The sequence below is a fragment of the Bubalus bubalis genome, chromosome 12 (assembly GCF_019923935.1).
Source record: "Bubalus bubalis isolate 160015118507 breed Murrah chromosome 12, NDDB_SH_1, whole genome shotgun sequence".
Classification (NCBI taxonomy): Eukaryota; Metazoa; Chordata; class Mammalia; order Artiodactyla; family Bovidae; genus Bubalus; species Bubalus bubalis.
Genome location: NC_059168.1, coordinates 886,639 through 958,550, shown reverse-complemented (window position 1 = coordinate 958,550; position 71,912 = coordinate 886,639). Strand labels below are relative to the sequence as shown.

At 47.4% G+C, this 71,912-nt stretch overlaps 1 long non-coding RNA gene across 5 annotated transcripts; it reads right to left on the bottom strand.

Moving 5' to 3' along the window:
• Window positions 1-28,124: 28,124 nt before the first annotated feature.
• LOC112577988 lies at window positions 28,125-70,832 on the bottom strand. Of its 5 annotated transcripts, none has more exons than XR_003102122.3 (3): window positions 57,459-58,803; window positions 55,845-55,952; window positions 28,125-31,189 (listed from the first exon to the last, which is right to left on the bottom strand). It is a non-coding gene; the product is annotated as an uncharacterized LOC112577988 (long non-coding RNA). The 5 variants fall into 5 exon arrangements; XR_006543164.2 differs by lacking the exon at window positions 28,125-31,189 and adding an exon at window positions 58,833-58,993 and having other exon boundaries at window positions 53,719-55,952; window positions 57,459-57,706; XR_006543166.2 differs by lacking the exons at window positions 28,125-31,189; window positions 57,459-58,803 and adding an exon at window positions 69,949-70,832 and having other exon boundaries at window positions 53,719-55,952.
• Window positions 70,833-71,912: the final 1,080 nt, after the last annotated feature.

Here is a 71,912-nt window from a genome sequence, read left to right as displayed (position 1 = left end):
TAGAAAGAAGGTTCTCCCAGCAAGAAGACACGAGAGATGTCACTACAGAATGAAAGGCAGAGATGGGATTAAAGGGAGGGCCTGCGCAGGACCAGGAGCAGGAGACTGTAGGTATCAGAGACTCACGCTGAGGCCCTGGCCTGTGGAAGGACAAGGTGGAGAAACGCAGAATCTGAAAGGAGGACAGAAGAAAAAGAATTCAAATCGGGGAGCTTTGAATTCAACTTTGAAAGCTCAGGGCAAAAGCTACCTACTGATGGGCCTGGGCTGAAGCCCAGCCTGGGTGACGACCCTTAGCCCCAGAGCCTCCTTCAGGGTCTCTTGACAGCCCAGCCTCTCCCCTCCTGGGCTCCCCGTGTCCATCCCCACCCCAGAGCAGCTTTGGGCCCAGAGGGGCCGGATGGGTCTGACACATAACAGATGCTCTGAGTGGCTGGACCTGGCTTCCTAGCTAGGACCAAGGACTCTCTGATCCTCAGAAGGTGACCCTCTGATTCTCAGAAGGTGACCCTCCAGAGGACTGGCTGTCCGTCACATGGACTATTGCCCTGTTGCCTTCCCCTGTGCACGTATTCGAAAGCTAAGCTGTGCCAAATGTCCTCCCCTAACTTTACCATGATGACAAAATCGACAGACCTCTCTGGAGCTGGGATCACCCTTGACCTTCCAAACACTAAAGCTCAAACTCTCACCTCTCTCAGCTCTGAGTTGCAATGGGCCTGAGAGGGTGGGGCCCTACTCCCTGACCCTGTGAGCCATTTCCAAAAGCAAGTGACGGGACTGTCTGCAGAGCAGGGTCATAGGGTCAGGGTCATTGTGCCCCTGAAAGGGGGCACAAAACACTCAGTTGGTTTCCTGCCTGAGACTTCCCTTTTTTGCAGTCACAAGGGGCCCTGTGAATGCGAGAGGAGGAACTGCAGGGGTGGGAGCCGACCCAAGCCCATGGAGGGCAGAAGAGTCCCCCAGACGGCGCCTGGGCCCAGCCCAGGGCTCAAGGGCACACAGCCTTGACCTCTGCGTGCCCAAAGAAACAGCTGTTCCCGTTTTGAACTGCTTGGTTGAAGAACATGACAATTCACTCCTGATCAGCAGCATGTCCCGCAAATCATAGAACAAATTTGCCATTGTATTTTTCTCGGGGACCAGTCACTCTCTTTTGTTTTTCTTCTTGGTCCTCCGTGGAGGCCTCTGTAGGCTGCTGACTCACCCTGCAGGTGACATGCCCCCCACCCCACGTGCATGAGCTCCTGAAGCGCTTGCGGCCTGTGTTTCCCCCATGAGTCAGGGAGACTTGCGACATTCCCGAGCAGATGTGACTGAGGTGACGCAGTGATCACAGGGCGGCTGCCAGGGGTGACTCCCAAATCTTCAGAGAGGAGAATTCATACTCAAGTTTATTTCGAACCAGCTGAGTCACAGCCGCTTCAAGGACACGGTTCAGCGGTTGACACCAACGGCAAACCTCGAAGCTGAGGCCATCTGTCTGGGAAAAATCTGGAAGTTTCTAGAAAATCTGATTTCTAGTAGAAATTGATCTTTTTTTTTTTTTTTTTTTTTTTTGGTGAAAATTTGTAATTTTCTGTAAGAATTTCAAAATGTTTAATGCAGAAAAAATTATTTTTCACTTGTGGTAAAGTAACAAATGGTGGTTCATATATTTAAACATTTGAAGTGTGTGTGTGCTCAGCTGCTGAGTTGTATCTGACTCTTTACGATCCCATGTACTGTAGTCTGCCAGGCTCCTCTGTCCATGAGATTTTTCCAGGCAAGAATCCTGGAGTGGGTTTACATTTTCTCCTCCAGGGATCTTCCCGAGCCCGGGATCAAACCCACATCTCCTGTGCTGCCTGCACGGGCAGGTGGGATCTTTACCACTAAATCTACTTCCAAAGTACAGTTTGCTCTAAATTCGGTAGGAAGGAAGGAATGGATACAAGAGAACAGGGAATATGCAGGGTGAGAGATTTCACAGCTCACACAAAATGTGATTAAGGTATTTTTCTGTGCAGTTTGGTAGATGGGTTGTTTAGTTTGGGAATAGACCCTCTTCCTGAAATCTCAAAGGAGTCAAACTGAGCATCTCTTGAGACACTTTCCTGTTTCCTGAAGCATCTCTGCTTTTTCTAGGGTGGAGAGGGCTGACAGTACTCTCAGCCATGCTGAGTCCTCTGGAGCCCTGGGTGGCTGGATTACGCTGTCAGGGGGACGTGAAGGATCTGTGGGGGCAGCTGGAGTGTATTTCTTTACCTCTCTGCCCTGTTGCAGGGGGCTCCGGCGGTGTGAACTGGGGTGGATGCTGGGCCTACTTCATTCAGTCTGTGCAAGCCAAATCCCTGCACACCCCTCCAATGTCCAGGCAGGGGAGGACAAAGACCCCAGAGCCAGCTCCTCTTGGGGGCGCCCTGGGGGAGCCTGAGCCGCACCAGTGGGTGGAGAAGCCAGGGGGCAGAGAAGCAGGCAGACCCTTTCTGTTTCTCTCTGCCCACAGCCCTGCCAGCCAGGCAGGAGCCTCAAGTGGGACCTCAGCCACGGCTGCTCCTCTCTGACTCCGCAGACACTTATTAACCCTTTTGTTGGCAGATATTCCTCTTCCCTCCTTTCTCCAAACTGGTGTGACTTTCATCACCTGTGTGTGTGTGTCGCGATGTTTAGGGGATGAGGGGAATGTGAGCCGGAATCACCCATGGCTTCTGAAGAGCCCCCTTCCACCCAGGTCGACATCTGCAGGAAACCCTGCCCAGATCCCTTTATGCACAATAATTCCCCTGAAGGCCCTGACTGCCCCTCCCTCGGCCAACAGGAACCCTCCCTAGAAGCCCGCTCCCAAGGCCCCCGACGGGGACAGCTTCTCACACCCCTACTCTCCCATGGCGCTGACCTTTTATTCCCCAAGGCCCCTGGGCCTTCACTGAAAGCCAGACAGCCGGAGCGGCGAGACCTCGTCACAGCCTCCTGCCCTGACCTGCATCTCTGCTCTGCGCTGCGTTCTCCCAGTTTCCTGTTTCTGCCTGTCTCTCCTGCTCCCTTCCCTGCCCTTCCCCTTCCAACTCTCCTCCAAGCATCACTTGCTCAGCCTTGACCTGCGCTAGGACCCTGAGCCTGAAGAGCCCGGGGAGCTTACACCTCATAGGCTCCGCAGGCTTCTTTCTTTCTCCCAGATGCCCAGAGCTGCTTTCCTGGCTTTGGGGAATTATTGACCACTTACCTGAGCGGTGTGGTTCACCTGCTCCAGCCAGCCTAGGCCAGGGAGCGAGGTCCTGCCTTCCTGGCTCCATCTTTAGCGTTATCCCTGAGAACAGGCACAGACTCTCTCCCCGAGCGTTGATATCACAGAGGCCCTGGGACTTGGTCCTGTCCTGTGTTCTCCGCCTTTAGTCCCTGGGGCCGTCAGGCCAGCCCCTTCCCTCATCCCAAGGGAACATCCTCTGAGCACCCCCAGCACCTCCGTTCCTGGAGCCCGCTGGGCCGCCACGGTGGCCTGTCCTGGCCCACCTCTCTTGTAGGCAACTGGAATTTCCACAGCCTCTCAGACTAGGTGGCCTCCTTAACAACACAAGGATATTCCCCTGGGGTGTTCTGTAACATAAATTCTTCCAAGAATTTGTTGCCAGGGAGAAAAAAAGAGTTCCCCAAAGAACTGGTGTGTTTTCTTTTACTAGACAATGAGGGCTGCAGACCATTCTGTTTGTCTTTTGCTTTCCCCTTTCCTTACCAGGAAGCTCAGAGCTGCACCCGAGCTGAATCCTGACGCAGTCGTCGCCCCTTGGCAGTTTCCTTCCTGCTGCTGCCTCTGAGTCTATTCTTGGGCCTGTGTCCCGTGTGCTTACTGGGAGTCAAAGGGAAGCCGGGGACTGCGGGAAGGTTGTGCAGGCTGCCCTCGTGGTCTTGACACCTGTCCTGCCCTCGCCCCTGACTGGTCCTGGAGGCTTTCCAGGCATTCACAGCCACTACCGAGTTCCCTCTTCCTATTGGACTTGGGGTCCTACATCCCCAGACTCTGGCCTTGGGGTCACAGTGCCATCCAGAACCACCCTTGGCCCTCCATACCCACAGAATGGGAACTTGTCAAAGAAAGAGAAGTCATGGGACTTCCCTGGGGGTCTAGTGGCTAAGACGGGGTGCTCCCAGTGTCGCAGGCCCGGGTTTCCATCCCTGGCCAGGGAACTAGATCCCACAGACCACAACTAAGGATGCAGCGTCTTGCATTCCACAACAAAGACCTGCCACAGCCAAATAAATTCTTTAAAGAAAGAAAGAGAAAACACGGTGACTGGATGATGATGCTCCAAAGCCTGCAGAGACTTCTAGCCAGAGGACCGAGCTTCTCTCTGTCTTCTCAGTCAGCTCCCACTTTGCCCCCCACCATCCCTATCTGGGGCAACACGAGGGATAAGGTGGGAAAGAGGGAATTTTGGTCTCATAGGTGGAGGGAGAGGATCCTGGCAGGAAAGAGATTGGTGACTGTCTGATCAACACCAGTGAGCACAGCTGCCCCTGGGGGCATCTCGCAATCCATCCTTGGGAAAGTTTGCATCCCAGTGGGTCCAAGTGGGGTTTGGAGTGAAAGCTGACAGATTCCTCTCCTTAGACCCCAGAAGCAATGGTTTGCAGGTATTTCTGCAACTCCCTCCTGTCTTCCCAGACCTCTAAACAGAAGAATAAACAGGACAGAAACTTGCAGTCAGCAAGGAGAGATGTCTTTGGACAGGAGGAGGTGGGAGGATGGCAGTTGGGAAGCAGGGGATGGAGGAGGAGCCTGTCTTTCCCTGAGCCCCACGGCAAACCAAGGGTTCTTTTTCCCTTGGGGAGGAAGGCTGCTTTCGTGTCAACTATGATTATTTTCTTCAGCAGGACTTCACGCAGTTACACAGTGGAAGCTTCACCCCAAATGAAAACTGGTGTATGGACATGAAAACCGGTGTCTGGACATGAAAACCACCCTTTGTTGTTGATGCTCAGTTGCACAATTGTGTCCGACTCTTTGCAACCCCATGGACTACCGTACACCAGGATTCCCTGTCTTTCATTATCTCCCAGAGTTTGCCAAACTCCTGTATATTGAGTCGAAGATACCATCCAACCATCTCATGCCATCACCCTCTTCTCCTTTTGCCTTCAATCTTTCCCAGCATTAGGGTCTTTTCTAATGAGTCAGCTCTTCCCACGAGGTGGCCAAAGTATCAGAGCTTCAGCTTCAGCATCAGTCCTTCCAATGAATATTCAGAGTTGATGTCCTTCAGGATTTACTGGTTTGATCTTCTTTCTGGCCAAGTGACTCTCAAGAGTCTTCTCCAGCACCACAATTCGAAAGCATCAATTCTTCAGTGCTCAGCCTTCTTTAGGGTCTAACTCTTACATCCATACATGACTACTGGAAAAATCATAGCTTTGACTAGATGGACTTTGTCGACAAAGTGATGCCTCTGCTTTTTAATATGATGTCCAGATTTGTCATAGCTTTTCTTCTAAGGAGCAAGTATCTTTTCATTTCATGGCTGCAGGCACCATCTGCAGTGATCTTGGAGCCCAACAAAATAAAATCTATCACTGTTTCCATTGTTTACACATCTATTTGCCATGAAGTGATGGGACCGGATGCCATGATCTTAGTTTTGTTTTTTTTTTTTTTTTAGCAAACTACCCTATCTTGGCTTATTCATCTGCATACCCCAAGAAAAACAGAGATGTAAACATCATTTTAAAGTAGGTGGAAGTATGGCATTGGAGCAGCTACCTGAACCAAAAGAGGGCTTCAAATAAAGTGAAAAGTTTACATCCTGAGCCTGTGGCCTCCAGCTGCTCCATCAAATCTGAGATGAACAGACATCTGTGAGGTTTCCTGACATCACAATGTCTCACTGGCTGGTTGGGTAAGAGGGTGAGTTGAGTAAAGAGGCGTCTTTTAATTCCAGACTTGGCTTCAAACCTCCTCATGGGATTAAAGCTGCCACTGTCTTCAGCCCTGAATCTCAAGCACAGCATCTGCCCATCGGCCTGCTCTCAGCTACACGGGAGGACGGGCCCAGCGTCTGGCCACCAAATGGACCAGGATCTGACACAGCCTGATAAATAAACACAGAGCATGAGGCTCGTGCGCACACGTTTGCTGAGCATGGGGTCTCTCCGCCAGGAGGTGACTGTGCATCCTCAACCTCCCCAGCTCCCCCACCCCGAGCAGTGGCTGGAAACACTGGGAAGCTGCAAAAGGCAAGCAAGCAGGAGGGCCCTGTGTGCCATCGCCCCACCCAAGAGACAGCTCCAGGCCCTGGGATGGGTTGAGAACTGATTCACACTCTGCCTTTGCTTCTCTGTCTTTCCAGGGACAGTTCAGTTCAGTCACTCAGTTGAGTTCAACTCTACCACCCCATGGATTGCAGCACACTAGGCTTCCCTGTTCATCACCAACTCCCGGAGCTTGCTCAAACTCATGTCCATCGAGTCGGTGATGCCATCCAACCATCTCATCCTCTGTTGCCCCTTCTCCTCCTGCCCTGCCACCCTTATGACTTTGACCCCTGCCCTGAATTCCTTTCAGATCTTGCAGAGGCCAGGCTCTGGCCCTTGCTCAAGCTGGGACTCATTTCCTCCCTCCCGGCCTGGGAATTAGTCAGGGGTCTCCAGAGAAACAGAACCATTAAGACATACAGAGATATATACAACAGGAGATTTATTGCAGGGATTGGCTCATGTAGTTACAGAGGTTGAAATGAACTGTTGTTCACCAGCTCAAGGACCACACAAGGCATGGTGTGATTCACCCGAGTCCAGAGGCCTGAGAATTGAGGGGATGGATGGACTAAGTTCTGATCTGAGCTTGAAAGGCCCAGAACCAGGAATGATGTCCGAGGGCAGGAGAAGGCAGATGTCTCAGCTCAAGCAGAGAGAAAGTGAACCCACACTTCCTCTGCTCTTTTGTTCCATTTGGGTGCCCTGGGGTTGGGGGTGATGCTCACCCATGCTGGGGAGGACCTCTGCTTCTCTCAGTCTACTGATGGAAATGCTGGTCTTTTAAAAAAAACCCTGACAGACACCCCCAAACATGTTTCCCCTGCTATCTGGGCATCCATTGGTGGCTTAGTCAATAAGTTGTGTCCAACTCTTACAACCCCATGGACTGTAGCCCGCCAGGCTCCTCTGTCCATGAGATTTTCCAGGCAAGAATACTGGATTGGGTTGCCATTTTCTTCAGGGATATTCCAGACCCAGGGATCGAACCTAAGTCTCCTGCATTGGAAGGCAGTCTCCTGCATTGTAGGTGTATTTTTTACTGACTGAGCCACCAGGAAGGCCTCTCTGTGTATCTGTTACCCCAATTAAACTGATACAAAAATTTAACACTGCAGCCTGTCTCCTCCTTCCTTCCTCCCATCCCAGCCTGCGGGGCTTCTCTTGTACCCCCAAGGTTAGGTTAGGAGCCCCCTGGGCTCCCACGGCTCCTGTCCTCTCCCACCTCCATTACTGCCATAGGGTTCTCCTCTTGTGGGTCTTCCCTGGGGAGGTCCAAGTCAGTCTGAGTTACTAATTCATCCTTGGTGCTCCCTACAGGGCTGGAAATAGCAGACTCTCAAAAGTAAAGCATGAGGGCTTCCCTGGTGGCTCAGTGGTAAAGAATCCGCCTGTCAATGCCGGAGACACGGGTTCGATCCCTGATCCAGGAAGATCCCACTTACTATGGAGCATCTGAGCCCGTGTGCCACAACTACCAAGCTGGAGCTCTAGAGCCTGGGAGCTGCAACTACGGAAGCCCAAGTGTGCCCTTGAGCTCGTGCTCCACGACACGTGAAGCCACCGAAACGAGAAGCCCACTCATTACAACTAGAGAGTAGCTCATGCTCACTGCAACTAGGAAAGCCCGCACAGCAACGAAGACCCAGCACAGCCAAAAATAAATAAGCAAAGGGTGAAAAGCCCTCCATTTACTGAATACGGACCTCCGGCTAGACGGAGTCAGTCGTTCACTTGGAGTAGCTGGCAGGCAGAGTCTAGCGCCCCCGGCAGGGTGGGTCCTCCACGCCTGGAGAGCAGGTGGGTCCTAACAGTTTTGACACTTGGGGTAAAGGGGGGGTCTGTTTCCATGGAACAGCTTGGATTTTAGGAAAACTAGAAACAGTACTCTGGTACTCTTGCCTGGAAAATCCCATAGATGGAGAAGCCTGGTAGGCTGCAGTCCATGGGGTCGCTAAGAGTCGGACACGACTGAGCGACGTCACTTTCACTTTTCACTTTCATGCATTGGAGAAGGAAATGGCAACCCACGCGTGTTTTTGCCTGGAGAATCCCAGGGACGGGGGAGCCCGGTGGGCTGCCGTCTCTGGGGTCACACAGAGTCAGACACAACTGAAGCGACTTAGCAGCAGCAGCAGCAGCAGAAACAGGGGGACAGGATGTGATGGGCTCACTCATTTTCCAGGTTGGAGTTGCCTAGGCAACCAGATGGATATTCTGCCACCTACACAAAGGCATCCTGACTTTGCAGTCTCTATAGACCTCTAGGACTTGCCCCCCGCTGTTCCCCAGCACCCAGCACAGCCCCAGACCCAGGCAAGCTGCTCAACCACGATTGGCTGAATGAGTCACAGAAGAAAAGAATGTGGGCTTATGGACAAAGAAATTTTTTTCTTGGAAAACTGATAGTGTAGCCCCAGCTGTGTATCTGAAGGCCTTTCTGTTTAAACTGGGTGAAAAAAAAAACCTCTTCTTAAATATATTTAAAGATAATTGCCTACTTCCATTGTTTACTCTCCCACCTGAGCACATAGAAACACTGACCAGGATCCTCACTTAAATGCCCATCAGGATGAGAAGGGGCCACCTACCACTGGTGAGAATGAGCCATGTCCAGGGTAGCAATAAAAGTAGAATTCAGCAACATGGAAACAAGAAAGCAGATTGCAGAATTCCTCCATTTATATTAATGTGTAAAACCTAGTAAACAATGGGGATATTTGGGGGGGGGGTCCAACTGCATGCTCTTTAAAAAGATCTGGAGCCAATATCATAAAATATTATCATCTACCATATGCTAAATGTTGTCACTGTTCAAATACTGCTTGATTCCACTTACACAAGGTATCTAGAATAGTTAAATTCATAGAGTTAGAAAGTACATTGGTAGATGCCAGGGGCTGGAGGTGGAGGGGTGGGAGGAGGAATGGGGACTTCATGTTTACTAGGGACAGAATTTCAGCTTAGGAAGGTGAACATTTCAAGAGATAGATGTAAGAGGTACACAACAGTGTGAATGCTCTTCATTCCACTGAACTGTACAGTGAAATGTGGTAAAATTGCTTTTACATTATGTTTTATATTATGTCTTTTACCATGATAAAAAATTTTTTAAACGTTGTCTCTATTAAATCATTATTAAGTGATTTTATATTACTCTCTGAAGTTTTTCCTTTGTATGTTTGAAAGTTCCATAATTTCTGGAAGGACCCCTTTTCTCCATTTATCGGAAATAATTTAAGAACCAAGTGGTTACTTCACTTAGCTTTTGCTATGGAAGCAAGCAGAGTTATTTAGTTATTTTATTTAGATAGTGCAGAAATCATCTTTGGGAATAAGGACTTTTTTCTTTGAATTAAATTCTCCCGGTTTTCTAATTCCCCAGATCACCCACCCCGTAACCAGTCAGGCTGCCCCCTAACCAAACCAAGTCCTAATTGAACACGACCAGTCTCCCCTGCTATGAATACCCCACCTCTCCCTCCTCCTTCTTCCCCTGCCCCACCTCCTACTCAGCCTTCCTCAGACATATGCGGTCCACCAAGGCCATCTCTACATCAGCAAACAATCTTTCACTTAATGATACTAATCGAGATATCTAGGCATTTGAAGCAATGGTTTTTCAAATTTCAAGATGTATCAGAATAACCTCAGTTCAGTTCAGTTCAGTCAGTAAGTCATGTCCGACTCTTTGACACCCCATGGACTGCAGCACACCAGGTTTCCCTGTCCTTCACCAATTCCCAGAGCTTGCTTAAACTCATGTCATTGAGTTGCTGATGCCATCCAACCATCTCATCCTCTGTCTTCTCCTTCTCCTCCTGCCTTCAATCTTTCCCAGCATCAGGGTCTTTTCAAATGAGTCAGTTCCTCGAATCAGGTGGCCAAAGTATTGGAGTTTCAGCTTCAGCATCAGTCCTTCCAATGAATACTCAGGACTGATTTCCTTTAGGATGGACTGGTTGGATCTCCTTGCAATCCAAGGGACTCTGAAGAGTCTTCTCCAACACCACAGTTCAAAAGCCTCAATTCTTCAGCACTCAGCTTTCTTTGTGGTCCAACTCTCACATAACTACTGGAAGAACCATAGCTTTGACTATGCAGCAAAATGATATCTCTGCTTTTAAATATGGTGTCTAGGTTTGTCAAAGCTTTTCTTCCAAGGAGCAAGTGTCTTTTAATTTCTTGGCTGCAGTCACCATCTGCAGTGATTTTTGGAGCCCCAAGAAAATAAAGGCTGTCACTGTTTCCATTGTTTCCCCATCTATTTGCCATAAAGTGATGGGACCAGATGCCATGACCTTTGTTTTTTGAATGTTGAGTATTAAGCCAGCTTTTTTACTGTCCTCTTTCACTTTCATCAAGAGGCTCTTTAGTTCCTCTTTGCTTTCTGCCTTAAGGGTGGTGTTATCTGCATATCTGAGGTGATTGATATTTCTCTGGGAAATCTTGACTCCAGCTTGTGCTTTATCCAGCCTGGGATTTCACATGATGTACTCTGCATATATATCGCGTGAAGAGATATCCCATGTCCAAGGTAAGAGAAACCCCAGTAAGATGGTAGGCGCTGAGAGGACATCAGAGAGCAGACAGACTGAAACCACAATCACAGAAAACTAATCTAATCTAATCTAGATCTAAACCAATCTAATCACATGGACCACAGTCTTGTCTAACTCAATGAAACTAAGTCATGCCATGTAGGGTCACCCAAGACAGACGGGTCATGGTGGAGAGTTCTGACAGAATGTGGTCCACTGGAGAAGGGAATGGCAAACCACTTCAGTATTCTTGCCTTGAGAACCCTATGAACAGTATGAAAAGGCAAAATGATAGGATACTGAAAGATGAACTCCCCAGGTTGGTAGGTGCCCAATATGCTACTGGAGATCAATGGAGAAATAACTCCAGAAAGAATGAAAAGACAGAGCCAAAGCAAAAACAACACCCAGTTGTAGATGTGACTGGTGATGGAAGCAAGGTCCGATGCTGTAAAGAGCAATATTGCATATGTTAGGTCCATGAATCAAGGCAAATTGGAAATGGTCAAACAGGAGACGGCAAGAGTGAACATCGACATTTTAGGAATCAGCAAACTAAAATGGACCAGAATGGGTGAATTTAACTCAGATGACCATTATATCTACTACTGTGGGCAGGAATCCCTTAGAAGAAATGGAGTAGCCATCATGGTCAACAAAAGAGTCTGATGCAGTACTTGGATGCAATCTCAAAAATGACAAAATTATCTTTGTTCGTTTCCAAGGCAAACCATTCAATATCATGGTAATCCAAGTCTATGCCCCTACCAGTAATGCTGAAGAAGCTGAAGTTGAACGGTTCTATGAAGACCTACAAGACCTTTCAGAACTAACACCCAAAAAAGATATCCTTTTCATCAATGCAAAAGTAGGAAGTCAAGAAATACTGGAATGCAAAAGTAGGAAGTCAAGAAACACCTGGAGTAACAGGCAAATTTGGCCTTGGAGTAAGGAATAAAGCAGGGCAAAGGCTAATAGAGTTTTGCCAAGAGAACGCACTGGTCATAGCAAACACCCTCTTCCAACAATACAAGACTCTATACATGGACGTCACCAGATGGTCAACACCGAAATCAGATTGATTATATTCTTTACAGCTAAAGATAGAGAAGCTCTATACAGTCAGCAAAAACAGGACCAGGAGTGGACTGTGGCTCCGATTATGAACTCCTTATTGCCAAATTCAGACTTAAATTGAAGAAAGTGGGGAAAACCACTAGACCATTCAGGTATGACCTAAATCAAATCCCTTATGATTATACAGTGGAAGTGAGAAATAGATTTAAGGGACTAGATTTGATAGACAGAGTGCCTGATGAACTATTAATGGAGGTTTGTGACATTATACAGGAGACAGGGATCAAGACCATCCCCATGGAAAAGAAATGCAAAACAGCAAAATGGCTGTCTGAGGAGGCCTTACAAATAGCTGTGAAAAGAAGAGAAGAGAAAAGCAAAGGAGAAAAGGAAAGATATACCCATTTGAATGCAGAGTTCCAAAGAATAGCAAGGAAAAATAAGAAAGCCTTCCTCAGTGATCAGTGCAAAGAAATAGAGGAAAACAATAGAATGGGAAAGACTAGAGATACCAAGGGAACATCTCATGCAAAGATGGGCTCAATAAAGGACAGAAATGGTATGGACTTAACAGAAGCAGAAGATATTAAGAAGAGGTGGCAAGAATACACAGACGAACTATACAAAAAAGATCTTCATGACCCAGATAAGCACAGGTTTGACCACTCACCTAGAGCCAGACATCCTGGAATGTGAAGTCAAGTGGGCCTTAGGAAGCATCACTACAAACAAAGCAAGTAGAGGTGATGGAATTCCAGTTGAGCTATTTCAAATCCTAAAAGATGATGATGTGAAAGTGCTGCACTCAATATGCCAGCAAATTTGGAAAACTCAGCAGTGGCCACAGGACTGGAAAAGGTCAGTTTTCATTCCAATCCCAAAGAAAGGCAATGCCAAAGAATGCTCAAACTACCGCACAATTGCACTCATCTCACACACTAGTCAAGTCATGCTCAAAATTCTCCAAGCCAGACTTCAATAGTACATGAACCATGAATTTCCAGATGTTCAAGCTGGTTTTAGAAAAACCAGAGGAACCAGAGATCAAATTTCCAACATCCGCTGGATTATCGAAAAAGCAAAAGAGTTTCAGAAAAACATCCATTTCTGCTTCATTGACTATGCCAAAGCCTTTGCTTGTGTGGATCACCACAAACTGTGGAAAATTCTGAAAGGGATGGGAATGCCAGACCACCTGACCTGCCTCTTGAGAAACCTATATGCAGGTCAGGAAGCAACAGTTAGAACTGGCTATGGAACAACAGACTGGTTCCAAATAGGGAAAGGAGTACGTCAAGGCTGTATATTGTCACCCTGCTTATTTAACTTCTATGCAGAGTACATAAGCCCAGAAGCGCTGGGCTGGAGGAAGCACAAGCTGGAATCAAGATTGCCAGGAGAAATATCAATCACCTCAGATATGCAGATAAGACCACCCTTATGGTAGATGAAGATGAACTAAAAAGCCTCTTGATGAAAGTGAAAGAGGACAGGGAAAAAGCTGGCTTAAAGCTCAACATTCAAAAAACGAAGGTCATGGCATCTGGTCCCATCACTTTATGGCAAATAGATGGGGAAACAGTGGAAACAGTGACAGACTTTATTTTTTTGGGCTCCAAAATCACTGCAGATGGTGACTGCAGCCATGAAATTAAAAGACGCTTCCTCCTTGGAAGAAAAGTTTTGACCAACCTAGACAGCATATTCAAAAGCAGAGACGTTACTTTGCCAACAAAGATCCGTCTAGTGAAAGCTATGGTTTTTCTAGTGGTCATGTATGGATGTGAGAGTTGGACTATAAAAAGGGCTGAGTGCTGAAGAACTGTTGCTTTTGAACTGTGGTGTTGGAGAAGACTCTTGCGAGTCTCTTGGAATGCAAGGAGATCCAAGCAGTCCATCCTAAAGGAAATCAGTCCTGAATATTCATTGGAAGGACTGATGCTGAAGCTGAAACTCCAATGCTTTGGCCACCTGATTCGAGGAACTGACTCATTTGAAAAGACCCTGATGCTGGGAAAGATTGAAGGCGAAGGTGGGAGGAGAAGGGGACAACAGAGGATGAGATGGTTGGATGGCACCACCGACTCGATGGACATGGGTTTAAGTAAGCTCCAGGAGTTGGTGATGGACAGGGAGGCCTGGTGTGCTGCAGTCCATGGGGTAGCAAAGAGTCGGATATGACTGAGCGACTGAACTGCAGTGAGTCTGGACCAAGCCAAGACAGACAGAACACTCAAAATTAAGTAAAGATTAGAGTGTGAAGCCTGAAGAGAAGGATGGGAAAGGAGATGAAAAGGCCAAAGAAACGATAAGAAAAGGAAGGAGAAAACAACAAGGCTGGAGAGAGCATCAGGAAAGAGAAGAAATGTGATGTACTGGAAAAGTGCTGTTTTCCATTCTCACCGACAGTGACCTTGGAGCTGGCGTATGCCCTATTTCTTGGCCAGCAGAGAAAGGGCAGGGCGCCATTTCTCAGTCCTGTGTGGAAATAGTTACATCTAACAACAAGAAGAGATTGTCAGCATCAGAGGAAGGATCCTTTATGACAGGCAGGGATTCCTCCTTTTCAAAACTCTTAAGAACTGTTCTCACTGTCTTTGGGGAAGACTTCCAGAGTCCTGAGGACCCGCCCACACTGCCCTGGAGGCCCACAGCTTCCGAGTCATCCCCATAGCAATCTGGACACCTGTCCTGCAGGAGCCTATGTCTACACACCCACGGAAGCAGGCGGAGAAAGTGAGTTGACATGTTCCTGAGGTGGTGGAGGTGCTTCAGTTGCTCAGTCGTGTCCGACTCTTGTGACCCCATGGACTGTAGCCCACCAGGCTTCTCTGTCCATGGGATTTCCCAGGCAAGAACACTAGAGTGGGTATTCTTGGGTATGAGCCATTTCCTTCTCCAGGGGATCTTCCCGACCCTCGGATGGAACCTAGGTCTCCTGAATTGGCAGGTGGATTCTTTACCGCTGAGCCACCAGAGAAGCCCTCCACTCTCAGGGACATGGGGCTTAAACACATCCATCCCTGAGTCTGGAAAAGAATCCCCAGCAAGCAGGACAAGGTGGGCACAGAGGAAGTGGGAGGGGGGTGCTTGGGCCTCTTCTGAGGTCAGTGAGGGGAGAGGAGGGAGGAGCCATCTATTCCAGAATTCCTTTCCCTCCCCAGCACATAGGAGCCCCTGGTCCTGCTCCACCAGATTCTCAGGGGCACCTGGCTCACCCTCGTATTCGTGGATGTGGGACCCTCGAAGCCGGAGGGCAGGCTCTACTGCGCCATTTAACATAAGGGATTTGAGCATCCGTGGATTCTTATATCCATGGGGGCAGGCATGGTCCTGAAAACAACCCCCCAAGGATACTGAAGGACAACTGTGATTGGTCTGGAGAGGAGTCTGATTGACAGTAATGTCCCCAGGTGACCCTTTTAAAAGGCAGACCGATGTCTTGTGGTTCTAGAATCAAGTCCAGCCCATCACCCCGCTCCTGCAGGAGAGGTTGGGTCTCAGAGGGGCTAAGTGACTTATATAACCAGTTAGGAGCAGAAGGGTGAGAATGCCTTTGTCCTGATGACTGTCTACAAGTCAGGAGAAAATAAAGCTTCAACATGCTAGAGGTTAGAGCTAGTCGGCCACTCTCCCTCGAGTCAGAGTCCATGGGGAGGATTGACCCCAACAGTCACCTAGGAAGGAAACCTCAGGGCTAGAGAGGAAATCTCAGAGAAACCCACTCTAGTATTCTTGCCTGGAAAATCCCATGGACAGAGGAGCCTGGACAGCACATGGGTTCCAAAAAGTCGGATATGACTGAATAACTTTCACTTTCAGAGAGAACAGAATCCAGCTGCCCTGTGTGCTTTTCCCTGTGGGGCCATGTCCACACACTGCTGAAAGGAGCCCGAAATGTTTCTCTTCTGCCAGGTAGACTTCTAGGGAGCCTGATGCATTCTGGCCCTTGAGTCCTCTGCTGCTGCTGCTGCTGCTGCTGCATCGCTTCAGTCGTGTCGGACTCTGTGTGACCCCATAGACAGCAGCCCACCAGGCTCCCCCGTCCCTGGGATTCTCCAGGCAAGAACACTGGAGTGGGGTGTCACTGCCTTCTCCAATGCATGAAAATGAAAAGTGAAAGTGAAGTCGCTCAGTTGTGTCTGACTCTTCACGACCCCATGGACTGCAGCCTACCTACTAGGCTCCTCCGCCCATGGGCTTTTCCAGGCAAGAGTACTGGAGTGGGGTGCCATTGCCTTCTCCATGAGTCCTCTGCAGGGAGGCACAACTGTGTTTGGCTTTGCCTGGGACACAGGATTCCTTCCTCTTTTATCTTTTTTTTTGTTTTTGGCTGCACCACGCAGCTTGTGGGATCTTAGTTCCTTGACTGGGGATTGAACCCACACCCTCGGCAGTGAAAGCCCAGAGTCCTAACCACTGGACCATCAGGGAATTCCCATCTCATTGTATTTTCACTCCTCAGAGGGAGCATGTCACTTTAGATGGTGGCACAGCAAGTCTTGCCACCTAAGCAAGACTAGGAAGTAAATCAGGAACAGAAAAATAGTTCAGGGCAACTATGATTTACCAAGTGCCCTTCCTGTCAGGCACTGTGCCTTTAGCCGAGGACCCAGGACAGCTTGTGAAAACCCTCTGGCAGGCAGCTTACTGGACAGATGTGTCAATGAGCTGCTGGGGAGGGACCATTCCAAGGTAGGGAGATGGGAGCTAGAAAGCCAGGCCTTATTTGCATTTGATTTGCTGAGCACACCAAACCAGAGCTGGGCCAAAGCATGCTGGGAAACTCCCAAGATGCCAGAGAATACAACAGATTTTCCAAGAGTGGGAGGCACCATTGCCCCCATTTTGCAGGCCCTGGTGGCTCAGACTGTAAAGAACTTGCCTGCAGTGCGAGAGACCCGGGTTCAATCCCTGGGTCAGAAAGATCCCCTGGAGAAGGGAATGACTACCCACTCCAATATTCTTGCCTGGAGAATCCCATGGACAGAGGAGCCTGGTGGGCTACAGTCCATGGGGTTATAAGAGTCAGACATGACTTAGCGACTGCATCCAGCACAGCTAAAACTGGGGCAGCACAGAAAATCGGCTGGTCTCTATAAATTGCTTTGTCATTGCTTTCTTTTCTTTCAGATAGGAGGCATCCCTAAAGCTTTCTCCCCTACTTTCTTTAAAACCTACGGCATCAAGGCGAACTTGTCTTCTCCTCTGCCAGTGAGGGTTCTGCTTTTAAAAGAAAATCAAATATTAAGCCAAAGAAATAGCTCTCTAACAGTGGACATTGCAACCATCAGCTGACAGTTCGCAGGAGGGAATTATTTTCCCGGGGGAAAGATGTCCCCAACTTTTTGAGCACCTTAGGCTGCACCTGGTCACTCCGCAGAGAGACTCCCCACTGGCCCCCTGTCCACCCCCAGCTGCCAACATCCTCCAGGCTGGGTGCTGATTAGAAATATCCCTTAGAGCTGACCAGTCGAGGAGGTGACCTCAGTTTTTCCTTTGGCGCCATTGCCAGCCCCGGCCAGTGATCCACTCATCAGACTCTTTCTTTTTCAACTCTGGAGCCACATCACATGGTCACTGGATACCTAGGTAGTCCTACTGAGAGGCCAGGGTTCCACTAAGGCCAGGTGGTACAGTGGTTAGCTTGGGCAATAGACAGGCTCTATCTTCATGTGTGTGTGTGTGTGTGTGTGTGTGTGTTCGGTCATGTCTGACTCTTTGTGACCCCATGGACTGTAGCCTGGCAGGCTCCTCTGTGCATGGGACTTCCCAGGCGGGAGTACTAGAGTGGACTGCCATTTCCTTCCCCAGGGGATCTTCCCAGCCCAGGGATCTCCTGCACTGGCAGGCAGATTCTTCACCACTGTGCCACCTGGGAAGCAAGTACCAAACGCTGTGTCTGCCTCTTTGTCTCACCGTATCAGTTAGAAGAACGTACCCTTGCCTCTGCTGGTGGTTGTCTACCCTCATTTTAGCATCACTCGTGGTGTTCTAAGTGCTTCACATGCTATTCATCACTCCCAGCAACCCAACACAGTGCATTCTACCACCATCCCTACCTCACAGGTAGGGAGACGGGGGCCCAGAGGACAGGAGGTGGGGGTGGGGTTCCAACCCACAGGCGCACCTGCAGAAGCCAAGACCCTCACTCCTCACACAGCCCCCTGCAAGGCAGCTTGGGAGTGCGTGTTTCTTGCCTGTTTGTCCACATGGCTTCCTCTCTCCTCCAGCCCATCTCAGCTGAGGCTGCCTGAGCCCATTTGCTCCTAGTAGGAGGCACAGCCAGCTCCCTGGTCCCTCCTAGAGAGGCTTCTGGAACCTGACTTTGATGGTAGGAAGAAAACAAATCAAGGAGAGGAGGTGACAGCTACTTCTGGAACAAGAGTTGCTCTGTCCTGGGATCCCTGATCAGGTGTCCCCAGAAACCTGTCTTCTTACTGCTCCACTTTCCCTCCTGGGTCCTTCTCTGCAAGCCAGGAGGCAATGCTGGGGGTTCTCCAAGGCCCGCTTGCTTTACTGTAACTTCAGCAGCCTACTGGGAAGGGATGATGATGGGCCACACAAAGATGGCTTGTAAAAAAGGTCCAGTTGGTTATACCAACACCTGTCACCCTGTGGGTTGATAAGAGCATGGGATTAATTGGAAGGCCCTAAGATCTCATGATGAAATAAAGCAGCCCTTTTGTGTAGGGCCCATTCCTTCAGCAGATGTAGCTTCCAAATTAGAGCCCCCCTTCTCATTAAAAAAAAAAAAAAAAAAGCCTGGGACTTCCCCGGTGGTCCAGTGGTTAAGAATCCACTGGCCAATGTGAGGGACACAGGTTTGATCCTTGGTCTGAGGAGATTCCGCATGCTGCAACTAACCCCATACACCACGGCTACTGAGCTCATGCTCAGGAGCCCGCTCACTAGAGAAAGCCCGTGCACAGCAATGAAGAGCCAGTGTTCGCCAACAAAGAGCGCAGCCAAAAAAAAAATGCCTGGCTGATTTTCACCAAGTATCTCAGGAAAGACACCTTAGTATCCTGAGTATCTCAGCAAAAGCTCTCTAGAGGTTTCCAGAGAGAGGAAATCCCAAAAAATTCTATTCCCAATTCTACAAGTCAGGGGGCACCAGCATGGAATGAAAAAAATGGGTCACCAGCGAGCTGTACAGTGACAAAGAGGGCTGACTGTGGCCCAGTCTCCCTTGTCACTGGTCATGGTGTCTGGTGAGCGGGTGGATGGACCAGCACAGGGATGAGAGGGCTGGAGTTGGGGGTAACCAACTTCCATGGACTCAGTGATGCAGATGGGCTGAGGGGAACAGGCTACTTTGCTGAAAGGAAGGCTGGCTTGTCCGTGGATGGGAGATATTAGGACACTCGGTGTAGACTGTCTGCAAGTAAGTCACTTGTGAACCCGCTCGCATGTGTGCTAAGTCGCTTCAGCTGTGTCCAGTTCTTTTCGACCCTGTGGACTGTCATCCACCAGGCTCCTCTGTCCTTGGGATTCTCCAGGCAAGGATACTGGAGTGGGATCCCATCCCCTCTTCCAGGGGATCATCCCAATCCAGGGATCTAACCTGAGTCCCTTGCATCTCCAGCATTGGCAAGCGAGTTCTTCAGCACTAGCGCCACCTGGGAAGCCCATGAACCCACTTACTTTACTATTAATTTGTTTGCTTATCTGTTCAGAGTGGGAGACCAGCATCTTGGTTTCTTGCGTTTTTGAACAGCAAAAAAAAAAAACCCACCTTTTTTCAAGGCAATGAAGATGTTGTAGCTGTTTTCAACTTGGCAAACCGAAGTACATTCTTTTAAGTAAACTGTTTATTGAAGTGAAACATACATAGAGAAAAGTGGATGAATGATAAGCATGAGAACTTGACAAATGTTCAGGGTCCAAACCTATGAAGTCACGGCCCAGATCTAGAAACAGGAGATTTGCTGCACCTCAAAAGTACCCCACCTTTTGCCTCCTTCCTGTCACACCCTCCAGATAACTACCATCTAGACGCCAGTCCTCATTGACTAACTCTGTCTTTCTTGAACTGGAATATGTCGAATCACTCGTGGTGCCCTCTTGTTGGTCTTCTTTCACCGAGCATGATTTCAGCTCTGTGTCATTGTGTGTTTGCATTCAATCATTCAATTTCATCGCCAAGGACACCACAATATAATTATCCATTCCACTGTTGCTGGACATTTGGGGTGTTTTCAGTCTTTTGTTATAGTAACTGGACGGTTATGAGCAGTTTTCTATACGTCTTGAGTGCACACGAGTATGTGCTTCAGTTGGGTGTATACAGAGGGGTAGAATTGCTGAGCCATAGAATATACAATGCTTAGCACTCAGTGCTGTCAAACAATTTTCCGAAGTGATGGTAAATGCCAGTTTACACCCCGACTAGCCAGTGGATGCCAGGTGTATTTGCCTTACATCCTCTCTAGCACTTTGTATCATTTAGTTTGTTTATTCTCAGACACTTTGGTGGATATGTAGACGTGTATCCTTGGGATTTCATGTTGCACTCTGCTGCTCATATTTCTTGGCAAACTGTGTAACTTCTTTGGTGATGTGCCTGTCCAAATCTTTGACTCATTTGCATGTATGGAAATTTTTAATTATTCTGGATACAAGCCTCTTCTCAGTTTTCGGATTTGCAAATATCTTCTCCCACTGCAGCTTGCCTTTTCATTCTTAATGGTGGCTTGACTTTTTTCCAGAGTTTATCATTATCCCAAGGTGGGAGAAGAGAAGAAAGGAACGATTTTATGCTATTCTATCTGGAACAGAAGTCCTTTCAATAACTTCTGAATGAAAGAATTCATTGAACGAATCACTGATGAGTCCATCTTCAATACAATTCATTGGCCTAAATATAGCCAGACTATAAAAAGGAAACAAATCCCAGACTCTTAGAATTGTTAGGATCTTAGGCTCTAGCCTACCCTCCTTCGCAAAGGAGACTTTTCCAGAGAGCACCCCCCACACCTAGGGACCTCACCACATCATGGGATGGTGGGATTTATTCAGCTAGTAGCTTCTTTGTTTCGCTCTGGGCAAAGATATTCAAGAAAAACTTCATGTACCCATTGCATAGAGCTAAGGAGAAAGAAGCAAACTAGCCTGTTTTAACCTGTTTTAATTTCCGTACCTAGTATATTTCAGGACAATGCATGAACGACCACTAAAGGTGAATGTGGATTACGGATGAAAAGGGCACATGTGGAGAAGGAGAAAGAAAAGCAAGTTAACTTTTAAATGTACATTTCCACCCCTTCTCAACTCAAAAACAAAGGCAGAAACCTGCTGTCCAAAGCAGGAAATATCAGGAAATACCAGCTGAGAAACTGCCCACTTGGCACCCCTGAGCCCCAGCTGGCCCTCTGACCCCACTCCTATTTTAAGTCCATGACGTACAATCAAGCTTTCCTTTTCTGCACCTGGAAGGATGACTTCAGTCCCAACTGAGCACTTATTTGAAGTCAGGGAGTTATTTTTAAACCTGGGCACGTAGTCGGCCTCCATCTAATCACTGGATCCTTCAAGGAAATGGAGGTGTTACTCTCTGAGTAACATCCTATGCTACAGTGGCCTAGAGAGAACCTTATTTCTCAGACAGGTGGTTAGTTTGGAACCTGTTGCCCCTGCCAAGGGGGACTCTTGGCCCTGCCACGGCCTGTCACACCCTGCACCTGAGGCCCCCTCACTGGATTAAACTCGCCTTGCTAGTGGAAGTGAGCCCCCACGCCACGCTGTTCTTTCCCTCACTGGCTTACTTTCTCTGTGGAGCATGAGCACAGCCAGGTCCTGGGGTGGTTGCTGCTATTGTTTAGTCAGTAAGCTGCGTCTGACTCTAGTGTAGCCCTGTGGACTGTAGCCCACAAGGCTCAGTCCCTTGGGTTTCCTGGGTAGGAATACTGGAGTAGGTTTCCATTCCCTTCTCCAGGGGATCTTCCCAACCCAGGGACTGAACCTGCGTCTTCCGTGTTGGCTGGCAGATTCTTTACCGCTGAGGCACCTGGGAAGCCCAGATCTGGGGTGAGGGGTCCAAGTCTGGGTTCTGTTGCTTACAAGCTGTGTCTTTGAGCAGATTACTTCTCGGGGACCTTAGTTTCCCAATCTACATAAATGAGACTAATGACTCATGGTTATAAGGATTAAGTAAAAAGTTGTAAGTGAAAAGCAATCCATGGCGCTGGTGCTAGAGTATTCAATAAATTCTATCTGCCATTATTAATATTATTATAAAGTGCTCAAAGGACTTTAAAAATGTGCTGTTTCTTCTGGTTTTAACAAGAATCTTAGGAGAAAGGGGTTATCCTCCCCACGTTATAAATCAAAGCACTGAGGCTCAGAATGGTTGAGTGAGCTGATAAGTCACAGGACCACTGAGCAAGAGAATGAGGTTTCTTGCTGCAGCGACAGGCCTGGGGGCAGCACAGCAGATAATATAGGATCACACACAACAGCAGCGATAGCGGCAGTACCTGCAGCAGGCACACCCCTCGGTCTCGTGTACTCGGCTCTCACTTAATACTCACAATGATAGGCCCCTGTGTCTATCATAACCTCCACTTCAGATGAGGGGACCAAAGTCCAGGGAGGTCAGGGGAAGTGCCCGGAGGTGCACAGCTGGGAATGGCAGTGTTGGGGTCCACCTGGTCTGCCACGCCCAAGCTGTGCTCTCAGGCCCTGTGCCAGCCTGCTGCAGCGACCCCCTCAGAACAAGTGGGGACGCTGTCCTGGCCAACGCAGCCAGTGAAAGCAAGACAGCTTATCTCTATATGTGGGAAATCACGTTGCCTGTAACAAAAGATGGTTCTATTTCCTCTTTTCCAATTTGTATGACTTTTTTTTCTTTTTCCTGCCTCATCACAGTAGCTAGAACCTCCAACACTGTGTTGAATAAGAATGGTGACAGCAAACATCCTTGCTTTGTTCCAGAAATTAGAGCGAACGCACTCAGTCTTTCACTATTAAATACAAAGTTTGATATAGGGTGCATGAGGTTGAAGAAGTTCCTCTCTATTTCTAGTGTACTGAGAGGATTTCTTTTTGTCATTAATGGGTATTTAACTTTCTCAAATGATTTCTCTGAATCAATGAATATGATCGTATGCTTTTTCTTCTTTGATCTATTTATATAGAGGACTATATTGATTGATTCTCAAATATTGACTCTGTCTTGCATACCTGTCATTAACGCTTCTTGGTCATGGGGCCTTATTCTTTTGTAAATTGCTGTATTTGGATAGTTAAATTTGGTTGATAATTTTTGCATCTAAGTGCTTGAGAATATTGGTCTTTAGCTTTTTTTTTTTAAACGGCCTCTGCTGGTTTTGATGTCAGAAATAATAATCATATTTTAAAAAATCTCCTATTTTCTGGAAGAGATTGTGTACAAATGTCATTAATTGTTCTTTTTAAAAAATATTTTTTTATTTACCTGGCTGTTCTGGGTCTTAGTTGTGGCAAGTGGGGTCTTTAGTTGTGGCAAGTGGGGTCTTTAGTTGTGGCATATGGGACCTAGTTCCCTGACCAGAGGTCGAACCCAGGATACCCCGCATTGGGACCATCAGCGAAGTTCTAGTTGTTATTTAAATGTTTGGTAAAATTTTCCAGGGAAAATATCTGAGACTGAAGATATTTTGGGGGTATTATTTTAACTATAACTCAATGTCTTTAACAGTCACAGGACTGAAGAGATTATCTATTCCATCTTGGCTGAGTTTTGCTACTTTGTGGTTTTTGAGGAACTGGCCCATTTCTTTTAAATTGTTGAATCTGTAAGCATAAAGTTGTTTGTAGTACTTTCCTATTATCTTTTTAAAGGTTCCAGAATTTGTTGTACTATCTCATTTCATTCCTGATACTGGTTATTTGTGTCTTCTTCCGTTTTTATTTTTGCCTATCTTCCTAGAGGTTGTTAACTTGATTGATTTTTTTTTTTCCTGAAGACTATTTTTTTATTCCAGTTATTTTTTTCTATTATTTTCCAGCTTTCTTGCTCCTTATTCCCTTCCTTTTGTTTGCTTTGAGTTTATTTTGTTTTGTTCCTTTTTGATTTTCCAAAGCAGGAACTTAGTTACTTGAGATAACTCTTTTCCAATGTAAGCGTTTAGTGCAATAAATTTTCCTGCCAGCTTTGCTTTAGCTGCAGCTCACAATATATTTATTTTCACGTTCTTTAGTTCTATGTATTGTTAAAATTTCCTTTGACATCACCTGTTTGACCCATGACTTATTTAGAAGTTTATTATTGAGTTTTCAGAGGTCTGGAGATTTTCTTGGTTTTGACTTCTAGTTTAATTTCATTATGGCCAGGCTCCATATGATTTCAGTTCTTTCAAATTTATTAAAGTTTGGATATGGTCTATCTTGGCAAATGTTCCATGGGCCCTTTAAAAGAATGCATATTCTGCTGTTGCAGTACAGAGCATTCTATAAATGTCAATTAGATCCTTTCAGCTGATGGTATTGTTGAGTCCTATATTTTTTCTTTTCTATATTTTCACTGATTTTCTCTTTAGTAATTCTAGAAGTCCAGAGTGGGACATGAATGGAAATTTAAGCTCCCAACCACAACAGCGGCTTTATGTTTTTCTTTTCAGTTGTCTTACTTCTTGCTTCACATATTGTGAAATATGTTGTTCGGTTCACAGGATGGCTATGTCTTCTCTCTGGATTGTGCTGTGCTTAGTCGCTCAGTCGTGTCCAACTCTTTGCTACTCCATGGACTATGTAGCCTGCCAGGCTCCTCTGTCCATGGGGATTCTCCAGGCAAGAATACTGGAGTGGGTTGCCATGCCCTCCCCCATGGGATTCTCCCAACCCAGGGATTGAACCCAGGTCTCCCACATTGCAGGCAGATTCTTTACCATCTGAGCGACCAGGGAAGCCCAAGAGTACTGGAGTGGGAAGCCTATCTCTTCTCCAGGGGATCTTCCCAACCCAGGAATCGAACTGGGGTGTCCTGCATAGCAGGCAGATTCTTTACCAGCTGAACTACCAGGGAAACCCTGGAATAACCCTACATGTCATCATATAATTTCCCTCTTTGCCCATGGTAAATTTCTTTGCTCTAAAGTCTACTTTGATATTAACATAGCCACCTCCTTTTGATTAATGTTTGCATGGTATATGCAAACCATATACCATGGTTTGCTTTCCTTTGCTTTCAGTCTACCTATGTCATTGAATTTCAAGTAAGTTTCTTGTAAATAAAACACAGGTTATGTTTTTTAAATCCACTGTGCCAATCTCTACCTTTAATTGGTGTACTTATACCATTTACATTTAAGGTAACTACTGACCTTAAATGGGGCTTCCTTGGGACTTTCCAGGTGGTATTAGTGGTAAAGAATCCACCTGCCAATGCAGGAGACATGAGAAATAGGTTCGATCCCTGGGTTGGGAAGATCCCCTGGAGGAGGGCATGGCAACCCACTCCAGTATTTTTGCCTGGAGAATCCCATGGACCGAAGAGCCTGGTGGGCTAGTCCATGGGGTCACAGAGTTGGACACAACTTGCCACAGTCGCAAGCGCTGGCCTATGAGGACCAAGTCTGATATTTTATTTGTTTTCTGTTTGTTCTTTCTGTTCATCAGTCTTCTTTATTTTAATTGACTTTCTCTGGGTGACCTGAACAATTTTAGAGTTTCTTTTTGATATAACTGTATTTTCAGTGTATCCCTTCATATTGTTTTCTTAGTTATTATTTTGTTTGGAGACTCTGCTGCTGGGAAGCCTCTGGGAGTGAGGAAGAAGCTGGTGGGTCCGGGTTTCCGTATGCCACCGCGCAGAGGCCAAGGAGACTAGGCTCGCTGCAGCTGCAGCTGCGGTGGATCTAGGCACCTGACGGTATCTCAGTTTGAACCAGGAGCCTGGAGCGTCCAGGGCTTTGCTGCAGCCGGTTGATTGGACTGTCTGCAAGAACCCTGGGTTGTAAAGAGGAGGCTGGAACTTCTTATTGGTCTCTGTTGTGTTTTCCTTTTCCTGGACTTTGGCCAGAGATAGCAGGATACTCTTGGGGTTTTTCGTTTGTTTGTTTTGTCTGAGCCTGTTGGTGATCCCACATGGCGTGCCTCTTTGGTGCTCTGTTCAGGGTATATGGAAGATAAAAAAGCTCAGGGAACTCAAAACGTTGTTTTCTCAACTCTTGAGGATTCCTGCCAGTCTACCTTCTACTTTTCCAACTTTCAGAATCCTTTTATCATTGCCTATTAAAGTAGCTTCCTGGGTAGTTCAAACTATAAAGATCTGTCCACAATGCAGGAGACCTGGGTTCAGTCCTTGGGTTCGGAAGATCCCCTGGAGAAGGAAATGGCAACCCACTACAGTACTCTTGCCTGGAGAATCCCATGGATACAGGAGCCTGATGGGCTGTAGTCCATGGGGTTGCAGAGTTAGAGATGACTGAGCAACTAACACACACACACATTGAATAGCTTCCAGGGTTTTTAGTTGTACTTAGAGAAACAGAGGAGGGAAAGTGAATCGACACCATCTCATTCCAGAACCAGATGCCAAGACAGCCTATTTTTTAAATGTTTCAGACATTATTTTCTTTCCCAGTTGATTTTCCAGAAAAAAAAAAAAAAAAAAAAAAAAAAAAAAAAAACTATCAATGGTGCTTCCTATGACCACAACGCCACGCTCTGCTTTCTTGGAAGAGATCAATTGCATTAGTCAAGGTTTCTCTGAGAACCTGCTTTGTATTTAACCCCCCAGGATATTGAATTGCTTTCGAAAACCCAAACAGGTTATCACTTCTTTCCTGGATCAAAAGTTGGTTCGTAATGTAAATACTTGTCTGTAACACAGAAAATGGCTTTTCTTTGAGCTCTTCCCATTCCTCATCCAGAGTCTTGAAGTGTTAGGGGAAGCATGCTGACTGGAACTGCCCACCCTGGCCAGGCACCATAGTGATGATTTGCCTGAGTTGTTTTAGGACAGGAGGTCCTGGTAAGGGACACGGAACTAATAAGCCACCACTAACCAACCGGAAGAGTTCAGGAAAGGTCAAAAGGGGACACCACATGTCAGACCACCTCCCAGAATCCTTCTCTCTGGCATCCATCTTGGCTGAACAAGGCGTGCACCACCAGGAAGGACTCTGAGTCAGATGACTGGCTCAAGACAACCCGGAAACTAATCCCATCACCATAAAACCGCAAGCCACGTGGCAGAGCTATTCTCCCGAATAGCTATTCTCCTATTCTCTTCCCTACTGCTCTCCACCCGGGTGCCCTTTCCCAATAAAATCTCTTGCTTTGTCAGCACATGTGTCTCCTCTGACAATTCATTTCCGAGTGTCAGGCAAGAGCCCAGTTTCAGGCCCTGGAAGGGGTCCCCCTTCTTGCAACAAAAGGAAGGGTTTTTTTCTTTCCCCCCTGGGAGCTGAAGGTTAGGAATACATTTATCTAGAGACAGATTGCCATGGAACTACTGGAGTTTTCTTAATTACAAATGTTTAGCTGCACGAGGAAAGACCTTGCATCTGTGTTTTACTTGTTTCTCACCTTGGGCCTTTGCCCGACAATATTGGATGGGCTTTCAGCCCAGTGACCTGCAGGAAAGTGCACTATTAAAGCTTGGAGTTAATGTTTGGATTTTACCACAAAGACACAGTAGCCAGTGCGCTGTGAGCTGATCAAGCCTTTCCCCGTCTCCAAAAATAAAATTACTGCTTTCTATACCTATTCCCTCACCATAGAGATAATCTCATTTCTCTTAAGTAACCAGAGAGTATGGGGGCAAGAATCCAATCTATTGACTATCTTATATCTTGAAGACACAATTTAGGAAAAAGTACACCAGCTTTAGCATGATTTATATCACTCTTTTTTTGGTGCCATATATTATCTCTTCCCAAGATTTTGAAAACAACGATAAAATGAATGCATACAATATTAAAATATGTAGCAAAACCTGTGAGTTTACATGACTTCAGGCTTACATCAGTACAGTGATTCATAAATAATGTGGTAAATAAAAGAAGCTCTAAAAATGGCATATGTTTATCCTTAAATTGAAATTGAATGTTCACGGGTGAAGTAACACATTTTCAAGTGCATTTTATAGTTCTTCTTTTCTGAATTACTCTTAATGCCACTATCTTTAGAAATATTCAAAATATGTACCATTTTCTGGCACTACATGAAGTTTAGTGCTTGAATGCAGGGTTAAAAAGCAGCTAGTAAATTAACATCCTCTTTATTGTTATGGGCACTATCCACTCCAAATTTTCAAAAGAGCCAGCAAAATCAGGTACACACAACTAACCAGCATATTGAAACTGCTTTTATAACTTTCTTGAAATTATTTTAAAAATCTGTGTTGAAGCACATTTAATTTCTTTTCATTTGTAAAAGTGACACCATTTGAGCGATTTTAATTTACAACCTGAAGGGAGATTCCAGTCATCCATAACCTCAGCTGAAAATCTGAATACAAAAGTTTACACAAAACCTGTTTCCCACAGACATGTATGAAATGAGTATTTCATGGCCATCTCTTCAAATATTATTTGCCCTCTACACTGATAAGGCAAAAAAAAAAAAAAAAAAAAAAGAAAGCAAAATAAAAATACAGGGGAAAAAAATGACAGTTCTCGCCTACCTTCAACAAATCTAATGCTAAAGAATAAAATAATAATAAACAAATCGGCTCACAGAGAAAACAGCTTTTCCTCTGGTTCCTTTTGAAGTGCGTCTCCTTTTATTTTTTATTTTTGGAAACCTGCAAATGAGAGCTTCCTTGGAAATGGAGGAATTCTGTCGAGTTTCCAGACTCCGAAGATACACAAAGCAGTCGGTTTCCCTCCCCTCCCCACCCCCACCCTGTAAATAGCCTCAGGCCACGTCTGGGCCTCCCTCCGCTCAGGGTGTCTACCAGGGGGCTGGGGGCTGGGAAGGCCAGGGAGGCCAGGGTGGGGCTCTGGGGGAGGGGAGAGGAAGGAGGAGTGGGAGAGCGGCAGGAGGGGGAGGGGAGGTGGACTCCAACCGCAGCCGGCTTGAAGATTCGCGTGCGTCCGGCGCAGACAAAATGTGCACGGTGCAACACGAGAGAGAACCGCTTGAAAAAAGAAAGAAAAGTACTGCTTCATCAACTGAAAAATAGTCCTGTTCTTTCCTGGTTTGATGTCAACTCAAAGGACTGACTTGGAATTGCCCGCAGCAATATTGGGCCCCTGCCCACACAGCAGACAGACAGTTTTCCTGGCTAGCAACAGGCTTTTAATAAAACAGGATGCTGTCCCATTACTAAGGCCGCTGACGACGGTCCTGGGAATGGGCCCCAGTCCAGAACTGCCTCCCCCCCAGAGCATCAGTCTTGTGATCCTTATCGCTGGGGGCTGCTGGCCCAGGAGGAAGGCCAGTGTCCCAGGGGCTTGCTGAGCTAGTGTTTGCAGGCGGCCACTCCAGATCCTGGAGCTGAGTGCTTCTGAGGGTCTTCACCATCCTTGAGCGCGCCCCCTCCTGCTAATTCTAGGAGTGCATTTTGCCTGTTAGGACATTTAAACAGAATGGTGGCGGTGGTTTAGTGGCTGTATACTGCCAGGCTCCTCTGTCCATGGGATTCTCGAGGCAAGAATACTGGAGGAGGTTGCCATTGCCTTCTCCAGGGGCTCTTCCCCACCCAGAAATTGAACCCAGGTCTCTTAAACAGAATGGGTGCTAGTAAATAAGGTACTAGGAATTCCCCTGGTGGTCCAGTGGTTAAGACTCCACACTTGCAATGCAGGGGGTGGTTTTGATCCCTGGTCTTCAGGCAGGAGGCAGATGGGCACCCCCCAGGGTAAAGCAATTGGAGATTGATTCTCTCTTGACCGAAACTCCAAGATGAGAACAGCTGGACAATTAAGGGAGGACACTGAACCCTGCCCAGGCCACATATTTCTCGTTTGGAAGTCAGGAGACCTCCCGACCACACATGCATAGAAAAGGCTCCTTGTAGGTCAAAGGGAAGTCATGTCAAGGGATACTCTACCCATACACCTCTTCCATAAGACCCATTTTGGCTAAGAGATGTGTACACACACATGGAGAGATTCTGAGATATACCATATATGGAGTGTGAACCAGGCAAATTAGAATGACTGGCCAAAGGAAACCCAGAAGAAATGCCCCATAAAAGCAATTCAACCTGCCACGAGGGTGCGACTTAGCGACGCAGGGACTGTCCTGAGTCTGCCCGTGTGTCTATCCACACCTACTGTACTTTTTCCTCTTAATAAACATTTTACTTGCTTCACTACTTTCCATCTTTGTGGAAATTCTTTTCTGCAAAACCAAAGGACCAAGGTACTTGTCACTGACCACTGGTCCAGTGGCTAGGATCTGGTGCTTTGACTGCTGAAACCCAGGCCAATCTCTGGCTGGGAACCCAAGCCCTGCTCCAAGACGTTGCTGGCCAAGGCCACGTGAGATCTGTCTGGGAACTGAGATCCCATATGCCTCGTAGTTCAGCCAAAAGAAAAAAAGAATTTAAATGTAAAATTAAGGAGCTGGTGTTCACAGGAAGGCTGAAGACCTTCTGTCTCCCCTTTTCCGTAGCAAGCTCCCATGAGTCATGCCAGGTCTAGATTTGGACCCAGTTTCACGTCTCAAGTGTGATGAGCTTTAAGCATTTGGGCCAGGGTCTCCTGGATGTTTGTTTTCTGCCCACTTGAAGTGAACTCGAGTATGTTTCATTTGGGACAGCAGTTTCTGAAGTTTTCCAGTTGTGGTTTGATAAAAGGTCCCCTCTTAATGGGTGAGCTCTCAGGCCCGGGACCCCCTAGACTGCCTGAGGGCATCAGAATTCTGATTGTGAAAGTCTTCTATGAATATTGCTCCACAGGCACCCACAAGACCCTGCTGGAATGTACAGAAGTGGCTGAGCATAGAATCCACAGGATGTAAACCAGCAAGCCGACTTTGACAACGTCATAGGAGACTGAACTCCAACCAGAAGAGAAATCATTGTCATTGATAGGAAAGGTCTGACAACCTAAACTCTATCTTCAAATCTGCCCTGGCTTCCTATAATGTCCTGGCTTTAGACAACTTAGTATGCTATGTGTGTGACTCAGTTTCCTCGTTTGTAAAACGCAGAGCAGGTACCTGGAAGAGACAGAATCATCAGATCATCAGATTATAGGCTGGTACTTTCCCTTACCACACCCAGACAGGCATCATCAATCCCTCACAGCACCTTTCAGAGTCCAGATGTAAAACCCAGTCAGGCACAACCAATCCATTGAAGATGGCACTTGAGTCAAGACTGTGATGGTTTCTAAGTTTTCTTTCAGGTGGGATGGTCTGTGAGCCCATGAGTCTAAATCCAATCGATTTCTATTTACTTTGAAGTTCTGGGGAGGAAATTGAAGGAATTGGTGTTACAGGTGGTGTTTTCATTCCTTCTTTCACTGGAAGTTCGTGACTTTGGCAGTGAAAGGAGGAGAGAGGAAGTATATGGAAGGAACATCTGGGCATGTAGATGGTGTCAGAGTGGAGAATTGTGTCTCCTGGACTGCAGCCCAGATCCACCCCAGAACAGCGGGGTCCTGGCAGCAAGCAAGATGTATGAACCAAATCTGAGAAGAACACGCTGCAGGAGACTTGCCAGTGTGACCAGAAAGAGTTTGAACAGAAACTTTGGAGGGAGACATTTTTTAAAAGCCCTGATAAATTGACAAAACCAGAAAAGATGAAGCATGGCCCTAGAATATCAGCTAGGGTCCTTGAAAGCAAATGAAATTGCTCTTGCTGATTCAAGTGAAAAAGGGAAAATGTTATTAGAAGCTACAGAGATGCTCACAGTGGCAACAGGAAAGCTGGATTCTGATCTCAGAGCCTGTGCAGCCCAGGACAGAAACATTCCCACTGTTAGTGTCTCCGTGGGGAATGAACGGGTTGTTGTTGCTCACTCGGAGGCTGCTGAACTCAGCTGGGCTTGGGGCTGCTCCAGGGCAGAGGAGGGGGCCCTGCAGACAAATGGTGACCACCTTTCTACTCCGCTGCAAGGGACTGCACCTGGACTCCCTGGTCCACTGACATGGCACACGGGTCAAGGTCAAGTCACAAAGGGTCAAGGAGTTGCACAAAGGAAGGGATTCCAGGCTATTAAAAAACAATGTCCATATAGTCAAGACTATGGTCTTTCCAGTAATCATGTACGGATGTGAGAGCTGGACCATAAAGAAGGATAAACACTGAAGAATTCATGCTTACGAACTGTGGTGCTAGGGAGGACTCCTGAGAGTCCCTTGAACTGCAAGGAGATCAAACCAGGCAATCCTAAAGGAAATCAACCCTGAATACTCATTGGAAGGACTGATTCTCAAGCTGAAGCTCCAATACTTTGGCCACCTGATTCACAGAGTTGACTTACTGGAAAAGACTCAGATGCTGGAAAAGACTGAGGGCAAGAGGAGAAAGGGGTGGCAGAGAATGAGATGGTTAGTTGGCATCACTGATTCAATGGACATGAGCTTGGGCAAACTCCAGGAGATGGTGAGGGACAGGGACGCCTGGCATGCTGCAGTCCATGGGGTCATGAATAGTCAGACACGACTTGGTGACTGAACAACAGCAGCAACAAAACAAAACAATGATGCCCGGCATCATAGGTGACAGGTGTTACACTATGGGCACATCGAGGGACCAGATTGCACCAGGACAGCCCAAGAGTGCACCGCAAAGAAGCAAACAAATATAATACCGGGTCCAGCAAGCCCACTGGGCAGAGCTGAGGGTGACTCGAAGGTCAGATACCAGGTGTGCAAAAGCCATCTGGAAGGCACGGATGGGGTTAAAGGACAAAGAATAAGTCAATTAATTACCAGCCATCAGGAACAAGCAGAGGGGAGGACAGGAAGGAGTCTAGCAGGTGTCAGAGACAAACGTCAAGGCCAAGGATGGGGTGAAGGAGGGAGTAAAAAGTGAGACCTGTACACAGGGCTCAGGGTCCTCTTTCTCCACTCTGATGGGGTCTGTCTTGCTGGAAAAGAGCCGCATTTGCAGAGTGGAGGAGGTGCCTTCCCAGGAGTGTCCATGAAATCACTCACATTCAGGGAGTCTCCTGAACTCTGCTTTCTGGGAAGTACAGCTCCCAAATTCAGAGCCTAGCTCCCCCTTTTCTGGGCATGGTGCCAGTTCCTAGGGGAAGGAGCCAAGCTCTACTGTCTGATGTTACATGGCTCTGCTGGGTTGGGGGCCAGGGTCTCTCAGGGTAAAGGGAGCAGACGGGAGGTGATTGTGCCACTATCTCACTCCCAAAGGAGGCAGCAGCAGAGAAAGATGGAGAGATCTGAGTCCTGGGGACACGGACAGGTTCTGATCCAGCTGTGCCTGAAAATGGCTGACCTTCAGACTTGGCTTGAGGGAAAATTCCCTGAGCCAGTAGACTGTCTTTTTGGGTTTCTATCACTTGTAACTTTCAAGGCTTCCTAGGTGGCTCAGGGGTAAAGAATGCTCCTGCCAAGCAGGAGACGTGGGTTCAATCCCTGGGTTGGGACAGTCCCCTGGAGAAGGGAATGGCAGCCCACTCCAGAATCCTTGCCTGGGAAATCCCACGAACTGAAGAGCCTGGCGGGCTACAGTCCATGGGGTCCCAAAGAAACCAGCATGACTTAGTGACTAAACGACAACTCGTGCCAGTCCCCCCAGTGCCCCGACCTGGGAGGCACAGGACCTGCATCCCCAGCTTGGCTCCACATCACACACTCATGTGACTTTGGTCCAGTCACTCCCCCACTCCCAACCCCGGTTTCCTCGTCTACGGACATGGCTTTCAAAGCCTTGAACAAAGATGTCACAGGCACCAGTGTCAAATATGTGGGCAACCAGAAGCTGAGAAAGACAATATATATATCATAAATAACCAAATCACCAATGACGCAAACTCATTTCAGCTGGATGGAATAAGAGGCCAACTAACAAGACGAGTAAAAATCGAGTCAGAATATATGTCAGTAAAAACACTGAGTATTAAAAATGCAACACAGAACATGCAGGGGAGGGCCTGGTTATTTCCTCAGCTCTCTGTGTGACAATATCTAAGGAATAACCCCAAAGTCCAACATGTGAAAGAGCTAAGGAACAGAAGTGACCTGGGATGTTGTGCACAGCTCTGAAGAATATACTGACCTGGATACATTAATGGAAATTATGTTACAAGATAAGAAATCAAAGATCATATACTATCTACTGGATGGATATAGTTATGGAGAAGTGTTACATGCCAATTTATAGCAATTGGCAGAAATGCTTCTCTAAAAGTTGTACCCTCACCCTCTTAGAAGAAAAGAAAGTCTGGCAGCCTGTGTTGCCGTAAAGTTAATGTCAGTGAGTCCTGGATGGGAGTGCTAAAAGCCAATGTAGCTTTAGTTGTATCCATGGAAGTATAATGTCTCTATAATGTGCTGCCCTCAGGGACCGGTACAGGTGTCCAGGTGTGGCAATCTGCTAAGAGCTCATCTTTAGGTAACAGGCATGATGGAACAGGTCATAGGCGTGGTTATCCCGCACAAACCTTGACTCACATACTTCTGGACTCACCTTGTGAGAAGACAATTAACAATACCTTCCAGACAGATGGAGACATGAAATGTGAAGTGAACTGTCTGTACCACTAAGAAAATAGGAATAAATATTTATCTGCATCTGGGAGGTGTGAAAACACCCTAAAGATAAAATTCCTGGGTATGATCATAAAGGAAAATATCAGTAGACATAAAAATTTTAAAACTTCAGGGTCTTAAATCACATAATAAAATTAAAAGACAAGAAAATAACTGGGAACATATATATCAGATAGTGGGTGATTGTGCGTATGTGTATATGGACATGCATGCTCGTGCGAGTGCTCAGCTGCTAAGTGTTGTCCAGCTCTGTGCATCTCCATGGACTATAGCCCACCAGGCTCCTCTGTCTGTGGGGTTTCCCAGGCAAGAATACAGGAGTGGGTTGCCATTTCCTTCTCCAGGGATCAAATCCATGTCTCCTGCATCTCTTGCGTTGGCAGGCATATCCTTTACCACTGAGCCACCTGAGAAGCCCATGTGTGTGCAAAGGATAAGACAAACAGAAAAACATACGAAAAAATACAAGCAGAGATTTTAAAGGAAACTAAATGCCAATGATCTATGAGAATTTAAAAGACGCTCAGACTTGCCAACAACCAAATAAATGCAAATAAAAACAGTAAGGTAACATTTCTCTTTCAAGATGGCAAAAATAAAAGCCACTTTTCTGGTGGCTCAGTGGTGAAGAGTCCCTGTGCAGTGCAGGGAACTCGGATTTGATCCCTGGGTAGGGATGATCTCCTGGTGGAGGAAAGGGCAACCCACTCCAGTTCTTGCTTGGGAAATCAATGGACAGAGGAGCCTGGAGAATTACTGTCCATGGGGTCAGAAGAGTGGTAAAGGACTTAGCAACTAAATCAGCACCATCATATACAAGGATCCAGTGACAAAGCAATGGTATCAGCAGGGGTGCTAATTAGATTCTCCCCTCAGCGCTCCATGTCCAGTTCTAACTGTTGCTTCCTGACCTGCATACAAATTTCTCAAGAGGCAGGTCAGGTGGTCTGGTATTCCCATCTCTTGAAGAATTTTCCACAGTTTATTCTGATCCACACAGTCAAAGCTTTGGCATAGTCAATAAAGCAGAAATGGATGTTTTTCTGGACTCTCTAGCTTTTTCCATGATTCAGCAGATGTTGGCAATTTGATCTCTGGTTCCCTGCCTTTTCTAAAACCAGCTTGAACATCTGGAAATTCACGGTTCACATATTGCTGAAGCCTGGCTTGGAGAATTTTGAGCTTTACTAGCGTGTGAGATGAGTGCAATTGTGTGGTAGTTTGAGCATTCTTTGGCATTGCCTTTCTTTGGGATTGGAATGAAAACTGACCTTTTCCAGTCCTGTGGCCACTGCTGAGTTTTCCAAATTTGCTGGCATATTGAGTGCAGCACTTTCACAGCATCATCTTTCAGGATTTGAAATAGTTCAACTGGAATTCCATCACCTCCACTAGCTTTGTTCGTAGTGATGCTTTCTAAGGCCCACTTGACTTCACATTCCAGGATGTCTGGCTCTAGGTGAGTGATCACACCATCAGGATTATCTGGGTTGTGAAAATCTTTTCTGTACAGTTCTTCTGTGTATTCTTGCCACCTCTTCTTAATATCTTCTGTTTCTGTTAGGTCCATACCATTTCTGTCCTTTATAGAGCCCATCTTTGCATGAAATGTTCCCTTGGTATCTCTAATTTTCTTGAAGAGATCTCTAGTCTTTCCCATTCTGTCGTTTTCCTCTATTTCTTTGCATTGATTGCTGAGGAAGGCTTTCTTATCTCTTCTTGCTATTCTTTGGAACTCTGCATTCAAATGGGTATATCTTTCCTTTTCTCCTTTGCTTTTCGCTTCTCTTCTTTTCACAGCTATTTGTAAGGCCTCCCCAGACAGCCATTTTGCTTTTTTGCATTTCTTTCCCATGGAACAACAGACTAGTTCCAAATAGAAAAGGAGTACATCAAGGCTGTATATTGTCACCCTGCTTATTTAACTTCTTTGCAGAGGACATCATGAGAAACGCTGGGCTGGAAGAAGCACAAGCTGGAATCAAGATTGCCGGGAGAAATATCAATAACCTCAGATATGCAGATGACACCACCCTTATGACACAAAGTGAAGAGGAACTCAAAAGCCTCTTGATGAAAGTGAAAGTGGAGAGTGAAAAAGTTGGTTTAAAGCTCAACATTCAGAAAATGAAGATCATGGCATCTGGTCCCATCACTTCATGGGAAATAGATGGGGAAACAGTGGAAACAGTGTCAGACTTTATTTTTTGGGGCTCCAAAACCACTGCAGATGGTGACTGCAGCCATGAAATTAAAAGACGCTTACTCCTTGGAAGGAAAGTTATGACCAACCTAGATAGCATATTCAAAAGCAGAGACATTACTTTGCCAACAAAGGTCCGTCTAGTCAAGGCTATGGTTTTTCCTGTGGTCATGTATGGATGTGAGAGTTGGAGTGTAAAGAAGGGTGAGCGCTGAAGAATTGATGCTTTTGAACTGTGGTGTTGGAGAAGACTCTTGAGAGTCCCTTGGACTTCAAGGAGATCCAACCAGTCCATTCTGAAGGAGATCAGCCCTGGGTGTTCTTTGGAAGAAATGATGCTAAAGCTGAAACTCCAGTACTTTGGCCACCTCCTGCGAAGAGTTGACTCATTGGAAAAGACTCTGATGCTGGGAGGGATTGGGGGCAGGAGGAGAAGGGGACGACAGAGGATGAGATGGCTGGATGGCATCACTGACTCGATGGATGTGAGTCTGAGTGAACTCCAGGAGTTGGTGATGGACAGGGAGGCCTTGCGTGCTGCGATTCCTGGGGTCGTAAAGAGTCGGACACTACTGAGCAACTGAACTGAACTGAACTCAGCACTCACTGGCTGAGTGTCTTTGAGTAGTTTACTTAGCCTTCCAAGCTATAAACTGAAATAATCATAATTCTTGTCTGACAGGGTTGTCAAGAGGATTGACTGAGATTATTCTCACCCAGAGGTGAGACTTCAAGGAATTTTTTTCTAATTGGCGGCAAGCCAGCAGGGTATGGCTAAATAAATCATGATACATTTGCAAGGTGAGCTATTGCACAGACATTAAGCATATTATACAAGACTATTTCCTAATGAAAACTGCTGCAGATATTATGATCCCAGTATTGTAAAGTAAAATACATACATACTTTTTATATACAGAAAAAAATAATTAACGTTTTGTTTCTTCTTTCTTGTAGTCATCTCTAGGTAATGAGTTCTATAGGTGAGTTTTTTTATAGTAAAGACAAAAGCTATAGGGACAAAGATGGTATTGAAACCAAACAAAGTTAAAATGAAACAAAATATCGTATAATGTGCCCTGACAATGTCAACTGGTGAGTACAGATTGCTGGAAACCTTGAATGATGTGAAACAGCTGGAGACGATGTGCAGTCTGCAAGACAGAAGGTCATGTGGGGCTGTAACATCTGCCTGCACAATTAGAGGGATGTCACACCAGGGTGTGCCCTGCTTTTCTTTATTTCTGTTATATTTATCTATTTCTGGCTGCACTGGGCTGTCTTTCCTTCTCTCCCGTGCAGGCTTTCTACAGAGGTTGAGAGCTGGGGCTCCTGTCTAGTTGCGGTGCTCGGGCTTCCCATTGCGCTGGCCTCTCTTGTTGCAGAGCGCGGCCTCTAGGCGCCCGGGCTTCAGTAGCTGCGGTTCCCCAGCTCTAGAGCACGGGCTGAGCTGCTCTGCAGCATGTGGGATCTTCCCGGACCAGGGATGGTCTCCTGCATTGGCAGGAAGATTCTTTACCGCTGAGCCACCAGGGAAGCCCTGTGCCCCAGTTTTGCCCTCTGGAACAGCATGTCACTTGCCTCTCAATGACTGGCCATCCGGGGAGAGTAGGACTCTGAGTCCTAAGGGGCTTGAAACCATGCTTGGGCCCTTGGGCAAGAGTCGCATCTTGGCCCAAGAGAGCAGATATGGACCCACTTTTTCTGGGGATTTTGATTTGATAAATTTTTTTTCTCTTTAAGATGGAAACCCATAAAAGTTTTAATTATGGAACAAAGAGGATGATCAGTGTAATTATCAACAGACTAACAGTATGCCGGAGGGAGTGACTAACGTCATTCTCAGGAATCGTCTATTTCATATAGGGATGAACGTTGGATTCATTTCTTCCACCCTGTTGCTCTGTGGCATCTCGTAGCAGAGATAAAACTAGACCAGAAGTCACTTGGTTAAGTAAAATTCAAACAGTTCCTTAGTAGATTAGATCTGTAAAAACTGGGTTAAAAAGAAGAAGGTAATCCAATGATATAGTCAGACCTAACCCCAGGAGGGGAGGCTGCGTCACAGGTTTCCAAGTGGGAGTCAATTAGTCATCAACAAGGGACATACATCACTGACCACAACGCTCACGGTAAATATTGGAGGCACGCAACTATGGCACCCGGAATCCATTCTCCATCCAAGGTTTCTCCAAAGAAAACATATTGATGGGCAAAAGACACAAGAAAACATGTTCAACATCACTAATTATTAGAGAAATGCAAATCAAACCTACAATTATGAACCACTTCACACGGGTCAGAATGGCCATCATTAAAAAGTTCACAAATAAAAAATGTTGGCAAGGTTGTGGAGAAAAGGGAACCCTCCTCCACTGTTGTTGGAAATGTAAATTGGTGGCCACTATGGAAAACAGTATGTTGGTTTACTTGCTAAGTCGTGTCCAACTCTTACAAGTCCGCGGACTGCAGCCCGCCAGGCTCCTCTGTCCATGGGATTTTCCAGGCAAGAATACTGGAGTTGGTTGCCATTTCCTTCTCCAGGGGATATTCCCAACCCAGAGATCAAACACAGGTCTCTTGCATTGTAGGCGGATTCTTTACCAACTAAGCCACCAGGGAAGCCTCTGGAGGTTCCTTAGAAAACTAAAAATAGAGTTACCATGTAACCCAGCAATCCCATTCCTGGACATATATCTGGAGAAAACTCTAATTCAAAAAGATACATACCCTTCAATGTATGTAGCAATGCTATTTACAATAGCCAAGACATGGAAGCAACCTAAATGTCCATCAATGGATGAATGGATAAAGAAGATGTGGTACATACATACAATGGAATACTAATCAGCCATAAAAAAGAATGACATTTTGCCAATTGCAGCAATGTAGATGGATCTAGAGATTGTCATACTAAGTGAAGTAGGTCAAAGACAAATATCATTTGATATCATTCATATGCAGAATCTAAAAAAAATACAAATGAACTTATTTACAAAACAGAAATAAACTTACAGACATAGAAAATAAATTTATGGTTACCAAAAGGGAAGGGAGGAGGGATAAATTAGGAACTTGGGATTAACAGATATACACTACTATATGTAAAATAGATAAGCAATCAGTTCAGTTCAGTTCAGTCGCTCAGTCGTGTCCGACACTTTGCAACCCCATGAATCGCAGCACACCAGGTCTCCCTGTCCATCACCAACTCCCAGAGTTCACTCAAACTCACGTCCATTGAGCCGGTGATGCCATCCAGCCATCTCATCCTCTGTCGTCCCCTTTTCCTCCTGCCCCCAATCCCTCCCAGCATCAGAGTCTTTTCCAATGAGTCAACTCTTCGCAGGAGGTGGCCAAAGTACTGGAGCTTCAGCTTTAGCATCATTCCTTCCAAAGAAATCCCAAGGCTGATCTCCTTCAGAATGGACTGGTTGGATCTCCTTGAAGTCCAAGGGACTCTCAAGAGTCTTCTCCAACACTGCAGTTCAAAAGCATCAATTCTTGGGCGCTCACCCTTCTTCACTCTCCAACTCTCACATCCATACATGACCACAGGAAAAACTATAGCCTTGACTAGACGGACCTTTGTTGGCAAAGTAATGTCTCTGCTTTTGAATATGCTATCTAGGTTGGTCATAACTTTTCTTCCAAGGAGTAAGCGTCTTTTAATTTCATCTGAGAATTCATCTACAGAAATTCTTACACACGTATAAGCCACGTGCACCTGTAAGGACATTTAGGTAACATCGTCTGCATTTGCCAAAGATGGGACACAACCCAAATGTCTAATATTCTGCAGTTAAGCAGAATAAGCAATAAGGGCCTACTATTTAGGACAGGGAACTATATTCAATACCTTGTAATAACCTGCAATGGAAAAGCATCTGAAAAAGATAGCTGAATCACTTTGCTGTTCATCTGAATCATTGTAAATCAACTATACCTCAATTTAAAATAAATAAGTTAAAATGTCTGGGCCCCTAATTAGATATGCCCATAGAAGGGCTTGTTTCTTCTTGTCCTTCTGCTCCACCATTATGGTACCGGCTTCTGCCCTCGAGGTCACAAGGCAGCTGAAGGGGCTCCTGCTTTCGCATTTGTGTGTCATAGGAGGACAAAGGGGTCTCTCAACTGGATCAGCTACTTTTAATTTACTTTCCCCAAAGTCCCACATTATTTAGATGGGTTGCCTGATTCAAAATTTGAACATGTGACCTGGAACCAATACCAGTACATTCCAAGATCCAGTCCCACTGATCAGTCCAGGGTGGGCAGCTGGTTCAGTCACCGACATTCCTCAACATCTGCTAGCTGGGCTGCTAAGCCCACATCAGGCTGTGGGCTGGACTGCTGGCAGCCAATTCATGGGACCTTTGCGGGTAGGGAGGCTAAGAGTGAGACAAAGCAGAGAGATGGAGTGACTAAGACCCATTCCTGCTGACGTCACGGAGTCTAGCAGTCCTGAACTTTTCACACAGAGCCAGAGGCCTGAATGCTCACTGGCAAACCATGGTGGCGGGCCTGTAGGGCAAGGGCAGCGCAATGGAGGAAGGCTTAAAGTGAGACAGGATGGGAAGGTAAACAGAAGAGGTTGTGTCTTCTAAAGCAAGGAGCAGTTTCTTTGTATTCTAAGCCATAGATTAAAAGGGATGGCCTCTGAGGGTATGTCCTGCTCTGGGCTTCTGAGCCTGTGTGTTAACCTGTTGCTCATGTACAATCAAGCATCTCTGCTCCTCAGAGTGAGAAGTCCAAAGAGAGCCAGAGGCAAGCCAAGCCAGTGGGGAAAGTGGGCGATTCAGGAATAGTATTGGGACTACAGAGCAGCCATCTGGAGAAAAAGGTTGTAAGAGGGAAGAACAAATATGACTCATTTAATCTGTGTCTTTGACTTTAACCTTTGTGTTCTATAGCCTTTGCTTTGAGTTAAGAACATTGCCGACAGCTTGAAATATACAGGATAGCCCTTTCTTAAAGCTCTGACCTTTAAGGGGTATAACACTTTTCCATTCACATAGAGATAAAAAGTTGCAGAATAGAGAATAACATTTGAGTTGTTGAGGTTTATAGGAACATCATGACCTGACCTACAAGGACAGCTGCAAGAACAAAGGATTCCTATACCAAGAAGATGCAACAGCCTACCATGCCCTGCCCTCATCTGGCCTTTAAAAGTTCTTTGCTGAAACCCTTCAGGGAGTTTGGGTTTTTTGGACATGAGCCAGCCGTTTTCTTTGCCTGGCCCTGCTATGAAGATTTCTGTGCTCGAGACTCTGACATTTTGGCTTGACCTCGCTATGTGTTGGGCACATGGTCTAGCATTCACTACAAGGTGAATCCATACAATAATTACATATCCAACTAAAAGTTACAGAGATCAAATGCTGTTGTTTAATCGCTAAGTATGTCTGACTTTTTTGGGGACCTCATGAACTTTAAACTGCCAGGCTTCTCTGTCCATGGGATTTCCCAAACAAGAATACTTGAGTGGGTTGCCATTTCCTTTTCCAGGAGATCTTCTCAACCCAGGGATCAAAGCTGCATCTCCTTCCTTGACAGGTGGATTCTTTACCACTGAGCTACCTGGGAAGCCCATATAGATCAAATAGTTACATGTAAAAATATGAAACCATAAAAATACTGAAAGAAAATAATTTTTCACTTCAGAGGGAGGAATATTTCTATGAACATAAACACCAATTACAAAACCAAAAGGAGAAAATTTGATGAAAGTAACTACATAAAAATCAAGTTTTCTCTGCATGGCCAAACCTACCACAGACATACTCAAAATACAAATGTCAAACTGATAAACACTATTGAAAAAGTGCAAATATCCCTAATATATAAATACTCTTCTAAATCAATAAATGACCAACACTCAAACAGAGAAGGGCTTCCCTGGTGGCTCAGTGGTAAAGAATCTGCCAGGCAATGCAGAAGATAAAGAGATGGGAGTTCAATCCCTGGCTTGGGAAGATCCAGGGGACCCACTGGATCCCACTGGCAACCCACTCTGGTATTCTTGCCTGGAAAATTCCATGGACAGAGGACCCTGGTGGGCTATAATCATGGGGTCAAAATAGAGAAAAGGGAGGCAAAGCAGGTGAACTGACAAGACACAGGAATGGCCCTGAGCACTGGGAGAAACAGCACCGTTCATGGAAAGAGAAATGCAATTCACACTTACACCAAGACATCATGTTCATCCTTCAGATGGTCTAACTTTAATCCCATGCTGTATTCAAAAAGATATTTGAAAACAGGCACTTTTATTCATTCTAGTAATTTGTGGAATAGCACAGCTTTGGTGGACAGTAATTTTGCAACATATATCAAAACTGTGAGTGCATTTATCCCCTTTACCTGGGAACTTGGCATCTGAGAATTCATCTACAGAAATTCTTACACACGTGTAAGCCACGTGCACCTGTAAGGACATTTAGGTAACATCGTCTGCATTTGCCAAAGATGGGACACAACCCAAATGTCTAATATTCTGCAGTTCAGTTCAGTTCAGTTCAGTTGCTCAGTTGTGTCCAACTCTTTGTGACCCCATGAATCGCAGCACGCCAGGCCTCCCTGTCCATCACCATCTCCTGGAGTTCACTCACACTCACGTCCGCCGAGTCGGTGATACCATCCAGCCATCTCATCCTCTGTCGTCCCCTTTTCCTCCTGCCCCCAATCCCTCCCAGCATCAGAGTCTTTTCCAATGAGTCAACTCTTCGCATGAGGTGGCCAAAGTTCTGGAGTTTCAGCTTTAGCATCATTCCTTCCAAAGAACACCCAGGGCTGATCTCCTTTAGAATGGACTGGTTGGATCTCCTTGCAGTCCAAGGGACTCTCAAGAGTCTTCTCCAACAGCACAGAGTTAGTTTCATAAAAAGTAGTACAGTAGACTCCCTGGAGGAGGATATGGCCACCCACTCCAGTATTCTTGTCTGGGAAATCCCATGGACAGAGGAGCCTGGTGGGCTACAGTTCATGGGGTCACAAAGAGTCAGACATGCCTTAGCACCTAAACCACTACCACAGTATGCTATCCTTTATGTAACAAAATAAAGTTGTAGTTCATGTAAAAAATAGGATCCCTAGGAATCTGACGAAGGAATCTGACGAACCCTCTAGGAGGGTTCTGGGGGTCAGGCTGAGAGGGAGTCTTCTCTACACGTGGGTTTGAATCTTTGACATTTTGGACCACGTGCAATGGTTATTGATTTAAAATTCTTTTTAAAATTTAAAAAAGGCAAGACATCTCTGTTCTTCTTTCTCTCCAGTAAGAGTCAGCAGGTGAGTGGCTGGGCGCCTAGCTGGATGCCACCCCCGTGTCCTGGCTGGGTCACCACTGCCTGGACGGGTGTCCCAGCTGTCGGGAAGGTGGTGTGGACGGTGAGGGGGGGCCTCAGCTGTGTGCCATGTGGAGGCGTGCTCCATGCTCACTTGTGGCCATCACCTCCCGCGGGGGGCCTGCTGGTACTCTGCTCGCAAGTTTTCATCTAATTATGAATTAATTCATACACATTAGTAGTGAATTCTGTAGCCTTTCAAATTATTTTGGAGGCAGGCAGAAGAGAACATATTTTAAATCGGAAATAATTAAAATGTCACAGTTGCTTGTGCCTCTTAGGTACTGGGGCTTCCGTGGTGGCTGAGACGGTAAAGAATCTGCCTGCAATGCAGGAGACCCAGGGTTTGATTCCTGGGTCAGGAAGATCCTCTGGAGCAGGGCATGGCAACCCACTGCAGTGTTCTTGCCTGGAGAATCCCAGGGACAGAGGAGCCTGGCGCGTTACAGTCCACGGGGTTGCAAAGAGTCAACTGAGCAACTAACACTCAGGTACGGGGGCCCACAGACGGGGAACAAGTTCTGGACCAAAGGCATCATCCACAGCTCCATGCTCCCGTATTCGACCTCTCCCTGGGGCAGGTTTCCAGTGAAGCCCTTCAATCTGCTCTTCTCACTGCACCCCAAGCAGAAGCAAACTCTCACTGATGCTGCACCCTGAGCGGGGGTGAGCCCACGGAGGGCCCCACCGCGTCTTCAGGGACAGGGCTGTGCTGTAGCTCTGGACTTTCTCACCATGTCACCACACTCGGGGCTCTGGCTCGGCTTCTGTGTTCTGAACCCCCGCAGCTGTGGGTGGCGGCTGCTGCCGAGTCCCCAGCGGGCCCGGCTTGGCAGTCGGCTCCCTGACTCCTGGGACTGGGACCCAGAGTCCACCCACCGAGAGGCTGGCGGGAGCTGTCATGCCGCAAAGGACGGGTGTCCTCCAGGCCTGGCAGACTGCCCACGGATGCGTGCAGATGCTGAAGGCTGTCTGGAGCCCTCTGGAAGCGCTGGCCTCTGTCTAGGGCTTCCCTCAGGCCCCACTCGAGGCCGGCTTTCAGGTGGCTCCAGCAGAGAACCTGGGAGAGACTGGTTAGTTCTGAAAATATGCAACTAGCCTGAGAGAGAGACTGTTGTTTGTTATTCATTCATCTATTTTCAGCAGGAAAAGATTCTTTGATAATCTTTTTTTAGATAGTAGTTTTTATAGATTATATGGCTTTTTAGATTATATATTATATAATTATATAGATTACATATTATATTATATATATCATATATAGATTACATTATATAATTATATTATATATTTAGATTAATAATATAATACATACTAAATATATATTATATAATTAGATTATATATTTAGATTATATATTATAGTTTGTATAGATTATATGGCTTTTTTTAGACTTACAATGTTGTGTTAGCTTCAGGTGTACAGCCCAGTGATTCAGTTACACACACACACACACACAACCTTCTTCAGGATTTTTTCGCATATAGGTTATTACAAAATATTCAGTGTTGTTCCCTGTGCTGTACCAGAGGTCCTTGTTGGTTATCTATTTTATGTATGGTGGGTAGTGTGTATCTGTTAATCCACTCTCCCAATTTATTCCACCCCTTGCCCTTCTGCTTTGGTAACTGTAAGTTTGTTTTCTATATGTCCGTGGGTCTACTTCTGTTTCTAAAGTTCATTTGTATCTTTTTTTGGTTTAGATTCCACATACGAGCGGTATCATATATTTGTCTTTCTGTTTTTAGATGAGCTAAGGAAGTGCTGAGTAAGAGGCGTGAAGCCACCCCTCTGTGGATGAGCCTAGTGTATGGGTGGGTGCGTGTGCATCTGTGAGCATGCGCATGTGTGTGAATCCTTGCACACGGGCTGAGTGTGCACATGTGTGCACCATGTCCACGCGGGCGCCAGGCAGACGCAGGCAGCTGCACATGTCTGCTCCATGGTCTGAAGGACTAGAATCACCTTCCGGTTCATCAGCTGTTTTACACAAGGAAAGGCCCAGAGAGACTGGCTGCCTGCCATGCAAGACCAAAACATCCAGGTGCCCGGCGTGGCCAGCAGGGCTGTTTCCTCAGGCAGAGGCACTGCATGGTGAGACATCAGCCGACCTGTCAGTGGACAGGGAAAGAGGCTTCTTTCCTGTGCCTTTGAAGTGGGGCCTCTTGGAGGCCCAGCCTGGGCACCCATTCTGTGCCCACTTTTCTGGCTCAGGAAGAATGTAGGGCCATACTGAACAGGAAGCGCAGCTGCTGGCATTCCTGGTTAAGGACAAGGTAAGGGAGGAAGAAAGGAAGGAGAGGGAGACAGAGAGAGGAGGGAGAGGGGGTGGGGCGGGGAAGAGGAAAGGCTACAGAACTGGACGGAGGAGAGGGGAGCCCCAGGGGCGTGGAGAGGGCGGCAGGGAGCTTGGTGCAAACCCACACTGTGTTTCTCTCTTGAAATCACTTGTGCACGGGCTGATGGGAAGGAGCAAGGGGCCCCACTGCCCAGGGCTCCCTGACTCATGTCTGGCCGGCTGGGTCTCAGATCCCCAGAAGTAAGCATGCGCAAAGTTCATTGTGAACAGCTCTGGGCTCTGGACTGCGGCCTCAAGGAGACAGTCGTGGTGGCTGAAAGGGTCTCCTCACAATAGTGTCATGGTTTATTGGGGGACCGGCTGGAGAACCCTTGAGGTGAATGGCTGGGGACCTTGGACGAATGATCTCCCTTCCCTGGCCTCACCTTCTCCTTGTAAAAGGCATACTGAACACTAATCGACAAAGTCGACTATTCAGGTATTTAACTGAGACGGCAGAAGAACTTGGAAGAGGAAGTCAGTGAGTTTGTTCAATATGAACATGTATAGTTTTCAGGACTTTTCCTGAAAAAAAACAAAATATTAGCAGGTCCTAGATCCCCAGATACTCATGTGGTGGCAGAACATCTCAGCAGCAGATGGGGGCCAGTGGCCCACGACTGCATGCCTATATGAAGGGCAGCGTGTGTGTGTGTGTGTCTGTGTGTGTGTGTGTTGGAGTAGGGACTCCAAGGAGCCCTGAGTAGTGTATGGAAAGTAAAAGTACCCAACACTTGGCTCAGGCAATTGTTTTTCTCCCAGAGGCTAAAACTCACGGGCAGCTTGCCAACAGCCACATTAGGATAAGAAATGTAATATGTTTATAGTAAGTTTGCAAAATACATCTTGACGCAGTGAGCGCGCAGTGCGCCCTAGCCGGCTGTGACGCTGCTTTGCCGGGTGTCCGTGCCGCCAGCGCAGAGCTCACAGGCCGGGGTTTGGAAAGCCTGGCGCTCCCCTCTCACTCGTCCACTTCCCTCTGGGCTGGATAAACACGTTCCCAGAGACCACAGCTGGTGTCTGGGAGCCAACAGAAGCTGCTGCACCCTCCCTTGCTGGAGCTGCCGCTGCTACAGTAGAAAGACTTGAAAGGACAGGACGTCTCCAAGTTGGACAGGACTTCCCTGGTGGCTCAGTGGGAAAGAATCCGCCTGCCAAGGAAGGAGACACAGGTTTGATCCCTGGGTCGGCAAGATCCCCTGGAGGACGAAATAGCAACCCCCCACTCCAGTATTCTTGCCTGGAGAATCCCATGGACAGAGGAGCCTGGTGGGTTACACTCCGCGGGGTTGCAAAGAGTCGGACATGATTGAGCACTAAGCAACAACAGCAACAACTTCAAGCTGGAAAACAACCCAGAGCACACTTACTCCCGCGGCGCAGGACGCCCAGGCTCCCGCAGGTACCCTCTTGCGAGCGTCTGGGCGCTGCTAGGCTTCCCCACTCCCAGGTAAGATGCAAGCCCTGCTCTCACTGCACTGCTTCCCGGCATCTAACATTTCCGAGTCGGTAGTGCTGCCACTTTTTAGACAACAAGCCAGCCAGCATTTATTGGGCGTTTACTGTAAGCCTGGCAGCTTCTGAGCACTTTACACGCGTCACCTCATCGGACCCACCCAGCAACATTCCAGAGAGAGAAATACCATTATCCATTTTACAGATGCGGAAGGGGAAGTTGGGGGACTTACAAGATTTGCCCCAAATCCCACCATCCGTGGCATTAGTGTGGAGTCGGGCTAGAATTCAGGCTTTTCTAACTCTGAATCCCAGCTCCTTCGTATTGAACTCCCCACTCTTCCCCACCGTCCACATGGACATCCACACAAGGCTTCTCTTAGACCCATGCAGGTCCACCCCGCCCCAACCCTCCCCTGGAAACATCCTTTAGCTTTTTTCCAGATCCTTCCCTCTGACCTCTGCAAACTCATATCCCCAAAGGGCACGGGTTCCCTCTGTTCAGAACTGACTTAACAATAAAACGCAGTAGCTCAAAGCATTCTGGTTAGAATCAGACACACTCAGCTTAGCATTCTGCTTTGGCCTCAGCAAATGCCCCGCTCCCGTTTCCCATGGGTAACAACGGAGCAACTACCCACGGGGTGGGTGTGCGAGTTAAACGAGATAAAACAGAAAGCGCTCCTGGTCCATGTGCACACAGGAGCTGCAGCGCTGCAGCAAGGGTGTGTTGTGGCCAAGGTGGTAACGGGAGGAGGACATGGGGGCGGTGTCCCACCACCGACGTGACTTGAACCTCCCAGCAAGAGGAGAGGGTTTGCTCAAGGACACACAGACCAGAGAGCCCAGACCTCAGCCTGCCGGTGTCTTTCTCACTCCACTTCCTGGGGAAGCACCTGCAGGAGTGGGGAGGGGGTGGGCAGAGAGGCTGGGGAGACTGAAAGCTCCCCTGCAGGAAGCTAAGAAGAAGCTCGGCTCATCAACACCCAGGCAGTGGGCAAGCACCTCTAATCTGGCTGATCCAGAGTCCCCGAGACATAATTGGCCCACTGCCCCCTCAGGGCCTTGGATCTCCCCACTTTTAATGGTGACAGGGAAGTCTTTTCTGAAGTGCATGAATTCCAAGGCATGAAGGTGCTTAAAAGACATAGACTTTTAAAAAAAGTCCTGGACTTTCCTGGCAGTCCAGCGGTTAACGCTCTGCACTTCCACTGCAGGGGGCATGGGTTCCATCCCTGGTCGGGGAACTAAGATCCTGCATGCCACGCAGTATGGCTAAAGATTTAAGAAATAATTTAAATAAAATAAATTTTTAAAAAGGTCCTGTGTCTTCAAACCTCACCTTCTCCAACTATCCTCCCTGCCTCCCTCTAAGATCCTCCCTTGACCCCCAGAGCTAAAAATAACACCCACCTACCCCTGGGCCACCCGTCTGCCTCCTCCACCCATGGGCCTGGCTTTATTTTTCCTTCAGAGCACACATTGCTAATGGGTGTTGCATATCTATTTCTTGTTTGGCTCACCGTGCCTGCCCTCTGCCCTCACTAGAATACCAGCTCACCAGGCAGAGGTCTGAGTCTGCCCTCCTCCTCACTAATCCCAGGGCCTACCGTCATTCCTGGCATGAGAACAGGCTCGCTAAATAGTGGTTCAACAAACAAATGAAGGAATGATTCTTTATACCATTTCAGAAAACTATAAAAATTGGTATGTCAGAGCTGTAGGTGACATTTTCAAATATGACCCTGCATTCAGATGAAGGTTGATTCAGACCATTAAAACATATGCTCCAGGACTTCCTCGGTGGTCCAGTGGTTAGGAATCCACCTGCAATGCAGTGTTTGATCCCTGGTCTGGGAAGATTCCACATGCTGGGGGGCAACTAGAGAGTAGCCCCCATTTGCCACAGCTAGAGAAGCCAAAAATTAAAATTTTAAATAAAAATTTTTTTAAAATATGCTGCAAGTTAAAAGCATTCTCCTTTGCTTGATTATAACAGCCAAAACCTAGAAACAACTCAGGTGTCCATCAATAGGAGGATGGATCAACAAGCTGTGGTAGATTTCTGCGATGGAATACAGCTCAGCATAAAACAGAATGAAGGACGAAACATGGATAAATCTCAAAATATCATGTTGAAAGAAGAAAGCCGGACACATAAGAGTGTCTGATGCATGCTTCTATCCATGTGACATTCTAGAACAAATATCGTTAATTTAGGATGTTAAAAGAAGCACAAAAGCGTTTGCCTCTGGGGGGTGACTGACAGCGAGGATTGACTGAGAAGGAGCATGAGGGAATTTCTCAGGTAACGGATCCACTCTATATCTTGATAGAGGGCGGGCTATGGTTATCAAATGGTCCACTTAAGATTTTTACTTTTTCATGTATGTACAATGCTTAACTTAGAAAGATAAAAGCAAATGTGCGTGCATGCATGCTAAGTCACTTCAGTTGTGTGTGACTCTTTGTAACCCTATAGACTGTAGCCCATCAGGCTCTTCTGTCCATGGGATTCTCCAGGCAAGAATACTGGAGTGGGTTGCCATGCTCTCTTCCAGTGGATCTTTCCAACCCAGGGATCGAACCCATGTCTCTTACGAATACTGAACTGTAATTAATAATACATAGGCTGAGGTATTTAAGAGTGAATCTTTGCAACTTACTTGTAAATGCATCCCAAAAGTGAGATGAGGACTTTCTCTTCCAGGAAGTTGGAACAGACATACTTATCCATTTCTCCTGCTCTCAACGACTAAATACCCTGAATATTATATACAAAACAAACATTAAGAGGATTCTAGAAAGTAGAGAAAAGACAGACTAATAGGAACCTCGGGACCAGTGGAACAGAGAGGTGAGATCTCTGGTTTCTTTTTGTCTCGTGTATCCTAGAAGACGCATTGAAGAAGCTGGGAACTCAAATTCCAAAAGACAGCAGGCACACGAGAAGTGCCCACAAAATACTGCTCTCTCTAGCCAAAGAGCCTGGAAAGGGGAAGCCCACTAAGAAATAAAAGTTTTAGGCAATAACTGTTCCACTTTTGCCAAACATCATAGAAACTACATCATCAGGCTTCTCTGGTGGCTCAGATGGTAAAGAATCTGCCTGCAATGCAGGAGACCCAAGTTCAATCAGTAAAGGCCATGGGGAGCTCAGTTATCCATCCACTCTCAGACCAGGCTGAAACCAGGTGCCCCAAACCACCCTACCTGCCGCCCATCCCAGGGTGGTACCTGAGAAGGCTGAGCAGGGAGCTACAACTTTGATCCCTTCCCAGTGGTAACAAGCTCCTCCCTAGGGTCAGTGGAGACCTCATCGCGAGCCTAGACTTTTATCCCAACACACAGCAACAAGGAGCTCCTTCCTGCCCAGTGAGGGTGGTATCTGGGAGGCCCAGTGGTGAGTCAGGACCCTCTTTACCTCTCAGGGGCGACAAGGCCATGTGGGGAACAGCAACGAAGCACTCTGAGACCTCCCCATGGGGGCGCTGTCAGCGGAGGCCGCGCACGAGGCAGGGGGCTGAGCTCCTACTCCCACCCAGCAGTAAGGGGACCCCTGCCTCTGGTGTCAACAGAGGCCGAGAGAGAGGCCTGGACCTCCACCCCCACCGGCAGTAACGCGGCAGCTCACTGCCACCCCTGCCCTGCTACACCTTCGCCCGCAGTGTCAGAGGGAGCCAGTGAAAACAGATGGAGATAAGATACAGAATCTCTAAACAGAGGGCCCCAAATGTCAAGTCTGCATAGAAAATTGCTCATCATACCAAGAACCAGGGTCATCTCAAACTGAACAAAGAAAGCAACTGATAAATGCTCACAGACGGTAAAGAATCTGCCTGCAATGCAGAAGACCCAGGTTCGATCCCTGGGTCAGGATGATCCCCTGGAGAAGGGAATGGTAACCCACTCCAGTATTCTTGCCTGGAGAATCCCCATGGACAGAGGAGCCTGGCGGGCTGCAGTCCATGGCGTCATAAAGAGTTGGACACGACTGAGCGACTAAGCACAACTCAGATATATATATATATGACATATATATATAAAGCATATATATATATATCAGATCAGATCAGTCGCTCAGTCGTGTCCGACTCTTTGCGACCCCATGAATCGCAGCACGCCAGGCCTCCCTGTCCATCACCAACTCCCGGAGTTCACTGAGACTCACGTCCATCGAGTCGGTGATGCCATCCAGCCATCATAAAGCATATATATAAAGCATATATATGTAAGCATATATACATATATAACATATACATGTATATAAAACAGAGAAGTGACACTATGTACGGCAGAAAAGGTTTGAATGACAGCACATTTTCATTAGAAACCACTGAGGCCAGAGGACTTTCCAGCGCTGAAAGAAAAGAACTGCTGCAATGTATGTAGAAAAGAACTGTTTGCATAAACTCCTGTATTCAGTTGAAAGGTCTTTTCCAGTGAAAGATCCTTCACTGGAAGGAAATGAAAGGGAAACTAAGACATTTCCAAAAAATGAAAAATGAAGAATATTTATCACTCGCATATACCATATAAGAGTGGCTAAAAGTAGTTTCTTGGACAAAAAAAGAAACAATAAAAGAAAGACTTCTGGAACACCAGTAAGGAAAAAATAACACAATAAGCAAAAATATTGGTAATACTGGTAAATACAATGGACTTTCCTTTCTTTCTTAATTTTTCTAAATTATGTTGACAGTTGAGGCAAAAACTATAACATTGCTAATGAGAATCACAATATATGTAGAAGAAATATTTAAGACAGTTATAAACAGGAAGGGAAAAGGGATATATTAAGAAGTAAATCTAGACTTGACTCAGAGTTGCTAAATGATGACACTAGAAATTTATGGTCTCAATATATGCAGGAAGTCACTTGATATAATCCAGTTAATATTGCTGATAAAAACTCTCAGCAAGTTAAGAATAGATGGTAACTTTCTCTATCTGATAAGGGGCATCTACTAAAAACTAATGGCTAATAACATCATTATTAATGATGAAAGATGGAATAGTTTCCTCCTAAGATGAGAAACTTTCACAGATTCTACTCTACATTGTAGTAAAGATTTGATCCAGTGCAATATGGCAAGAAAAAAAAATTAAAAAGTTCTAGATCGGAACTAGAGAAGTAAAGCCATCCTCATTTGCAGATGACATGCTGAAACTCCAATACTTTGGCCACCTGATGTGAAGAGCTGACTCATTTGAAAAGACCCTGATGCTGGGAAAGATTGAGGGCAGGGGGAGAAGGGGACGACAGAGGATGAGATGGCTGCATGGCATCACTGACTCAATGGACATGGGTTTGGGTAAACTCTGGGAGTTGGTGATGGACAGGGAGGCCTGGCGTGCTGCGGTTCATGGGGTCGCAAAGAGTTGGACACGACTGAGCGACTGAACTGAACTGAACTGAGAATCTGTGTAAAAAATCCTATAGAAACAGAAAGTTACTAGACTGTAAAAGGTGACTTTAGTGAAGATATGGGGTAAGAGATTAATGCACCAAAAATGTATACTTTCAGTGAACAACTGAAAATTGAAATTTTAAAAATAGCTCTTACACTCATATCAAAAAGTATAAAACACTTAGGGCAAATCTGACAAAAGATGGACAATAGCTGTGCATGGAAAATTATAAAACACCGCTGAGAGAAACTAAAAAGAACCTAAATAAATAGATACTGTGCTCATGGGTTAGAAAATTCAGTATTTAAAAAAATTTTTTTTTTAATTGAATGAAAGTCTTTAAATTCTACGTGTGTGTGTGCTCAGTGAGTTGGTCGCGTCTAGCTCTTTGCAACCCCATGGACTGGAGCCCATCAGGCTCCTCTGTCTGTGGAATTTTCCAGGCAAGAAGACTGGAGTGGGCTACTGTTATCTACTTCAGGGAATCTAAAATCACAAAGAGATCTCACTATTCATGTATTAGGATGACTAGAACAAAAAGTCTGACCATAGCAAACATTAATAAGGACATGGAGCGACTGGAATTCTCACCCTTGGCTGATGAGTTTTACAAACGATGAGGCAATTGTTAACCAAATCTTTTCAAACCGCATTCAAGGAATCCACTCAAGCAACTGTCTTAATTTCTTCCCTGCCTCTTCTCAGGGCCATGATAGAGCCAGTTTTCCAGGGTCACACAAGGCCACCTCCAGCCTTAGAAAACTTCTCACCTTAAAGCAATCTGGAGTGGATCTAGTTTAGAAACAATCTTTCCAATGATCTGTGTTTTCTTGGAGGCACCAGACTACGAAGTTAGTATGTTGCTGTTGTCTAGCAGCTCAGTGGTGTTGGACTCTGTGACCCCATGGGCTGTAGCCCGCCAGGCTCCTCTATCCATGGAATTTTCCAGGCAAGCACGCCAGAGTGGGTTGCCATTCCTTCTCCGGGGAATCTTTCCCACCCAGGGATTGAACCTTCGTCTTCTGCGTTGGCAGGCAGATATTTTACCGCTGAGCCACCGGGGAAGCCTATGAAGTTAGTATGGTGTCTTCAACTGCCCTGCCCTCTTTAGGTTTGCTTGTCTTTGGATTGAGGTGACTTTGAAGGCGGCTCAGTGCCCAACCCAACTGAAGGGAGGAAGGCAGAATGCATCACGACTCAGCAAACTCTTCTGAATGCTTTTTTGAGGATTGAACACAACTCTCCGACTGTCAGGGCCTGAGCTGTGAGTTCTGTCTGTGTCTCTGCCTATGGTGAGAGGAAGCGATCAGGCTGAGGCCAGGAAAGACTTGCTATAGCTGATAAAGCCCATGCCCCTTGTCAGGAACCTGTGGTTTTTCTGTCTTTGAAGCAACAAGACGAGGAGGAGGTACTTTTCTTCCCAAACAGAGCTCCGTACATCGCTGGGGGGACAACTCATTCGCACACACCAGGACGCTGAGACCCTGAGCCCCAGGGCTGTGTGCTTCATTTCAGGCCAACTGGACACGGCTTTCTCCCTTACACGATGGGACTGGAAAGTTCCGTGCCCTCCCCTTGCTCTGTGGATGCGCGGAAGAGCTAGCCTCCAGGCTGGGGTGGAGAGGGCCGGCTGCAGCCCGGCCACCAGGCGCGAGTCCTGTCAGAACTGTCAGACCCCGCGGAGATGCCGCGCCGCCTAACCGTGACCTTGGTTGCTGGGAGGGAGGCTGGGCGTCAGTCATGCGCGCTGGAGCCTGGCTTCTAGCTTCGTTTTGCTGTCTTTTACTTTTCCTAAAATAATTCCGGGGAGTTTCTATCAGTTTGAAAGGACCAGTGAAAACTCTCCAGAGCTAAAATCAATCAAGGTGAAAAGGCAGTGTTTTTTTCCTTTTGGAACTTGGGTTGGTGCCTAAGGGGGAGATCAGTCAAGAAGCCCCCTGGGCCCCAGGTGAATCTGCAGAGCTGGCTATTTTTAGAGAGCAGGCTTTCTGAGATTCCAGCTGGTGGACCCCGAGCTGGCTCCTGTCACCCTCAGAGCGCAGGTGGCTTAGCAGAATATGATGCAGCCTAGCATGCGCTCCACTGATGCCACTCTGGAGCTGTAGCCTGAGAAGCTAGGAACTCATAGAAAGCCAGCTCTCATTCCTCGTCAGTTTCTTTTTTTTTTTTTTAATTGATGGATTCAGATGCTCTTTGGTGGGGGTAGGATTTTATTAAAGATTTATAAATGGAGCAATCTACTAGTAAAAATAAAAAGCATCACATCATCTCACTGGATGGCAGGATATTTTGTTTTTCTTTGGTAATGATCCATAAGTTGAGTCATTGGCTCAGATATGCCCTATGAAGTACACGATTTTTCTATGGGACATCTCCATGAGTATTTGCTGGCTTACTCCTGGATTAGAAGCCTGAGGAAGCTGGCCCTGGCTGCATGGAGCCTTTCCCCTCCAGGCAGGCACTCTCTGCACCCTCATCACGCAGGGGTCCCACTTGCTGTGGGCTTTGCATTCTGTTTTGTCCTCCTAGTCCAGGACAGGGCCCAGAACATGGAGGACCTCACCCACACGCACTGGGGGCTCCAAGCTCTTCATCTTTAGAGTCAGATGAGAATGCTTGTCTTACCAGCTCCAGAGTCTCCCTGTAGGATCCAGTCCATCCAGGAGCAAGATGCTGGAGGCTGTACGGCTCAGTCACATCCTATCCCCTCCTGCTCCTCCTCACTTTGCCCATCTGTGAAATAAAGGGCACAACTTTATGAGCAATGTTAGAGTCATCCTTACAAAATACTAACCTTTGCTAATTCTGGAATGTGGATATTTAGGCCTTTGTTGTATTATTCTCTGCATTTTTCAGTCTCCTGCCCCAATAAAAGAAAAGGAAAGAAAAAAAAATTTTTAAGACTTGTAGAAACTCTGGTCTCCTGCAGGTGGACTTTCTCTGGTTCAGGATACAGTAAGTGTTAGTAGCTCAGTCGTGTCTGACTCTTTGTTACCCCATGGGTCATGACAGAGGTCATTGTCCCAAGCAACAATGCTGGAGTGGATAACCATGCCTTTCTCCAGGGGAATCTTCCTGAGCCAGGGACTGAACCCGGGTCTCCTGCACTGCAGGCAGATTCTTTACCATCTGAGCCACTAGGGAGACACAGGAAAATGCCCAGTAAATCCAACTCCAGGCGGGATGAACAATTATGATAGACCATTCATCTTGTTTCTGCTCCTTCCATTGTTTTAGGAATTTACTATTAATAAGACCCAGCGGTAGGTTTCATCCCTGTTCCTGTCCTCATCTATTTAAGGCAGCTGTGTGCTCACCAGGCTCTTTGATCTAGGATAGAAGTTTTCTAGTTGAAGGCAGGTGAATATCCAGGATGATGTCATTCATGGCGTTGTGATTCAATATCATCCAACCCTACCCACCTCAACAAAATTGACCTGTACTAAGCTAAAGCACACACATGTATGAAGGAAAGCTTCTATCTGTAGCTATTAAAAATGTGCCTTGTCTAACACAATCCCAGACTTCCTTGGGCTTCACAAGCACACACAGCTCAAGAAAACCCATATGGTCATTTCTACTCCCGTAACTTAAAAAACAGCCAAGCTAAATTAAGTAACAACAACAACACAAAGTTGTTTCCCACACAGTTTGCCGTGCTCTCACCACCAAGTTTTCAGCCTGAAACAATTTCATGCTTGAGTTATTAACTTATGAAAATAGGCACAAAAGGGGGAAAATGTGAACAGATCCTCAACTATATTATTAGTCATTGCTACAGATGACTGCATTCCGGCACAAAGGCGTATCTCAGCTTTGAACAAAATGTAGCTCACTAATGGGTTATGCCTCGTGTAGGTTTCTGTAATCATTATGTGACCATTCTCTGTAATTTACCCTGGTTTCCATTAGGACTGTGTGCGTGGAGCAGGCATGCACTGAGGCACGCATGCACACACACTTTTAAGTCCCCTGTCATTTGTGGCTGAAAGGAAAGGTCATGGAGCCGTCATTCATTTGAGGGAAATACCACTTATTGATAAAGATAATATTTGGAAACTGGAGAGATGGATGAATGTGTGTGTAGATTCTGAAAATACTGGTGGATGAGGGGGTAGCAACGTGAATAAAGGAAAGGAATCTGGAAGCAGCCTGGAGAAGATGGAGGCAGAGTGGGAGAGTGACCAGGCTCATCTTGGGGTCTCTATTCCAGAGGGAAGAGAGGGGCATCTTTCTTACTTTGCTAAGTGCGCTCAGGTCTCCTGGTTGAGTGGTGAGATTCCAGGCAAGAGCCCCACTTTGGGGACGTTTGTTTCTGGCTGTGGCTCAGGGGTGTTGCCCTGAACACGTTTGAGTCAAATGAGTAACGAAGCCAAGTTTTGAGCCTGTTGATTCTCGCTTCTGTAAAGTCCAGAACTGGGTCTAGAAATCAAAGCTTGTGAATATTAACTTCTGAAAACAACAGCAAAAAGAGCCAGCAAGAGAATCTGCATGGGAAAGAAATACAGAAGGGATATGAGAAACTTGGAGAAGATCAAGCTTTCCAAAGACAAGTGTGAATCCCCGGAACCGTCTCCTAAACGGATCAGAGGCTGGGACCCCGGAAGCAGAGAGACACCCCACAATTCTCCGCCAGCAAGAGAAGCCCTTGGCATCCCCCCACCATAGAACTGGCCAGGAGAGGAACCCAAGTGGCTCTTTTAACCTCTTTGAAATGTTAACTAACAGTTTGATTTTGTTCTTTCCTCCTCTTTAAAACAAATGTGGTGTTACTTTGCCAGGAATGTAAAATCACATCCCAAGTCAACTGCTCATCTTTCTGCTCAGCTGAGTCCAAGCCCTGCCAGAGGGTCTCCTCCAGTCAGGTGACAGAAATGCCAGTCTTGCCAACGACCACTCTTCCACGGCTCTGCCAGGGGCCTCCAAGCCTCATGCTGCATTTAGAGCCCAGGACATACCACCCCCAGCTCCCGTGAAAAAACAGACATGCTCCCAGTGTCCTGCTAGGTACTAGGCAAACTCAGGCACGTTCAGCATGTTGGATGCTGTGCCCTGCGGAAGGGAGCAGGCTGGAGAGAAGTCAGGAGGACAAAGCCCCCTGAAAGATCTGGAATCTTTAGCGGATGGAGCCCCACTCTGCCTCACCATTTCACCTGCAACACAACGGGGCTCAATGGCTCAACAAGCGGCAGAAGTGGAGCTGCAAGCAGGTGGCACGGAACCCCGAGGCTCACCTGTCATCATGCCACCCACTCAGGCCCCCCTTCCCCCTCCTCCCAATGCAGGGCAAATTCAGTGGCAGGAAGCCTGCAGACAGGAGGGGCCGGGGGCTCTGTGGTTTGTTCAGAGGCCACTAGAAGGAGCCCGGCAGTGTCTCACAGCCAGCGCCAACCGCAGGGAAACTGGCCGGAGAGGCAGAACTCTGTGCCCCAGAGGCATGGGCTGAGAGGTCCACAGTGCCCCACGGGGACACTCCTCGAGAAGGCTCAGCCTATGACAGGGACCTGGGAGGCTGGATGAACTCTGTCCCACGGGCAGTAGGAAGTGGGAGAGGAACCTTCTGGAAAACAGAAATTCAAAGCCCGGGAAAGAATCCACCTTATCTCATCTCACCTTAGTTATCATCTCCACGGCCCACAGGACAAAGTCCTGCTTTTTGTTGTTGTTCGGTTGCTCACTCCTGTCCGACTCTTCAGGAGCCCATGGACACAAAGTCTTCCCTGTCCTTCACCATCTCCCAGAGTTTGCTCAAACTCATGTCCATTGAGTCGGTGATGCCATCCAACCTTTTCCTGCCCTCAGTCTTTTCCAGCATCAGGTGGCCAAAGTATTGGAGCTTCAGCTTCAGCATTAGTCCTTCAAATGAATACTCAGGGTTGATTTCCTTTAGGATTGATTGGTTTGATCTCTTTGCTGTCCAAGGGACTCTCAAGAATCTTCTCCAGCACCACAGTTCAAAAGTATCAATTCTTTGGTGCTCAGCCTTCTTTATGGTCCAACTCTCACATCTGTACATGACTACTGGAAAAAACATAGCTTTGACTAGACAGACCTTTGTCTGCAAAGGAATATCTCTGCTTTTTAATATGCTGTCTAGTTTTGTCACAGTGTTTTTTTTTTTTACAGTATGAAAAGGCAAAGTCCTGCTAAGTGTGCCTTACCTCACAGAATCCTCTCGCCATCCGTAAGATGAGTATCGTGATTAGATCCTCCCTCCCCCAGCTTTATTTTTAACATCTTAATCATTTTCAGTGTACATTCAATGGTAAGTACATAAATATTGTTATGCAACGGGTCTGCACAACTTTTTCATCTCACAAAACTGAAACTCTGTACCTATTAAACAGTCATTTCCCCCTCCCCACCCCCTCAGCCCGTGGCAGCCACCACTCCATTTTCTGTTTCTGTGAATTTGCCTACTCTAAGTGGAATCACACAGGATTTGTCTTTTCTGTGATTGGCTTAGTTCACTTAGCATGATGTCCTCAAGGTCCATCTATTTTGTAGCACGTGTCTGAGTTCCCTTCCAAGGGCTGAATGATTTTCCACTGTATGAATGGACCACATTTGATTGTCCATTCATCTGTCAATGGATGCTTGGGGTGCTTCCACCTTTTGGCTATTGTGAATACGGCTGCTGTGAACAGGAGTGTGGAAAAGTCTCTTTGCGATCTTGCTTCCAATGCATGTGGGCTCAGTAGCGTCCGACTCTTTTTGACCCCATGGACTGTAGCCAGCCAGACTCCTCTGTCCATGGGATTTTCAGGCAAGAATACTGGACTGGTCCAATAAAAAAATAAATTAATTAAAAAAAAGAATACTGGACTGGGTTGCCATTCCTCCTCCAGAGGTTCTTCCCCACCTATGATCAAACTCATGTCTCCTGCATCTCCTACATTGGCGGGTGGATTCTTTATCACTGAGCAACCTGGGAAGCTCATGCTTTCAATGTTTTTGTCCATATACCCAGAAGAGGAATTGCTAGATCACACGGTTGTCCTATTTTTAATTTGGGGGGGACCCTCCATACCATTTTCCACAAGCAACTGTACCATCTTACATTTCCACCAGCAGTGTTTAAGGGTTCAATTTCTCCACATCGTTGCCAATACTTATTTTCTGTTTTTTTATTTTTTTTTTTTAACACTAACCCTCCTCTTGGGTATGAGGTGATATCCCCTTATAGTTTTGATTTGCATTTCCCTAATGCTCAGTGGGGCTTCCCTGGTGGCTCAGTGGTAAAGAAGCTGCCTGCCATATAGCAGATTCAAGTTCAGCCCCTGGGTCTGGAAGATGCCCAGGAAAAGGAAATGGCAATCCAGTCCCGTATTATTGCCTGGGAAATCCCACGGACAGAGAAGCCTGGTGAGCTGCAGTCCATGGGGTCACAAAGAGTCAAAGATATGACTTAGCAACTGAGTATGAGCACGAATTCTCAGTGATACTGACCATCTTTTCATGTTGGCCATTTGCTTGTCTTCTTTAGAGAAATAGCTATTCAAGTCCTTTGCCCAATTAAAAATCAGATGATTTGGTTTTGGTTGCTATTGAGTTTGAGGAGTTTTTTACATTCCCCTCTCCTTCTTTCCCCCCCCAGCCCCTGCTTAAAAAAATAAAAGGGTCAAAGAAGTGGATAAGTTACTCCAGCCTTTGGACAGAGGCTACTTGATTCCGCAGCAGCTGGGAAAGACTGGCCCACCTTCACATGGGCGGCATCCAGAAGAGCTAAGAGCCCATCCTGCCAGCCAAAGAGGCTCACGGCAGACACCGCCCGTCACGTCAATACACACCCAGTACTCACAGCTCCGTGTGCCAAAGAGCTGTTGGAAAACCAATAGCAAAGCACTGGTTGCTGAGACTCAGAAGCATGTAATATACATCTTAATAAAGGTCCCACTTTCTTAAGTCTTCCTCTCTCAAGGAAGGGCTGAAGGAAAAACACTGCTTGTGGAAAAATACATTTAAATGGATCGGTGCAGGGCAACCATCTGCACATCTGTTCTTAACAGGTTTCAGCTGAAACTACTGAAAATATACACAGATCTGTTTATGTGGAACCAGTTAAATATGATAAGATTTCAACTGAGAGGGTAACTATGGATTCAGTGGTGGGAAAACAAAAAGCACCTCCCCACCCCCCAACACTTGATCTCCACACACGTTCCTGCTATTTTACTGCAGATGTTGTCGAGGGAATAGGATTTGCTGCGAATTAAAAAGATCTAAATTATTTGAGATTGGTTACAAACAAACTCAAGATGGTCCCAGCAGCCTCTCTGCAGTAGGTAATTCTTGCCTCACCACCAATCTGGGCTGAGTGAGTCCTTGGTCATCACAGAGGAGCCTACAGCTGGGAAATCACTTGTTTCTGAATAATTCTGTCTTCACTCCTCCACCAAGACATTCGAGAGGAAGCCAGCAGGGAGGCTGCTGGCACTCAGAGCACAGTTGTCTTCCCTCCCTAAAAATACACCGTGGCCCTAAAGACACACAGGCAGAGGGGAGCGAGCTTCAACTGGCACCCTATGAGGGCCTGGGCTTCCCAGGTGGCACAAGTGGTAAAGAATCCACCTGCCGAGGCAGCAGACACAAAAGATGTGGGTTTGATCCCTGGGTCGGGAAGATGCCCTGGAGGAGGAAATGGCAACCCACTCCAGTATTCTTGCCTGGAAAATTCCATGGACACAAGGGCTTGGCAGGCTACAGTCCATGGAGTTACAAAGAGTCGAACATGACTGAGCGAGTGAACGCATACCACATAGCTATGAGGTCCCACTGTCATTCCCTTATAGAGATGGGAAGACTGAGGCTATAGGATGATTTGCCCAGGACCACCCTGGCAGGAGGGAGTGAGGTGTTCCAAAGGAAGAAAGGCTGCTCCTCCTGTCTAAATATTCCTTGGGGTGAGGCCACAATTCAGAGAACTATAGGGCTCAGCAGCTAAGAGGTGAGGGGCCCTGGGCAGCTAATAAGTGGCTGAAGTGGATTGATACAGACACTGTGAGCCCAGATGGTAGGGTTTTTTTATCTTTTGGCTATGATGTGCAACATGTAGGATCTTAGTTCTCTGACCAGGGATTGAACCCACATCCCTTGCATGGATACATGGACTCTAAACCACTGGATCACCAGGGAAGTCCCCAGATCCTTAGGTTTTTGGAAAGAACCAGAAGTCATTAGGGCTTCCCAGGTGGCGCTAGTGGTAAAGAATCCGCCTGCCAGTGTGGGAGACTTAGGAGATGGGAGTTATATCCCTGGGTGGGGAAGATCCCTTAGAGTAGGAAATGGCAACCCACTCCAGTATTGATGTCTGGAGAATCCCATGGACAGAGGAGCCTGGTGGGCTACGGGTCATAGAGTCACAAAGAGTTGGACACGACTGAAGTGCTTCGCAAGCAGAAGTCACTAGATTTCTACATGTTGGCTCAGGAACTGAAAACAAACCCCAAAACCAGGCCCGGCTTGATCTGCAACCCTCGCTGTGGGTCCTTGGGGCTTTGCAGAGGCTGCCTTGGCTTGGCTTGCTCACCAGGTGGGACTCGGGGGGTCTGTCTCTGGTGCAGAAGGCCTTGGTCATGGACAATGTGCCCCAGCCCAGCCCCCTGGTCCCTGACTCTCTTCTAAAGCCTTTTCCTGCTTCTTCATTGGAGTTCTCATCTTGATTCCAGCACACTGAACGTACATTCATTTATCAACATTCATCTAATAATTTCTCTCTTAAAAAGTGACATCAGTCTATAAAATGCACCACAGGGAACCCAAGAAGAGCACTCACATGTATTCAGAAACACTCAGTCCAAATTGACATATGACAACATTCCCCACCCCCGGCATCTCCCAGGGGCTGGGCTGTGAATTGGTAAGCTTCTCATTCCTGCTGGACCCCATGCTGTGAAAAGGCACCTATTTCTGTTCCTTGAAAATCATTTTTTTTTTAATAAGCAGGTCATTGGAAAACAATTGTGAATGGCAGTTTCATTACATGAGGATTTTTAGAACAAAGAGAATATTGCTCACATTCTATGACCTGCTTGATGATACTGAATTTTAATTAAAAAAATGTTCACGTGTTAAATTGACAAGGAAGGTTTGACACTAGGGCTATAAAATAAATCAGGGACATAAAAGATGGTTGACAGATGGCCTCAATGAACTAGTCAATGCTACTTCATGTCAGTCTTCTCTCTCTTTTTTCATTTGAAATTTTCGGTTTTGAGCTAGAAGGCACAGAGATGGCGAAGCTGGTAAAACCAGCAGAGGGTAAGAGAAAGGGAACCTCATTTGCCCTGTTTGCATGCATGCCTGCTTAGTCGTGCCCAGCTCTTTGTGACCCCATGGACTGTAGCCTGTCAGGTTTCTCTGTTCATGGGATTCTCCAGGCAAGAATACTGGGGTGGGTTGCCATTTCCTCCTCCCGGGGATCTTCCTATCCCAGGGATTCAACCTGTGTTTCCCGTGTCTCCTGCATTGCAGGTGGATTCTTTTACCTGCTGAGCCACTGGGGAAGCCTCTATGAAGGCCTCAAGTATCATCTTGTGCAAAGGATCAGCTGTTGTCTCAAAGAGTCTCCTCCAGGTGGCTACTGTCCCAGGCCACCCTAGAGTAGCCCTTTGAAAGGGCCAGTTTTTCTGAGCAACAAATACGGGACTGCTTCCAGGAGACTGGTGGATCTCAGGAGCCTCAGAACTGGGAATGAATTATTTTAGAGCAATAGGGTCAGGAAGATCCCCTGGAGAAGTAAATGGCAACTCCACTCCAGTATTCTTGCCCAGCAAATCCCATGTGCAGAGAAGCCTGGAGTTGGACACAACTTAGCAACTAAACAATAACAATAGATCAAATGGTGTGTGGGCAGGAGCAGGATGGTCAAGCCAGCCCAAGCTTCACTACTTATAAGAGAGTTGTCTTCTGAGATGATGCAATAATTGAATAGGAAAATCCAAGTGCAGAAAGCATGTCAGTGTGCTGGGTTTAAGAAAGGCCATCTAATGCAGATGGAGGTGGTCCGCTTCCCCTCTGGATAGACCTTGAGGATATGATGCGTCAGTTCATGTCCTAAAGCTCCATGAATGAGGAGCTATTTCACCCTAATTGCAGAGCCTCAGTTCTGGCCAAGGGGCCCAAGGTGGAAGAATCACGTCCATCACAACCTGTGCAAAAAGGAAGCAAATGACTTGATTCTTGGGAGCCTGTCTCACCCTGGGACAAAGGAGCAGACTACAGGCTTCTGGGGAAGGCCTGCATCTTGGGGATGGAGGTATCAGCCTCACAGGGTGGGAGCCTGAATGCCTGCTTCCTGCCCGAGAGAACAGATGTGCAAGAGGGGGTTGTAGAGTTAACCACAACTAGAACAGGGCCTCAGCCCTTGCTGGAAAGAGACAGTAATGTACTCAGAGTCCAGGGTCCACACCAGGGACACAGAACAGCAGGTGCAAAGGCCCTGAGGCTGGACTGGCCTGAGTAGAGGGGATGAGCCACAGCCAAGACCTAGGGGAGGTGCTAGCCATGCACAGGGAGGAGTCAGAATTCCATTCTAAGGGCAACAGGAAGCCACTATTGGGTAGTAAGGAGGAGAAGGGTACAGCTCAGAGTCTTTCCCAAAGATCAAGCTGGTTTGTGTGGAGAATGAGTCCAGTGGGGCGAGAGGCTGGACTGGGGGCCAAGTGGGTGATGTCACAGGAGAACAAGGGCTGCATGTCACAGGGAGAACCAGCAAGACCATGGTGGGGAGCTGGGCGAGGAGGGCGGGGGAACGGTCCATGACAAGGCATCTAACTCCCGGTTTCCTCCATGGGGAAATGGACGCAATAATTCCCACCTCTCAGAGAGGCTGTGGAGATCAGAAACAGGTGTGGTGCCCCAGCCCAGAACATGTGCCCAAGAGCTGAGAGTCTCACTGTGTCCCCACGACCTCCTTGTCTCCATGGGCACGGGCAGCAGACACTGCCTTCAGTGGTGCCCCTTCTGACCCCTTGTCCCCAGTAAAGTGAAAATTCGTGGCTGGGTCAGTATAGGAGACAGGACGGGTCTGGGCCGCTCCTTCTGAGAAATCACGTGCAGCTCCGAAAGCAAAACAGTGATGCAATGAACTTCCAGGTTCTTAAAAACATTCTGATGGTTACGAAAAGTTAACAGGGCGCTGATGGGGACTGGCCCAACAATCACCATGAAGCTCTCCGTGCCTGTTGTTCAGTCGCTAAGTCGTGTCCCACTCTTTGCAGCCCCATAAACAGCAGCACGCCAGGCTTCCCTCTCTTTCACCATCTCCCTGAGTTTACTCAAACTCATGTCCATTGAGTCAGTGATGCTATCTGCCTATCTCATCCTCTGTTATCTCCATCTCCTCTTGCCCTCAATCCTTCTCAGCATCAGGGTCTTTTCTAAATAAGTTGGCCCCTTGCATCAGGTAGCCTAAGTATTGGAGCTTCAGCTTCAGCACCAGTCCTGCCAATAGGGTTGATTTCCTTTAGCATTGACTGGTTTGACCTCTGTGCTGTCCAAGGGACTCTCAGGAGTCTTAGGGAGGCAATACTGCCCAGAGCACAACCGAGGGGCTGGACCCAGGACGGTCCTTAGGGCAGGGATCCGCGGGTCCACTCCCTGCCACGATGTCCCCAGCCTTCACACCTGGAGAAGCAGAAGTGGGCATTGGGGAAAGCTGAGGAATTCCCACGATCAGGTCAAACACCCCCTTCTGAGCTCTGAGTTCTCAGCCAGCCTTGCACACAGCCCTCCACAAGATCCTCATGGTCCTCCCGAGAGGGGGATGCTTGTGAAGTTTATTCACAAGAGAAACCGGGCCTTTCCCTGCAGGGTCTCCCGACAAGCTGGGAGGACTCCCTGCAGGAGGAAGCGGGTGGCAGGGCTGTGGGAAGGATGGGCAGGGCGGGTGATGGGGCAGGGTTCCCAGCTCAGCATGAATCCTGGAGAAGGGCACATGATCGGTTTTCTCTGAGCCAGCACATTTTCCATTCTAAATATAGCCCAGGATGACCCAAGACATCTTCTCCTTGCAAGGAGACCTACGGTTCTGTATTTTGCAGCACTTCTGTGATGGTTGGAAGAAATAAACAGAGAGACAGGCTCTTCACTCCTGTGCCCTGATCCCACAGGGCCTTGGGGCCTTAGGCATGACATCCGCCCCCCTTGAGTGCGGCGCTGGGTGAGGCGCTATCTCTGGCCACCACTCTTTAGGCAATACCAAATATTTTGCCAGCCTGGTATCTCCGTCCAGCAAAGTGAAGCAAGGCTCCTATTCACCCAGAAAAGGCCATCCATCCATCATCCCAGGCTGCGATGAGTGGCCCTTTCTACCATCCTCAGGCTGGTGCGCCTTGGGCATCTTACACGTGAGGCCCAGCCTGATGGGTTTTCACCAGACAGCAGATTCCCACCTTTCCTCGGAATCCTGCTAGAGCATCAGGCTTCTCCATCCCAGTTCTGGAAGGTGCGGGCTTTTCTGCGAGGGTAACCGCCACAGGCCTGGGGCACACAGTGGTGACTCTTGGCTCCAATACCCTTGGCTGCTTGTTTATTTATAATCGAGGGGACTTTTTTCTGTATCTGAGTGGGGCTCTGCTAATTGCTGCCCAAGCACTTCTGGGGAAGTTCAAGTTTCCAGAGGCTGTTAACTCTGACAGCGCCAGGGCTTCCCAGACAGGGCGCCCCGAAGGTGTCTGTAAAGCTGCTTTATAGGAGGCACAAAGCACAGCGGTCTCCGAAGGGTTAGGGGTTGAGACACGAAAACAGTCGTGGCAGGTTATATACAGCAAAGAGTGAGCAATGCAGGCAAGGGAAAAGGAAGATGGATAGGGATAAAACACAGGGACATGCTCCTCTCTCCCTCTGATAACTCTCCCCCTTGCCCCCTCCCCCTGCAACAACCCGACAGACAGACACAGATGCGGCAGACTTAAATCTGGCACAGCGTGTCCACAGCAACGAAAGAAAACATATCGAGTTACTCGCAGCCCTGCTCAGATCGGGGCCTGGGCCTCCCCATGCGCAAAGCTCTGTGGAGGAGAACAGGCCTCCTCGGCGTGTTGTCAGACCCACAGCCCTGAGCTCTGCTCGCCTGACCCTGACGGAGTTTGCTGGCCCGGCCCCCAGCCAGCAGGTTAATTCCCTGCCTGGCAGGTGGAGACAGGTAAAACAAACCAAAATGGTATTGCAGGCCGCAAGAAACCTTCCTTTAAAACCTGATCCACCTCCAGGGAGAAAACACGCAAAAACTTGACTCTGGACAGTCCTCTGTTTTCTTAGGGCTGCTGGGAGAGGCCTGGCGGCCAGGGTAAATAAGGCAACGGGCTTCAGGCAAAGACCACTTCCTATCCTCTGTTCCCAGCCCAGAGTCAGCTGTCAATCTTGCAGGATGGAGGCGATTTGTGGGGAAAAGGCTGGTGGAGAGAGAGGGGGACCCCAAGGGAGAAACCTTAGCCACAGGTGCGGCAGAGCGCAGCCCCAGAGTCTGTGCTGCTCAGAGCTCAGTGCCCGGGGAGAGCAGGCTGGGGCTCCTGAAATGCAACCCAGGGGGGTTTCAGCCTCTGCTTTGAGCAGCCGGACAGGCAGGCAGGCTGCCAATGGGGACTGGCTGAGCCTCTGCTGTGTGTGAAGCGGGGCCAGGGAAGGCCAGGTATATCTTAGTCATCAGTCAGCATCCCTGCCAGCCGGCACAGGGAATGCCCCGAGGAGACGAGACAACCAGCTGGCACAGAGCATCCATAGTCAGTATGCTCCCTGGGTCACTGGGTGTGGGGTCTTCTCAAAGCCGGTTCATCTAGTTTTCCTATGCTGGCTCAGACAGTAAAGAATCTGCCTGCAATGTGGGAGACCTGGGTTCAAACCCTGGGTTGGGAAGATCCCCTGGAGAAGAAAATGGCAACCCATTCTAGTATTCTTGCCTGGGAAATCCCATGAACAGAGGAGCTTGGCAGGCTCAGTCCATGGGGTCTCAAAGAGTCTAGACATGACTGTGCGAATAACACTTTGAGCCTAGGTGGGCAGGGCAGGGCGTAGCATCACCCCCATTTCACAGGGGGAGTTGAGGCACAGCGGGGCTGTGTGAGCCAGCATCATGAATCCTCTGCCTGCTCTCCTCTGGGTGGGTCTGAGAGCCCTGCCCCGGGCCCGGCCCCCAGCTGGGGTGCTGATGTCAGCTTACACTGGACTCTGCCGGGGACCTGAACTCAGTTTATGTCTGTGATGCAGCAGTGACGGGCCCAGGGGAAGGGGGAAGCAGACGGCATCCAGAACACTAAGCCAACATAACTGATGTCCTTATAAACATTAAAAGGGGAAATCTGGACACAGAGATATGCACACAAGGAGAACATCATGGAACTTCCCTGGTGGTCCAGTGGCTTACACGCCACACTCCCAATGCAGGGGGCCCAGGAACGAGATCCCATAGTTCAATTCAGTTCAGTCGCTCAGTCATGTCCAACTCTTTGCGACCCCATGGACTGCAGCATGCCAGGCTTCCCTGTCTATCACCAACTCCCGGAGCTTGCTCAAACTCATGTCCATCGAGTCAGTGATGCCATCCAACCATCTGATCCTCTATCTTCCCCTTCTCCTCCTGCCTTCGACTTGCCCAACATCATGGTCTTTTTCAGTGAGATCCCGCATGCTGTACCTAAGACCTGGCACAGCCAAAAAAAACCCAAGGAGAACATCATGCGAAGATGAAGGCAGAGATGGGGGTGATGCAGCTACAAGGTAGAGACCACCCAGGACAGCCAGCCAACATCCAGGAGCATGCAGGGGCCTGCAGCAGGCTCCCACTCGAGCCTCTGAAGGGGCAGCCCTGCCGACCTTGATCTCGGGTTTCCAGTCTGCAGAACTGGCACAGTCAGCTTCTGTTCTAAGCCCCGGCTTTGATACTTGGTTATGCTGCTCCCAGCAAACTGATACAGATGCTACTAAAAAGGCAAAGATGAGGGACCTAGGTGTTGTGGGTGGTTTATCTTTAAAATGAACTGTGAAGGCCCCTCGAGCTCTGTCCTACAGGCACTGAGCCTACTTTATATTGGAACAAAGGGTAAAACCTTGCAAGGCAAGCATAGCTCAGGAGTTCTCAGCTCAGACTTCCTTCCGGAATCCTTACCCTGCCTTGTTCTCAACAGAAATTATATTGTTTATTTCTCCCATAAGTTTTCCAAAGCAATGAAAGCATCCGCTTCCCCTTCTGGGCACAGGTGGGACTCTCTGGAAACCATGGTGTAGAACAATCCCTCTTGTTTAAACAACTTACAGACCTGGCCTCTTGTGAATTTTCCAGTTATCCCAATTTGTTTCCAAGAGGAGACCTGAAAACTCTTTCACATGATGGACATTATGAATGATGCTTCTAGTGTTAGTATACCCAGGTGAGGAATTAGGTCCCAATGAGTATCAATAAGGCTTCCCTGGTGGCTCAGTGGTAAAGAATGCACCTGCCAAGCAGGAGACTCGGGTTTGATTCCTGGGCCAGGAAGACGCCTTTGAGGAGGAAATGGCAACTCAGCCAGTATTCCTGCCTGGAAAATTCCATGGGCAGAGAAGCATGGCAGGGCTATAGTCCATTGGGTCATGAAGAGCTGGACGCAACTGAGCGCATATGCATGAACGCAACTTGGATCATACAGAGAGGGGGATGAAGTGTAGCCAATTTTCCACTCGTTCAGAAACAGATGACCTCATAGACTTCTGAGAATTGGAAGATTCTTTAGTAAATACTCAGTCCACTCACCTCTTTGATAGGAGGTCATGGGACTCATCCAGGGCGGCACAGCTGGTTCAGTGGCAGAAGGGAGCGTGGAAGCCTGGTGCTCTGGTTTGAAGGCAGGCTGTCTATCACATGGAGAAGGATGTCATCTGTAGAACTGGTGTGGGTGAGTGGGGGGTCATGCACACCCTGTTCCAGAAGGTTCCCTCTATGGGCTCCTGGACATTTCAGTTTAACCTTTACATGCCTCCAAGAAAGGCCAGGCACCTTCACTCCATCTTCTCCAAAGCTGTGAGAACCCCACCCCAATACAGCCAGCCACACAGACTGTTCCCAGCTGCAGAGAGGCCAGTCCCTGCTCCCTGTCGCAACTCCACAGATACGATCGAGGGTGGGGGGATGGATCGCGCATTTACGGCGTTCGGCAGATCTCCAAGGAAGGTCTGTTTCCAACCACTGAGGAGGCAAAGAGCAAAACAGACCTGTCGGCTCAGCCACATTGTTGTCAATCTGAGCACGTGTTTCACATCAAGAGAAGGGCTGTGGTCAGGGTAGAGGGAGCCAAAGGCAGATTCAAAGGTTCTTCAGCTCTCAAAGATCTCAACCTCTTCAAAGTTTCAACCCTCAGAGCACTTGCAGGGTTTCATTCCACTCAGCAGAAGCGTTTCTGCCCACACGCTCAGGTGCCACGGGCATGTGTGGGGAATCGGCTGCGGTCCAGAAGGACAGCTACAGGAAACCGGATGGTTGCCTCTCTGCAGATACTTTCCCAAGAGGACGTAACTTCTTCTTTGGGATTTGATAAACTCCTTGAGTGCTTCCCAGATGGTGCGGTGGTAAATAATCTGCCTGCAATGCAGGAGATGTGGGTTTGATCCCTGGGTTGGGAAGATCCCCTGGAGGAGGAAATGGCCGCCCACTCCAGTATTCTTGCCTGGAGAATCCCATGGACAGAGGAGCCTGGCACACTCTATGGGGTCACAAAGAGTTGGACATGACCGAGTGACTAACACTTTATTCAGATTTCCTTAGTTTTGCCTCCATCTCCATCTTCTGTTCTTGGATTCCATCCAGGACATCATATTATGTGAAGTGGTCCTGTCTTCCTAAACCCCTCTTCATTGAGACACTGTCTCAAACTGTCTCATACATTGTCTCAGTTGCTTTTGACCTGGACATTTTTCAGGAGCACTGGTCAGGTGTTTTGCCGAGTGTTCTTCAATCGGGATTCGCCTGGCGTTTTCTCACGATTAGGCTGGGATTATGGATTTCTGGGAGGAAAACCCAGAAGTCAAGTGCCATTCTCATCCTATTACAGCAAGGGTACATACATTCAAGACGCCTTATTACTCTTGATGTTGACCTTGATCTTCTGGCCAAGGTAGTGTTTGTTGGGTTTCTCTAAAGCTTATCTTATTTACTTGGCTACTTTGGGTCTTAGTTGTGGCACGTGGGATCTTTGTTGAAGCTCATGGACTCTCTAGCTATGGCGTGTAGGCTCAGTAGCTATGGAGCATGGGCTTAGTTGCTCCGTGCATGGGGGATCTTTGTTAACCAATCAGGGATCGAACCTGCATCCCCTGCATTGCAAGGTGGATTCTTTACCACTGGGCCACCTGAGAAGTCCTTCAGGGTTCTTTTTCTCCCTTTCCACACTGTACTCTTGAAAGGCAGTTTCTGTGTACAGGAATTCTGCTCCACCTCCTTGGGGGCAGAGGATCTACATTAATTATCTGAAATTCCACTGTGTGGGAGATTTACCTATTCTCCATCAGTTTATTCAAATTATCAGTATGAAATTTTCCATATTTATTTTATATTGGATTATTTATAATCCAAGACTATTTTATCGCTCACATTGTTTCCGCCTTGGCCTATGGGAGCTCTTTCTCGCAGAGGCTGTGTTCCTTGGTCACGCTTCCATCATTGCCTGTTGCTGTCTGCTTTTCTGAGCCCTTACTCTCTGACCCCAGAAGATGCTTCAGGCT